Source organism: Pelodiscus sinensis, chromosome 1 (assembly GCF_049634645.1).
Source record: "Pelodiscus sinensis isolate JC-2024 chromosome 1, ASM4963464v1, whole genome shotgun sequence".
Classification (NCBI taxonomy): domain Eukaryota; kingdom Metazoa; phylum Chordata; order Testudines; family Trionychidae; genus Pelodiscus; species Pelodiscus sinensis.
In genome coordinates, this window is record NC_134711.1 from 326,900,317 (window position 1) to 326,970,930 (window position 70,614).

The 70,614-nt window shown below is 47.5% G+C and overlaps 6 protein-coding genes and 1 pseudogene across 6 annotated transcripts; 1 reads left to right on the forward strand and 6 right to left on the reverse strand.

The window, feature by feature from the left end:
- Positions 1-597: 597 nt before the first annotated feature.
- LOC102464006 (olfactory receptor 52D1-like) lies at positions 598-1,536 on the reverse strand. Its single transcript, XM_025187630.2, has one exon. The coding sequence runs from the start codon at positions 1,534-1,536 to the stop codon at positions 598-600; it is 939 nt and encodes a 312-aa protein (XP_025043415.2).
- A 9,306-nt stretch (positions 1,537-10,842) lies between these two features.
- LOC106731252 (olfactory receptor 51G2-like) lies at positions 10,843-11,799 on the reverse strand (annotated as a pseudogene).
- A 527-nt stretch (positions 11,800-12,326) lies between these two features.
- Positions 12,327-13,265, reverse strand: LOC106731254 (olfactory receptor 52D1-like). The gene has a single exon (XM_014576392.3). The coding sequence runs from the start codon at positions 13,263-13,265 to the stop codon at positions 12,327-12,329; it is 939 nt and encodes a 312-aa protein (XP_014431878.2).
- Positions 13,266-22,937: 9,672 nt separating this feature from the next.
- On the reverse strand, positions 22,938-23,942 carry LOC102443511 (olfactory receptor 51G2-like). Its single transcript, XM_006128829.2, has one exon. The coding sequence runs from the start codon at positions 23,889-23,891 to the stop codon at positions 22,938-22,940; it is 954 nt and encodes a 317-aa protein (XP_006128891.2). The 5' UTR covers positions 23,892-23,942.
- Positions 23,943-32,065: 8,123 nt separating this feature from the next.
- LOC102443754 (olfactory receptor 51G2-like) lies at positions 32,066-33,022 on the reverse strand. The gene has a single exon (XM_006128830.2). It carries the CDS (start codon positions 33,020-33,022, stop codon positions 32,066-32,068), a length of 957 nt encoding a protein of 318 aa, XP_006128892.2.
- Positions 33,023-42,439: 9,417 nt separating this feature from the next.
- LOC102443992 (olfactory receptor 51A4-like) lies at positions 42,440-43,489 on the reverse strand. Its single transcript, XM_075923335.1, has one exon. It carries the CDS (start codon positions 43,451-43,453, stop codon positions 42,440-42,442), a length of 1,014 nt encoding a protein of 337 aa, XP_075779450.1. The 5' UTR covers positions 43,454-43,489.
- A 1,990-nt stretch (positions 43,490-45,479) lies between these two features.
- LOC102447449 (olfactory receptor 52D1-like) lies at positions 45,480-60,399 on the forward strand. The gene is made up of 2 exons (XM_075923410.1): positions 45,480-45,619; positions 59,385-60,399. Exons 1-2 carry the CDS (start codon positions 45,480-45,482, stop codon positions 60,397-60,399), a joined length of 1,155 nt encoding a protein of 384 aa, XP_075779525.1.
- The last annotated feature ends 10,215 nt before the right edge of the window (positions 60,400-70,614 follow it).

A 70,614-nucleotide genomic window follows, 5' to 3' on the forward strand; every position in this document is an offset into this window, starting at 1 on the left:
GGGGCCAGTGTAGACGTAGCCATAGAGTTCTTTGAGGGGGTCAACAAACATGTGGACAAGGGAGATCCAGTGTACACAGTATACTTAGATTTCCAGAAAGTCTTTGACAAGATGCGCTCACCAAATGCCCATAAGTAAAGCAAATTGTCATGGAATAAGAGGGAAGGTCCTCTCATGATCTGATAACTGACTAAAAGACAGGAAACAAAGGGTAGGAATAAATTATAAGTTTTCAGATCGTTGCCTTCTACCAAATAACAGAGGGTATGTCTACACTGCCACCATAGTTCGAACTAGGGTGGCTAATGTAGGCATTCGAAGTTGCAAATGAAGCCTGGCCCACGAAAGCTCATCACCTAATAAACCATCTTGTTAGTCTTTAATGTGCTGCATAGTCCTTTCTTTTGTTTCAGCAAGATCAGACTAACACGGCTACATCTCTATCACTATTCTACATTAGAGTAATGAGACATTGGCTGTGAGGAGCATTTCCCAGCACTGAGGTGAAGTCAAACTGGGGCAAAGCACAATTACTTAATGAGGAGGATTCCTTTCCCCTTCTTGTCCTGCAGGTTTAGGGTCAGTGTCCCCAGGTGATCACCTTCTGCAGATGTATTTACCCAATTTGGCACGAAGCTCTTTGGTTTTGGCCCCATAGATGACGGGGTTGAACATGGAAGGGACAAGGAGATAAACGTTGGCAAAAGTGACGTGTGCTTGGGAAGAGATGCTCTGGCTGAACCTCTGTGTCAGGAAGGAGAAGAGGCAGGAAGTGTAAGATACCAGGATCACGCATAGGTGGGCTGTGCAGGTGTTGAGGGCTTTCTGGTGGGCTTTCTTGGAGGAGATTCTGATGACAGCCCTGATGATCAGTCCATAGGACAAAGCAATGAGTGTCAGATCTAACCCTGTGACTGCTAATGCCATCACCAAGCCATACGTCCGATTGACTGTGGTATCCCCACACGATATCTTTGCCACAGCTATGTGCTCACAGTACGTGTGGGGGATGATGCGGTTGTCACAGAACGGCAGCCTGCTCAGGAGCAGGGGCATGGGCAAAACCAAGAGAACAGCTCTTATCAAACACACTAGCCCCAGATTAGCTACCCGGGCATTGGTGAGGATGGCGGTGTATCTCAGAGGGTTACTTATGGCAACGAAGCGATCAAAAGCCATTGCCCCAAGAACGGCTGATTGCATCACAATAGCAATGTGCAGGAAGAACATCTGGGTGAGGCAGCCACCCACAGTAATGTCTTTCAGATTGAACCACAATATACACAGTGTCTTCGGGATGACAGAGGAAGACATGCCGATGTCGGTGAGCGCCAGGAAGCAGAGCAGCAAGTACATTGGCTTGTGTAGGCTCTGCTCTTTGCCTACAATAAAGAGAACCATGAAATTTCCAAACAGGCCAATCGTGTAGCAGACACAGAAGGGGATGGCAATCCAGATGTGGGCTGCTTCCAGGCCAGGGATGCCCATTAGGATGAATGCAGAAGCTTTAGAAGAGGTGAGGTTGAAGTTAGCCATGAGGTGGCCGATGCATGGATTGGGCTCAGAATCCTCCAGAGACCTGTGAAGAGAGAGACACACAGTGAGGGGGTTACACATTTTATAAGAAATGATGGGGTTAAGACTTTGTCCATACTTCACATCTAGAAAAGTGGTTGATCAGTGAGCTGGTGACAGTTGTATGCACCCCCAGGTTCTTTAGCTCAGAGTCAGAAGTCCTCAGAAGGAGCTGAGCAAGCCAGGGCTGTGTTTAGACTGGCAAGTTTCTCCAGAAAATCAGCCGCTTTTCTGGAAAAACTTGCCAGCTGTCTACACTAGCTGCTTGAATTTCCGCAAACGCACTGACTTCCTACTGTAAGAAATCAGTGCTTCTTGCAGAAATACTATTCTGTTCCCGTTCGGGTAAAAGTCCTTTTGGACAAAACTTTTGCGCAAAAGGGCCAGTGTAGACAGCTCAGATTTGTTTTTTGCAAAAAAGCGTCGATTGCAAAAATGGTGATCGGGGCTTTTTTGCGGAAAAGCGCGTCTAGATTGGCACTGATGCTTTTCCGCAAATAGTGCTTTTGCGGAAAAGCGTCCGTGCCAATCTAGACGCTCTGTTCCAAAAATGCTTTTAATGGAAAACTTTTCCGTTAAAAGCATTTCCGGAAAATCATGCCAGTCTAGACGTAGCCCAGAGGTGTGGGTGGCTGAGGGCTGAGGAACTGCAGTGTCGATCACTGTAACACAAGTGCCCACTAGAGGGAAAAACGTGACCTCCTCACACACCCAGCAAGGTTGTGTTTGAACTGTATGGACTCAGAGAGGGGCCCGGGCTGTGTGGCGCACGGCTGTGGGAAACCCTGCTCATGGTGCAAGCACGGCCAGAAACTGCACAAAAAATTCGGACCCAGGCTGAGGGCGGGGGAATGGGGAACCTACAGAAATTACAATGCCTCAAGACGAGTCAGTCAATGCTTCACCTTCCTCTGGATGCCCTTGTGCAGTGTTGGGCACCCTTCCCCCCAGCGTACTGCAGAACGAGCAGGGCTCAGAGAATGAGCAAAGGCCTAGGGAACGCTGCTGTGGAGAGGGGTTGAAAAAACTTGGGATTGTTACCCCACAAAGGGGATGGAAAAGAGGGGACGTGAGAAAATTTCTAGCCCTGCCACGGACAGAACTTGCAAAGATATCTCCTCAGACCAGGTTAACCTCAGTGTCTGTCTGCACTGGGCAAAGGGGGGAGACTAGCCTGACCTGCCTGTCTGGGGGTGAAGTGAACCCCATTGGCAGCTCAGCCTGTGCAGGGGAGGAGAGAGGGACAGGCCCAGAGGGAGGGAGAGAGGACATGGGGACCTCAAAGAGGCTCAAGGGGTTTCCATCAAATGCCACAAAGCTTTAGTGTATTGTAGCTCCTGTTCGCAGCCCAGACAGACCTACCTCAGGCTTCTCCTCCATGGTGCTGACGTGGTGACAAAACTCCAGTGGGGTTGCTCATGGGAGGAGGGTGATCTGGTCTGAGGGATAGGGAGTCTGCGTCAGAAACATTCTGCTGCCGTGTGCTCTGCGATACATCACTGCCCGGGATACCACATGCCCAGGAGGGCTCATGACACCTCTTTGGACTGTGCATGAGGCAAGCTGCTCATTCCCTATTTCACTTGGTTTCAGGATCCCGCCCCACTGTGATCTGGATACCGCATGTGCCCCTCTGCTCCCCCCACTCTGTGCATTCCTGGACCTACCCCAGAAAGGTTTCTGCCACCATCTAATTTCCTCTGAGTCAGGAACGTGCTGGTTTTTTTACAGCCTTTTGGTGCATCTCGTCCTCTCCACACCCAGGGATGCAGGGGAGGGACAGGGCAGATCCCTTTCCCTGCACAACACAATAATTGCTCTCATCTTATCCATTAGGCACAGTAGGCACAGTGCCTAGGGCCCACGATACTTTTAGGGACCCATGAAAATGTTTTAACTTCTTTTAAAATCAGAAGAAAAAAATGAACTTTTAGGCTGTGTCTACATTGGCCGCCTATTACGAAATAGGCATGCTAATGTAGAACTTTGGAAGAGGCAAATGCGCGGGGGATTTAAATATCCCCCGCGGCATTTGCATTTTCATGGCCGCCGCTTTTTTCCGGCTTGGAGATAAGCCGGAGAAAAGCGTCCAGACTGGCACGATCCTCCGGAATAAAGCCGTATTCCGGAGGATCTCTTATTCCTACTTGCAAGCAGGAGTTTGTTTAAGTCTCTACACATTGATTTAGGGGGAACTCATGGTCCGGTTGGGGGTTTTACCACTGATCTCAGTGGGACCTGTCTCATCCTTAGTGGTTGGTTTTTGGATCCCAGCTGCAGAAAGCACAGTTTGGGATCCTGCTACTGAGAGCTCTAGTCTGCAGGATGCTGAAAGCATCAGAAAGAACCCCCAGTTTCCTTGGCACTCGGAGGGAACCAGGATTCCAAAACTCCAGAGCCTGGACTGTGCTCTCAGGGAGGCCAGAGTCAATCTGGAGTGACACTACAGGCAGAAGGGGGGAGCAGAATCTGGCCGTGTGTGGCCCATGCGTGTTGTGAAATCTCTGGTCACATAGACACCCAGCGTGGAGGCTTTGGCTGCGCTCCCTAGTAGGGGGAAGATTTGTCTGAACTGGGGAACATGAGTGAGCCAAAGGAATCTGCACATGCACTAGAAAAGGGAAGCCAGCGAGACAGAGGGAAGGACACAGTCAGAGACAAGGAATTGATCCGAAACACAATTCTTGGTCTGAACGCTTTCTAATAATTGTTTGCCTTCCGTTTTCCCAGGTAAATCGACTGGTGTTTCTGACAACACTAAAGAGCTCAAGTCTTTGTGCTAGTGACTTCCTCTCCTGATTGTTCTTGCCTCGAAAACTGAAAAGCTTTGAATCGTAGACTCCCAGGGCTGGATGGGTTCATCTACACGGCACCGTTATTTCAAGATAAATAGCATTATTTCAAAATAACAATGTGAGTGTCTATACAGCCCCTCCATTGCTTCAAAATAATTTTGAAATAACAAACAGCTTATTCTGAAATCTGTACACTTCATTCTTGAGGAATAATGCCTATTCCAAAATTACTCTTTCAAAACGAGGCGTGTGTAGATGCTCCACTGCTGATATTTTTAAATAGCCCCTCACCAGGGCTATTCTAAGCTATTCCTCCCCAGTGCCTCCTGGGGCTCTGAATCAACATTGCACGTCTACATTAGGGAAGCCTGCCTCAGACTAATTCAGAGGCTTCCCTGCAGTATAAACCCACTATTTTAGAATAACTATTCAAAATAAATGTGAAATGTGGACATACCCGAAGAGAGTCATCGAGTCCAGCCCCCCTACCCAAAGAAGGACCAACCCCAACTAAATCATCCCAGCCAGGGATTTGTCAAGCCAGGACTTAAACACCTCTATGGATGGAGATTCCACCACCACTAGGGAAAACCATCCCAGTGCTTCCCCACCCTTCTACGAAAATAGTTTTTACTAATATCCAACCCAGACCTCGCCCCAGTGTAATTTAAGACGATTGCTCCTTGTTCTGCCATCTGTGTACCACTGAGAACAGCCGCTCTCCATCCTCTTTGGAATCTCCCTTCAGGAAGTTGAAAACTAAGCACTAACCTTATTGCAGAAATAGGTGACTCACTGAAATCCTGCTCAGCAGAGGGAGGAAATCTTCCAGCGTGACAGGGAGACCGAGCCCTGAGCAGCAGCGTAGGAATCTCACACGTCTGACTCTCCGTGTGCTGCAGAGCGACCTTTATGGTTGCAGTGCAGCCCCTGAGGAAACATGTGTTGTCCAGGGCACCCAGACAATTCCCTGGGCCCCGTGAGCAGGGGAAGAGCAGAAAACAGAATATGGCACATTCAGCCTGCGAGCCTCTCCTGGGAGGGAAGAAACGATTTGCCAACATCTGGTCCTCAGACCGTCAAGGGAAACTCCTTTGCATTGCAGACTGACAGAGGGATCTAGAGCTACTGAAACCCTGGAGAGAAGGGGAAGAGCCAAGGCTGAGATCCCGGGCGTATCAGCATTTCTGGGATGCAGCCCATCCCCCTTGAGAGGGAGCGTCCTCTCCTCCTCTCCTAGCTGAGAAGCCCGGTGCTGAATCCCTGGGACTGTGATCTGCAATGGAGCTGCTCTTGTGCTCCCTTGTTCCGAGCACTGAATAACAGCCACTCTCCTCGGACGGCCTCTGTTACCGAGGGCAGCACAATGGGTCCCTGCTTTGTCCTAGCCCTCCTAGTGCAATATTGTGCCAACGCAGGAACAGCCTCCTCACCCCTTCAATGATCAGCACGTATCCTGAGGCCTGTGGACTGCACCAGCCATATTTAGGACAGGCAAGGTGCAGGGAGATGTTCAGAGGCTCATATTTGATGTAGGCGCTCAATGCCCATCTCTATTCAGTGGGACTCTGATTCTTAAAGGCACACGGGCAGTCGGCACCGATTGGGGGGTGTTCTGAAACCAGGCCTGAAATATCAGGATTCCAAAGCACCAGGGCCCTGATTGTGCTGTGTGGGAGGCCAATGTCCATGTGGAGTGAAATAGCTTAGCCTTTCAATGTCCTCTGTCAAACCATCCCACAGGATGGATAAAGTGTTCGTGAAGGTTGGTCCATCAATGGCGACGAGGCAGGAGGGGCAGGGAGGGTGTCCTAGACTCTGTTTGCCAAAAGCTAGAAATGGGCGACTGGGGATGGATCAATTGATGATTATCTATTCTGTTCTTGCCCTCTGAAGCTCCTGGTATTGTCCAGACAGAAGTCAAGATACAGAGCTACATGGGCCTTTGGTTTGCCCCAGTATGTCCGCTCTTATGACTAAGAGGGGATTTGATATCAATCTATCAATCTGTGACTGTTGCGGTAATAATGAATACAGCAGGGTTCCTTACTCCTACACATATCCCATTGCAGAGACACCTAACACATACAGGCTGGCTGCTAAAAGCTCCTCTTGCATCTTGGTTTGCACTTTGGTTTTCATCAAGTTCATCTGGGAAAACCGTCTTCCCACTGCAGCGTTGATATCAGGTAGCAGCAGCAACAGAACAGCAAATGGGTCAAGTTCATTAAATCTCTATCCCCAGCAAAATCCAAGATGTGTATAAGAACTTCAATCCAAAGAGCTCTACTTGTGTGTTCTGAGTACAACCCCAGGGAGCCACAAGGAAATCTCTCCACAGCTGCTCCAGGTATTCGGGGTCTCCACAAGGCCAGGACAAAAATGTGATATCGGCCAATATGGCTTGTGAAGGGCTGAGCCCAGTAGAAGCATTTGAAGCAGGGATTAAATTCTGTATGTGTTAAAAATACAGGGAACCCTCAGTCACCAACACTTACTCTTTGAGGACAAAATGAGTTTTCAAGTAAATCAGCTAATTAGGAATGAATGCATTTGGCCTCTCGCCCTTAAAATTCCTTCTTCGTCATGTGTAGTCTACTGAACTCTCCTAAGTCCCCGTACAAAACAGAATACTTTACTGATAAAAGAGGAGCTCTAAGGGCATAGGACTACACTTTTGCAGATGGGATATTCTGCCCCTACTTTTAGGAGCAAATATTAAAATATTTCTGTTGGGATGCTGTGACAGAGGTCACTGGAGAGGTTATACTGAGAGTGAAGGAATGAAGGAATGCTGCAAGGAAAATCCCCCAAACTGGTGGTTTAGCTTTGTAATCAGATTCAAACAACTCTGGGTATGTCTACACTACAAAGTTAGTTCAAACTAACAGACGTTAGTTCGAACTAACTTTCATAGGTGCTACACTAGCGCTCCGTTAGTTCGAATTTAATTCGAACTAACGGAGCGCTTAGTTCGAACTAGGTAATCCTCATTCCATGAGGATTAAGCCTAGTTCGAACTAGCTAGTTCGAATTAAGGGGTGTGTAGCCCCTTAATTCGAACTAGTGGGAGGCTAGCCCTCCCCAGCTTTCCCTGGTGGCCACTCTGGCCAACACCAGGGAAACTCTACTGCCCCCCTCCCGGCCCCGGACCCCTTAAAGGGGCACGGGCTGGCTACGGTGCCCTTGCCAGGTGCAAGCCTGCCAGCACCCAGCCGGCAGACCCTGCACCTGGCATGGATCGAGCCACCCACCCGATGCCCCCCAGCCCTCCGCCTCTTCCCGGGACCAGGCTGGCGGCTCCCGGGAGCTTGCCCGGGACCGCAAGAGGCGGGCACCCGCCTGGGCTAGTGCAGAGATCGTGGACCTCGTCCACGATCTCCGCACTAGGCCCAGGAAAGTGGCCGGCTTGGGCAGGATAGCTGCCAGCCTGGCCACCCAGGAGCAGGTGTTCAAGAGAATCAAGGGGGTCCACTGAGACCCCCGACCCTGAGCCCTGAGCTTACAATGGCCGTCCTGGGTCAGACCAAAGGTCCATCTAGCCCAGTAGCTTGTCTGCCGACAGCGGCCAACCCTAGGGACCCTGGAGGGGATGGACCGAAGACAGTGACCAAGCCATTTGTCTCGTGCCATCCATCTCCAGCCTTCCACAAACCTTGGGCAGGGACACCATTTCTACCCCCTGGCTAATACCACTCCATGGACCCAACCTCCATGACTTGATCTCACTTCCCTTTAAACTCTGTTCCAGTTCTAGCCTTCACAGCCTCCTGCAGCAAGGAGTTCCACAGGTTGACTCTTTGCTTTGTGAAGAACAACTTTCTGTTACTAGTTTGAAGCCTGCTACCCATTCCTTTCCTTTGGTGTCCTCTAGTCCTTCTTTATGGGAATTAATGAAGAACTTTTCTGTATGCACCCTCTCCACCCAACTCCTGCTTTTAGAGACCTCTATCCTGTCCCCCCTCTGTCTCCTCTTTTCTAAGCTGAAAAGTCCCAGTCTCTTTAGCCTCTCTTCATATGGGACCTGTTCCCAACCCCTGATCATTTTAGTTGCCCTCCCCTCTCCCAGCCTCTCTCTTCCCCTCTCCCACCTCCCTTTCCCAGTCTCCCCCAGTTTTGTTCAATAAAGACAGATTCCATTTTGGAAGACACGTTATCTTTATTTTGTACATCAAGAAGAGGGGCTAGGGAAGGGTAAGTGGAAGGAGGTGAGGGAGGAATGGGGCACGAGCCCCCGGTGGGGAGGACTGGGCTGGCTCTGGTGGCTTCTGGGGGTGGAAGCTCTCCTGCAGCCCCCCAATTGCCCCCTCTCCCCAGATGGCAGCCTGCGGCAAGTGCAGCCGGGCTGATGGCCGAGTGCTGTGATGTGCCCAGTGTGGGCACTCGGGGCACTCCAAGCCAGGACTGCTTTGCAAGCGGGGCACCCCTGAGAACTGTCTGTCCGGGGTGGGGGTCGGGACCCTTTAAGCACAGCCCTCGGCTAGCCTGAGACAACATCTCCATGCTCTAAGTCCTCCTCTGATGCCCTGCCGGCACTGCTTCCGGCCATCCTTAACCCCGCTTCAGGGTCCAATTAATATGGACGCGCTAGTTCGAATTAGCAAAACGCTAATTCGAACTAGTTTTTAGTTCTAGATGCGTTAGTTTGAATTAGCTTAGTTCGAGTTAACTAAGCTAATAGTGTAGACATACCCTCACAAAACCAGATGTCGCACCACACTTCTTACCAAAGAGCCAAAATGGTGTTCTCTTTAAGCAAACCAGCCATTGTCTCCCATCATTTGTGCCTAGGGTTTATAGTGAGAGTTATTTAATATCTTATTCGTCATAAATAAAGTTCTTTCTATCACAAGATGTCAAACATACTTCCCACCAGGTTAATGAATATTTCAGATCTTATCCAATACATGAATACAGAACATTCTTACAAAGTAACCTAGAATATAAAATAAAAGAGAGTTAAGCTATGTGTAGGCTACAGGTTTCTTTTGGAAGAAGCTTTTTTCAGAAGAGATCTTTCAAAAAATCTTCTTACAAACCAGCAAAAGTGAATGAAAAAAGCGATCTGCTTTTTCGAAAGACAGTGTCCGGGCTCAATGGATGCTCTCTCACATGTTAGCTGTGATTGCTATGGATGGAATGGCCACCAGGTCACCTGTGCTTTTTCCGTTTTCCTCTTCTGCCGAAAAAACTCCCTCTTCCCCGTTCACACATGCCTTTTTTGCAAAAAGCTCTTTTGCAAAAAGGCTTCTTCCTTGTAGAATGAGGATTACTAATGCCAGAAAAACCCTGTTCTTTCAATTTTCTTGCAGAAGAACACAAATGCAGTAAGGACATTCCTCAAGTTTTGTAGGAAAAATAACTGCTTTTCCAACAAAACTCTGTAGTGTAGACATACCCCCACTGTGCTTAAAAGATATCTGTTCACACAGATGTGAATCAGGTTCTTAGCTCTGTTCTGTAGCAGAGATGGTGAGGCTGCTGATTTCCAGAAGTCCTTCTGGAATTACTAGAAAAAGCCATGATTCAATAGGCCTTCCATGTGTGGAGTTTATTCAGATTCTTTCATAAGAGTTGTATGGTTGATCCAAAATTGTCCTCTCTCTTGGGACTTGAATTTCTTCTGACAAAATATAGCAGATTTGAGATAACAAAGATCAAGCCCCAAAATCCCTTTATAAATGGAATTTCAGCTAATTAGCCTCATGTCAGCAACTGATCAAAGCAGGCATTTCTTGGTAAAGAATAGATAATGAACATTGTCGCTTGGAAGAACATCTTTGTTTTCCGTGGGCATAAACCGCTAACTAGTTATATTGCTTCGCATAAGGCAATTAACAATTCAAACGGTTCATAGTAGTTTGCTAAAAACTTCAAAGAGAAATAAAGACAATTACATTGCAAGTTTCATCTAAATGTTCATATCCCTATTGATAATTCATTCAAGAGAATATAGTAATGAAGCATTTCAGATGGGAATCACAATGCAGTATTTATAAGACAATTATATCATATTGAGAATCTAATAAGATATAGATAAATGTAGATGAATACAATTATTATTTACTCCTGATACTCAAAAAAACTCAGGCCTACATTTCAAGAATGATAGTGTGTTTACCATAGATTTCTTAGCTATCTATAAGGTACGACACAGTTTACCATTTCAACACTTTTGACATATGTTCTTAAATATTGCTTTTAGTTCAGTCAGCCTGAGGATCACTTAATATTAGGTACATAAAGACGAATACAATTATTATCTATTTGTGAGTTCCTCAAAATTTAGACAAATATTTCAAATTTCATTTATAAACCAAGCATTTCCAATACTTATCAAACATGTTCTTAAAAGCTGTATTTAGTTCAGTCAGACAGCTGGATGCTTAGCCATTGCTGGATCAAAGTCACAGCAGCTCTTGAACATGATGGCCCATGTAGACTCCTAGATAGACAAATTAGACAAACCAACTCAGTGCCCATACCAGAGCCTTTTAGTGGAAATGTTTTGAGAGATCTTCACAATCTGTTTATGACTCATTTTGGTTTTTATGCTGTACACAATGGGGTTGAGCACAGGGAGGAGGAGGAGGTGGAGATAAGACAGAAGAATTTGACTCAACGGAAAGGGAATTTTCACAAACCTGTGGCTCATAGACAAACTGAGCAGCAGGGTATAGAAAAGCAGCGTGACACAGATGTGGGAGATGCAGGTGTTTAGGGCCTTGAGACACTCACTCCAGGACGTGAGACTCAGCACTGTATTAAGGATCATGATTTAAGACAAGACAATGAGCACCAAGTCCAAGCCCAGAAAGAACAGTAAATAAATCAAATAAATTATTGGCTGTAGTGTCTGCGCAGGCCACCTTCGTCCCATCTGGATGCAAACAATAGGAATAGGAGAGAGGTTGAATCCTGCTGTATGGCTCTTGAGAAGAATGGGGGCTGGGATATGCAGACCAATACCCCTGATTGTTATCACCAGCCCAATGTTTCCTATCCTGGCACTGGTTAAAATCAAAGCATATCTCAGCAGGTGGCGTATGGCAACAAAACGGTCAAATGCAATGGCGAGTAGTACAGAGGATTCCATGATGGAGAAAGTGTGAAAAAAGAAAAATTGGGCCAGACAGAGATCAATGTCAATTTCTCTCATGTTAAACAGGAAGATTCTCACCACCATGGGCAAGGTGGAAGCAGATAAGACAATGTCGGTGACAGACAGCATAGAAAGGAACAAGTACATGGGCTGATGGAGACGCTTCTGTGTCTTTATCACAAACAGAATCAGACCATTTTCTAAAATTGCTGTGAGATACACGGAGCAGAACAGGAGGTAGATCCAGGGGCTGACAACTTCCAGCCCGGGGATGCCTTCCAGAAGGAAGGTTGGTTGACTGATGTTGCTTTTATTGCAGGTTGACATGATGCCCTGGACAGGTACTGCTGAGTTTACTAAACCGCATTCCCTGCAATGAAAAAGAACATTATCAAGACACAAGGGACACCCTGACAGACAATATGGCCCTTACTTCCACTGTTCTTTCGATTTTCTTTCAAAAGAACATGAGTGCAGTATGGATGCAAGTGAAGTTTTTTGGAAAAATGGCCGTATTTCTGAAAAAAATCTGTAGTTTAGACATAATCTGAAAGCAGAGCTTAAGTCATTTTCTGTCAGAAATTACAGTATCTTCTGGTGGCCTTGAAGTCAAAGAAATGCTAAGTGCCAGGGTATGTGGAGGTGAAGGCTAATGGGTAATGCTGATGTTCAGAAGGAGACATCTGAGCAGCGGAGTCATGGAGTGATAAGACATTGGATGCAAGAAGTATCTGAGACTGTGAATTTCCCCAGCACTGAGCCAAAGCCAAACTGAGGCAAAGCACAAGTCTTTAATGAAGAGGTCTCCTTTCCCCTTCTTATCCTGCAAGTTTAGTATCAGTGGTCCCAGGCGATCACCTTCTGCTGACATATTTAACCACTTTGGTGCGAAGCTCTTTGGTTTTCACCCCATAAATGATGGGATTGAACATGGAAGGGACAAGGAGATAGACATTGGCAAAAGTGATGTGTGCTTGGGAAGGAATGCTCTGGACGAACCTTTGTGTCACGAAGGAGAAAAGGCAGGAAGTGTAAGATACCAGGATCACACAGATGTGGGCTGTGCAGGTGCTCAAGGCTTTCTGGTAGGCTGTCTTGGAGGAGATTCTGATGACAGCCCTGATGATCAGTCCATAGGACAAAGCAATGAGTGTCAGATCTAACCCTGTGACTGCAAATGCCATCACCAAGCCATACGTCCGATTGACTGTGGAGTCCCCACACGATATCTTTGCCACAGCTATGTGCTCACAGTACGTATGAGGGATAATGCGGTTGTCACAGAACGGCAGCCTGCTCAGGAGCAGGGGCATGGGCAAAACCAAGAGAACAGCTCTTATCAAACACACTAGTCCCAGATTAGCTACCCGTGCATTGGTGAGGATGGTGGTGTATCTCAGAGGGTTACTTATGGCAACGTAGCGATCAAAAGCCATTGCCGCCAGAATGGCTGAATGCATCACAATAACCATGTGAAGGAAAAACATCTGGGTGAGGCAGCCACCCACAGTAATGTCTTTCAGATTGAACCACAATATACACAGTGTCTTTGGGATGACAGAGGTCGAAATGCCACAGTCGGTAAGTGCCAGGAAACAGATCAACAGATACATTGGCTTGTGCAGGCTCTGCTCTTTGCCTACAATAAAGAGAACCATGAAATTTCCCAACAGGCCAATTGTGTAGCATGCACAGAAGGGGATGGCAATCCAGATGTGGGCTGCTTCCAGGCCAGGGATGCCCATTAGGATGAATGCAGAAGGTATAGAGGAAGTGAGGTTGAAGTTAGCCATGAGGTGGCCGATGTATGGATTGGGTTCAGAATCCTCCAGGTACCTGTGAAGGGAGAGACGTCCAGTGAGGGGGATTACACATTTTATAAGAAATGATGTGGTTAAGATTTTGTCCATACTTCTCATCTAGCAAATTGGTTCATCAGTGAGCTGGTGACATTTGAAGGTATTTCCAGATTCTTTAGCTAAGGGTCAGGAGAAGTCCTCAGAGCGAGCTGAGCAAGCCAGGGGAGTGGGCGGCAGAGGACAGAGGAACTGCAGTGTCGATCACTGTAACACAAGTGCCCATTGAAGGGAAAAACTTGAACTCCTCACACACCCAGCAATGTTCTAATTGAACTGTATGGACTCAGACAGCGGCTTGGGCGTGCATGGCTGTGGGTATAAGCACGGTGCTTATATGGCAATAAACTGCACAAAACAATGGGAGTCTGGCCAGCCGTGGATAATGCAGATCCTACAGATATTACAATGCCACAAGATGAATTAGTCAATGCTTCACCCTGCTCTGAATGACCCAGTGCAGTGTTGGTCACGCTTCTCACCCAGCATATTGCAGAACTAGCAGGGTTCGGAGAATGACCAAAGGCCTGGGGAAGGCTCCTGTGGAGAGGGGTTGAAAAGACTTGGGATTGTTACCTCACAAAGGGGATGAATCCGAGGTGGTGTGAGACCATTTCTAGCTCTGCCACACAGTGACACCCCTCACCGAGCACCAAAGCCAGGTGCCAGACTCCACAGTTAGAGTTCGCAAAAATATTTTCTCAGACCAAGTTACACTCGGTGTCTGCCTGACTGGGGTAAGGAGGAGATCAGCCTGACCTGCCTTTCCAGGCATGAAGAGAACCCCAGCAGCATCTCAACCTGCTCAGGGGAGGAGAGAGAGACGGGCCCAGTGGGAGTGAGAGAGGACCTGGGGACCTTAAAGAGGCACAAGGAGTTTCCTTCAAATGACACAAAACTTTAGCGTATTGTAGACCCTCGGAGCAACCCAGTCAGACCTTCCCAAGGGTACTCCTCCATGGTGCTGACATGGTGACAAAGCTTCATGCTCATCGAGGGAGGGTTGGTCTGGATAGGGAGTTGGTGGCAGGGATATTCTGCTGCCCTTTGCTCTGCGATACATGACTGCCCGAGACACCACATGCCCCAGGAGGTCTCATGACACCTCTTTGGACCGTGAATGGGGCAGGCTGCTCATTCCCTAGTTCACTCAATTTCAGGATCCCGCCCCATTGTGATCTGGATACCGCATGTCTCCCTCTGCTCCCCTCACCCTTTGCATTCCTGGACCTACCCCAGAAAGGTTTCTGCCACCATCGAATTTCCTCTGAGCCAGGAACGTGCCGTTATTTTTATGGCCTTTTGGTGCATCTCGTCCTCTCTACACCCTGAGATGCAGGGGAGGGACAGGGCAGATCCCTTTCCCTGCACAACACAATAATTGCTCCCATGCCTGTTTTGAAATTCTAAGCTGGTGAGTTTGAGGTTTCTGGAACTCTCCTGCCCATTCTTCTGTGCTCCCCACAAGCTCACCCAGAGTTAGAGTCCCCAGGGTGACTCCAGTTGAAGTCACTGACAGTTAACAGGATTTTTACTGAAGTCTCTACATGTGGATTTAAGGGGAACTCATGGTCCTGTTCGAGGTATTTATCAATGATCTCAGTGGGACCTGCCTCATCCTTAGTGGTTGGTTTTTGGATGCGAGCTGCAGAAAACAGCTACAGAGAGCACTAGTCTGTAGGATGCTGAAAGTGTCAGAAAGAAACCTCCAGTTTCTCTGCCACTCAGAGGGAATCAGGATTCCAAACTCCATGGCCTGGACTATGTTCTCAGGGAGTCTGGAGTCAGTCTGGAGTGACCCCACTGTGGGCAGAAGCAGGGAGTAGAATCTGGCCACTGCATGGCCCATGCTTGTTGTGAATCCTCTGGTCACACAGACACCCAGCGTGGAGGCTTTGGCTGCGCTCCCTAGCAGGGCGGTGACGTGTCTGAACTGGAGAAACTCAGTGAGCCAAAGGAATCTCCACATGCACCAGAAAAGGGAAGCCACCGAGACAGAGAGAAGGACACAGTCAGAGACAAGGAACTCATCTGAAACACAAATCTTTTTCTAAACTATTTCTTATAATTTTTTACCTCTAATTTTGCCAGGTAAATCTACTGGTGTTTCGGACTATACGAAACAGCTTAAGGCCTTGTCCTAACTGAACTCCTCTCCTGATTGTTCTTGCCCTGAAAACTGGAAATCTTAGAATCATAGAATTCGAGGTCTGGATGGGTGTGTCTACACTTCACCGTTGTTTCGAGATAACTAGTGTTATTTTGAAATAACAATGCAAGCACCTAGACAGACATTCCATTGTCTCAAAATAATTTCAAAATAATGGATGGCTTATTCCGAAATTTGTAAACCTTATTCTCAAGGAATAATGCCTATTCTGAAATAGCTATTTCGAATCAAGGTGTGTGTAGATGCTCCACTGCTGATATTTCCAAATACCCCTCACCAGGGCCATTCTAAGTTATTTCTTCCCAGTGCCTCCCGGGGCTCTAAATCAAGATAGCACGTCTACATTTGGGAAGCCTGCCTCAGACTAATTTTGAGGTTTCCCTACTGTGTAGATGTGCTATTTCGGAATAATCATTCAAAATAAGCATGCAGTGTAGACGTATCCGAAGAGACTTCAGGAGTCATTGAGTCATCTGGCCACAGTCAGCCTCCTGCCCAAAGAAGGACCAACCCAAACTAAATTAGCCCAGCCAGGGCTTTGTCAAGTCAGGACTTAAAAACCTCTAGAGATGGCGATTCCATCTCATTCAAGGTATCCATCTCAGTGTTTCGCCACCCTCCTAGGGAAATAGTTTTTTCTAATATCCAACCTAGACCTCCCCCACTGCAAGTTGAGACCATTGCTCCTTGTTCTGCCATCGGTCACTACTGAGAACAGCCTCTCTCCATCCTCTTTGGAACCTCCCTTCAGGAAGTAGACAGCTAAGCACTAACATTATTGCTGAAACAGGCAACTCACTGAAATCCTGCTCGGCAGAGAGATGAAATCTTCCAGCGTGATAGGGAGGCCGAGCCCTGAGCACCAGCATAGGAATCTCACACATCTGACTCTCCGTGTGCTGCAGAGCAACCTTTATGGTTGCAGTGAAGCCCCTGAGGAAATTGGCGTTGTGCTGGGCACTGGGACAATTCCCTGGCCCCGTAAGCAGGGGAAGAGGAGAAAGCAGAATATGGCACATTCAGCCTGCGAGCCTCTCCTGGGAGGGAAGAAACAATTTGCCAACATCAGGTGCTCAGATTATCAGAGGAACACTTTTGCCTTGCAGACTCAGGAGAGGGATCTGGAGCTACTGAAACCCTGGAGAGAAGGGGAAGAGCCAAGGCTGAGATGTGCTCCCGGGCATATCAGCATTTCTGGGCTGCTGCCCAACCCCCTCAAGAGGACGCGTCCTCTCCTCCTCTCCTGGCTGAGGAGCCCAGTGCTAATTCCCTGTGACTGAGACCTGCAATGGAGCTGCTATTGTACATCCTTGTTCCAAGCACTGAGTAACAGCCACTCCCCTCAGATGGCTTCTGTCTGACTGGGGTCAGCACAACGGGCCCCTGCTGCATCCTAACCCCCCATCCCAGTGCAATATTATGCCAGGGGCAGGAGCAACCACCTGACCCCTTCAATGATCAGCATGTGCCCTGAGGCCTGTAGACTACACTGGTGCTATTTAGGACAGGGAAGGTGCAGGGACATGTTCAGAGGCACAGACTTGATGGAGGTGCCCAAATTTGCATTCAGTGGACTCCGGTTCTCAAAGACACATGGGCAGTCAGCATCAATTGGGGGATGTTCTGAGACCAGGCCTGAAATATCAGGATTCCAAAACAGCAGGGCCCTGATTATGCTCTATGGGAGGCCAGTGTCCATCTGGAGGGAAGTACCTTGGCCTCTGGCAAAGAGTTCCACAGGATGGATAACGTGTTCCTGAAGACAGGTCCACAAGTGGCGACTAGCCATTAGGGGCAGGGAGGGTGACCCTGACTCCATTCACCAGAAGCTTGGAATGGGTGACAGGGGATGGATCAATTGATGATTCTCTGTTCTGTTCTCTCCCTCTGAAGCTCTTGGCATTGTCCAGTCAGAAGTCAAGATACAGAGCTACATGGACCTTTGGTTTGCCCCAGAATTGCCGCTCTTATGACTAAGAGGGGATATGCTATCGATCTATAAATCTGCGACTGGTGCAGACATAATGAATACAGCAGGCTTTCTTACTCCTACACGTTTCTCATTGCAGCTGTCTAAAACACGTTTCTAAAACACTGTCAGCTGACGGTCAGGGCAGTGTGTGTGTGTGTGTTTCCGAGAAAAGGTTTAACATCCGTGTCTTTACTGCTAGGACCGGGGTTCCATCGCAGAGGGTGGCCAGCAGGCCAACAGATGCCCCTTTATATAGGAAAAGCTTATTACACCTTAGATTTTTGCTGCTAGAACACAGGGTTCCTTCGCAGCGGGCAGCCTAGGAAAGGCTGAAAAAGTGCCCCAACGGATCTGTCACCTGGGAGTGACACAGAATCAAACGCCCAAGCTCTTTCTATGCCTGTCCCTTTATGATCGGCTGAAGTTCTTTTAAATTGTACTTGGTTCTATTATAGCAACTGAAGGAGTCAGGTTAAAGCTTAAACAGTTACAGGTTTATTAAAAGACTTATAAAAGCATATGGTTACAATGGCTATTGCTCTCTTTCTTAACTGTTAACAAATACAGATTTTAAAAAATGGTTACAAAGAAAATAAAGATAGAAAATAGAAATAATGGTACCAAGTGACAGCTTAATCTTTAAAGAGCTCTAAGTCTATGTGTACACTTAAGACAAAGGACCACATCCACGTACAATTTTTACCCCTTTCTGTGCCTCTCGACTCCAGCGTATCAAGCCAGGGCCGGTCTCTCAATTCCTAGGAAAGACGAATACGAGGTGGGCGTCCCCTCTGGAACCTTGGGAGATCAAACACCTAACCCGACCAACAGATAGATGGTAGATTGACACTCAGAGAAAATGTGCTGCTGGACCCATCTATATACCCCTGGGGGCCCATATCCTCTTTCTTATCTTAAGATGCCAAATTGTACTGGTCCGTTTTGTGGCACCAATTCTTACAAGCAAGTTTCAAGAGAGAGAACTAAATTGTGAGTATTAGACATTTTTTTACTGGGCGAGAGATTCCTCCCCCCGCGGACAGCTGTGTGTTCGTATCAATATGGATTAAGTCAAGGACACTCCTTGGCAGCCTCTTGGTCAGCAATTGGCGTATCTCTGTTTACAGCCATTCACGGTCACACAGCCTGGGCCTTCTGCTTTGTGTGTCCTGCATGCTCCAGGCAAGCAAAAATGGATGTTACAAGGGGGCTTCCTGTCTGGCTACACACACATAGGCTGGCTGCTAACAGCTCCTCTTGCATCTTGGTTTGCATTTTGGTTTTCATCAAATTCCTCTGAGAAAGCCATCTTCCTGCTGCAACATTGCTAACAGGCAGCAGCAGCAATGAAACAGCAAATGGGTCAAGTTCATTAACATCTGTGTCCCCAACAAATTCCAAGTTGTGTATATTCAACCCAAAGAGCTCTATTTCTCTGTCCTGAGTATGACCCCAGTGAGCTACAAGCAAATCTCTGCACAGCTGTTCCAAGCATCCAGGGTCTTTACAAGACCTTAGCAAAAATGAGACATCAGCCAATATGAGTTTTCAAGTCAATCAGCTAATTAGGAATTAATGCATGTCACCTTCATCCCTTAAAATTCCTTCTTCCTCGTGTGTATTCCACTGAACCCCGTTAAGTTCCCATACAAAACAGAATACTTTACTGATAAAAGAGGAGTTCTAAGGGCTCAGGGTTACACTTCTGCAGCTGGGATATTCTGCCTCTATTTTTAGGAATACTACAATACTACCTGTTGGGATGCTGTGACAGAGGTCACTGCAGTTGTTATACTATGAGGCTATACCTACACTGCAAGATTTTTGTGCAAAAACAGCTGCTGTTGTGCAAAAACCTGCGGAGCATCCACACCTCAAACACGTTTTTATGCAGGTAATTCAGCAGTAAAATGGGAGAACAGAGGGCTTTTGCCGGTGTAGGTAAACCTCCTTTTATAAGGCATAACTCCTTTTTGCGCTACAGCTATTGCCTATCTGAAAAATCACAGGTGCACTGATGGCCATTCAGGGCTTTCTTGCGCAAGAGCATCCATGCAGTGTGGACACTGTCTTGCGCAAGAGCGATGCACTTTGAGGTGTGGACATGCTCTTGCGCAAGAAGTTTTTGTGCAAAAACTCTTGCGCAAAAGGCTTCTTGTGTAAGAAGCCTGCAGTGTCGTTGTAGTCTGAATGAATGAATTAAAACTGCAAGTAAAATCCCCCAAACTGGTGGTTTAGGGTATGTCTAGACTACATGGCTCCATCGATGGGGCCATGTAGATGAGTTTACTAGACATAGGAAAATGAAGCGGCGATTTAAATAATCGCCGCTTCATTTACATCAAAATGGCCACCACGCTGTGCTGATCAGCTGTTTGGTGGCACAGCGGGGCAGTCTGGATGTGCCACGGTTGACAAGAGAAGCCCTTGTCGACCGTGCCGGTATGCCTCGTGAAATGAAGTTTACCGGAGCTGTCGACAAAGGCCACCACATCAGTTACAAAAATAGATTTAATACCACACTCGTTACCAAGAAGCCAAAATAAGTTCCCTTTAAGCAATCCAGCTGTTGACTCCCGGCAAGCCAGACGAGGCTAAATAGTGAGAGTTATTTAATATCGTATTCATCATAAATAAAGTTCTCCCTGTCTCAAGATGTCTCAAGATGTCTCAAGATGTCAAACATACTGCCCGGCAGGTCAATGAATATTTCAGACCTTAGCCAAATACATTCATACAGACCATGTAGTAGTTCAGGACAGTGATGTAATAAATTCAGGATTCACTGGTGTGGCATCCTGACAGGTCTCCTGCTCTGTCGGTGATGATAAATGTTCGGCTGTGTGCCTTTTCGTAGGCTCCCTCAGTATATCATGCCAGCTCTGTGCAGGTCACTAGCATAATAGACTTCACGAGAGCTCCCAAAGCCCTCCGACTCAGATAAGCTACGAGGACACCTGAGTTAGGTTTATTGTTGAACAAAGTACATTAATAGTCAAGCCAGATGGCCCCCGAGTCCCTGTTCATTAGTACCCGGGACAATGGACAAAGCTCAGTCAATAGTCTGGATTTCACTGTTGCCCCCTAGGCTGGCCACAGAGTTAAGAAAAGGAACCCCAATATTCATAGATAAAGATGAACAATCTGTGATCCGCACCGCATTATGCATTAATGACAAGTTTGGTACCTCTCCTTGTCCTTTCCTCCAGAGCATTCCTGTTCATCACCTGGTGTTATGCGTTCACTCCTGTTGGTTCTCACACAATATCACTAGTAAAACTACTTTATCATGTGCTAAGTTGGGGCACCCTTGTATTGTCCTGGTGGAATCTATTTACATATTTCATGTGCTTTTAACAGCGCTAGCAGTTCTAGCTCCAAGAGACACTGACTTGCAGGGAAACATCTGCTTTTAACAAGGCTTGTCTGTGTCTCATAGTATAACTCTTGCTGACTTGGATCGGGTTTCAGGCCTTATACCAGCCCCTTGCTTCAGGCTCTTTCTCCTACATGCTTCTTTCTCCTACAGATAATTCGTACAAACTAACCTAGAATATATTTCAAAATAAAAGAGTTGCTCTGGTTCAAAGATGCATATTCATGCAGATGTGATTCAGGGTCTTAGGTCAGATTTGTAGAAGTGATGGTGAGGCTGCTGGTTTGCACAATTCCTTCTGGAATTAATAGGAAAAGCCATAATCCAATACGTGTCCAATATGTGGAGTTTATTCAGATTCTTCCATAAACGTTGCATGGCTAATCGAGAACCTTTTCCAATGCCAAGATATTTTTTTTGAGATGGTGTGACCATATCTGTATGCAGTATTCAAGATGTGGAAGTACCGTGGTTTTATATAGCAGCGATAAGATATTCTCTGTCTTATTCTCTATCCCTTTTTAAATGATTCCTAGCATTCTATTTGCTTTTTTGACTGCCGCTGCACACTGAGCAGATATTTTCTGAAAACTATCCACAATGGCTCTAAGATCTCTCTCTTGAGTACTTGTAGCTAAATTAGTCCCCATCATCTTGTATGTAGAGTTGGGATTGTTTTGTCCAATGTGCATTACTTTACATTTATCAACATTAAATTTAATTTGCCATTTTGTTGCCCAATCACTTACTTTGGTGAGATCTTTTTGAAGTGCTTCACAGTCTGCTTTGGTCTTAACTATCTTGAGCAGTTCAGCATCATCTACAAATTTTGCCACCTCGCTGTTTACCCCTTTCTTGAATGTCTTCTGATAAAATTACAGATTGAAAGGATTAGACCTCAAAATCCCTTTTTAAATGGAATTTTAGCTAATTAGATTCCTGTCAGCAACTGATCAAAGCAGGCATTTCTTGAGTGAAGAAAGATAATGTACATTGCTGCTTGGAGGTACATCTTTTTTTCCTGGGCGTTCACCAATAACTAGTTGCATTGCTTATCATAAAGCAATTAACAATTATATCGTTCATAGGTAGTTTACTAAAAACTTTAAATAGAAATAAAGATAATTACAACACAAGGTTCATCTAAATGTTAATATCCCTTTTGACCTCCAAATCAATAGAATATAGAAATGAAACATTACATATGGGAATGACAATGTAGTATTTACAAGGTAATTAGAGCATATTGAAATGCTAATAAAAATAGGTAAATGCAGATTAATACAATAATTATTTACTTCAGATTCTCCAACAAGACAGGGCAACATTTCAAGAATACCAGCATGTTTAACTTGGCTTTGTTATCTATCTAAGGCATGGCATGGTTTAGCATTTCAGTACTTTTCTCATAGATTCTTAAATGTTGCTTTTAGTTCAAAAGGCCTGATGGTCACTTAACATTAGGTAAATACAGACAAATACAATTGCTAGCCACTTCTACATCTCTCATAATACATTTCAAAATACATCTATTAACCAAATATTTCCCATATTTATCTAACATGTTCTTAAATGTCGTGTTTACTTCAGTTGACTGGGTGTAGGTTTAAGCCAGTCTGGTTAAGGGTCACAGCAGCTTTTGGATATCTAGGGTGATAGAGGGTCCTTAATTGACAAATTAGCCAAACTAACTCAGTATCACCATTGGAGCTTCTTGGTGGAAAAATTTTGAAAGGTCTTGACTATCTGTTTACGAATCTCTTTGGTTTTTATACTGTACACAATGGGGTTTAGCACAGGGGGGACGAGGAGATGGAGATAGGTGTATACAAGTTGCGTTGGTCACATTGTTGACATAGGTAAACACAGACTAATACAATTACTATCTCATTTGCATTCTCTCACAATATTGACATATTTCCCAAGTATTGCCAATACTTATCTAATATGTTCTTGAATGTTTTGTTTAGTTCCATCAGACACTTGGATGCTTAGCCGTGGCTGGTGCAGACTCATTGCAGCTCATGGCCATATCATGGGCCATGAAGGCTCATAGATAAACAGATATAAAAAGCTAACTCAGTGCCCCTCTCAGAATCTCTTAGTGGAATAATCTTGAAAGATTTTCCTGATCTGTTTACGAATCTCTTTGGTTTTTATGCAGTACACAATGGGGTTGAGCACAGGGGGGAGGAGGAAGTGGAGATATGTACTAAGAATTTGACTCAGTGGAAGAGCATTTTTCATGAACCTGTGAATCATTGTCAAACTGAGCAGCGGAATGTAGAATAGCAGGGTGACACAGATGTGGGAGATGCAGGTGTTCAGGGCCTTGAGACGCTCACGCCAGGATGTAAGACTCAGCACTGTGTTAAGGATCATGATGTAAGACAATACAATGAGCATGGAGTCCAAGCCCAGTGTAGAAAGAACTGTAAACAAGCCATAGTAGCTATTGGGCGTAGTGTCTGCACAGGCCACCTTCATCACATCTGGATGTAAACAATAGGAATAGGAGAGAGGTTGAATCTGGTTGTATGGCAACCTCTTGAGAAGAATGGGGGCTGGGATATGCAGACCAATACCCCTGATTACTGTCAGCAGTCCAATGTTTCCTATTCTGGCATTGGTTAAAATCGAAGCATATCTCAGCGGGTGGCGAATTGCAACAAAGCGGTCAAAGGCCATGGCGAGTAGTACAGCAGATTCTATGACGGAAAAAGTGTGAATAAAGAAAAGTTGGGCCAGACAGAGATCAATGTCAATTTCTCTCATGTTAAACAGGAAGACGCTGAGCACTGTGGGCAAGGTGGAAGCAGATAAGCTGAGGTCAGTGACACACAACATGGAAAGGAACAAGTACATGGGCTGATGGAGACTCTTCCGTGTCTTTATCAGGAGCAGAATCAGACCATTTCCTAAAAATGCCATGAGATACAAGAAGCAGAACGGGATGGAGATCCAGGGACCGACAGCTTCCAGCCCGGGGATGCCTGCCAGGAGGAAGATTGTACGACTGGTGTTGGTTTCATTGCAGGTTGGCATGATGCCCTGGACAGGTTCTGCTGAGTTTACTAAACCACATTCCCTGCAATGAAAAACAAAATTATCGAGACAAAAGTGATATCCAGACAGACAATATGGCCCTTCCTGTTATGGTCCTGCAGGCAAGGTGGAATCGGTACCTTGATGAAAAACTCTTCTGGGACTCCCAGATCCCTAGCTTAGCCAGCTGAAGCTGCCCTGACCCAGGCAAACCCCACACTGAAATTCAGTTTTCCTGAAGCAAAGACAAAGAGTTCAAATGTCCCATGTAGGGTACCTGGCAGGCAAACACTCTGAGAGGTGCTACACATCACACAAGCACCATTTCTTCAGAAACTGGAGGGCCTGTCATTCTTTCAGTGGTTATAGCAACCCCTCCCATGGGCTACAAACTACAGGCAGACTATTCAGTGCTGGGTTTTCCAGGGTCACTGGTGTTCTTCCTGTCCAGCGTGTGCGGGTAGGGACTGTCAGTGAGGTTATCGGTGTTGACAGACCAGAGTTCAGATGTGGCATGTCCATTCCTAGGGTCCTTATTCCCACACACAGCCCCCGGGAAGTCAGTGGCCCTCACAGAAAAGTGCCACAGGGAGCAGAGGACACAAGACAGCTTTCACTGAGGTTTGTGTCCCTCCCTCATGGAAAATACCACCCCACCTACACAACATTTGCAACACCGAGCACTTGGAAAGCAGGCACCACAAGGCAGGGAACTTTCATCCTACGTGTTTGGGAGACAACATAAAACAAGTGATGATGACACTGAGAATAAAATGAGCAGGTCTCCTTGTTCACGGATGAAACATTTCCAGCTACTGAGACTGCCTATTACTATGAGTAAAATCAATACAATTTGAGCAGGGCACTTACCAAAACCACTAACAGAGAAGCTGGAGAGCGGCCATCATCTGTCCCCAAGCAAGCCAAGCTGGAACACTCTCGGTGGGGACATTCCCTGTGTCTGTCAGACAGGTTGTGGCAGTGTTTATAGCACTGGGGAAAGTTCGTGAAGATCAGAGAGTCAACTGGGAATCCCTGTTGATCGCACTGTTGCACTGTTTATCTCTGCCGGCACAAATGGTAAATGCCTGGTAGACATGGACTATTTCTATAGGGACTCAATTTACACTCGTGCAGTGTCTGGAATAAAGGGCTAATCTGATCCCCCAGATGAGTTGGAAGATGCAACAATCGTCCATGTCAGAGCAGCTATCAGTGGGGTCACAGCGGTGAGCCAGGGGTCGGCACTCGTGCTAGGTCAGGAGGGAACCTGAGCTGTTGTTCTCAAGGAGAATTTCACTCTTGTGAGAGGTGCCAGCTGACAGGCCAGGAGGTGTCTGTGCCACATGTCCTGGTACAAAGCGACATCCACCGTGCACTGTACGGCAGACAGTGACTGGATTTGGAAGCTTTCCATTAGCTGGATTTAGAACCATTTATTTTGCTTTGACTGATGTCTCCACGGGCACAAGGAATCTCCCCCAACCCTCGGATGGATTCTGCACCCACAAAACCCATCCTTCTAGGAACTGCGCATCTATCCATTCCCTGGCACGCTCCTTACAGCCACCCTCTGCCCAGGAACTCCTTATATCGGCCGTATTCCAGCCCAGCAATCATCTCTCCCCAAAAATGCCGTTCCTCCCCACAGGATTCCCACCTCACCCTGTCAGTCATTTCCCCCCCATGGCCCAGGGCCTTCATTCTGCCCTCCCACCTTCTTGGTTCTCTCCTGCAGCCCAGTGTCCTGCTTGGTCTCCATATTGACATACGCCCTTCTGCTGCCACCCCAGCCTCCAGTTCTCCTTCTCCTGGCCCCTTCCATCTCCTCCCCTTCCAATTTCTTCCTCCTCCCCCACCTCATCTTTCCCACAGAGCTCTATGACCAGCTCCCCTCAATTTCCCTTTAGCCACATCCCCCAGCCCATTTCACACAATCAGCTCCTCCATAGCACCTCCCTAGAAGAGAAAGGGGGGCCTGTCCCCCACCTTGCCCCTCACAAACCATTCGCTCCTCCGGGTCTCTCACTATGAGGAGACAAGGGGGCCTGTTACATGTCCTGCCACTCACAGGCCTTCTTCTCCTCCATATCAACCAGCTCTAGACCATCTAAAATCCCAGGGTCCAAGAGCCCAGTGTCCAAGCAAACCCTGAGCATCTATACCACAACAAAATGGCTCCTTAGCCTGAAACCTGCAAGCCAGCATCAGTTGACAGTGTCCAGCCATGTGTGTCTGACTGGTGTTTCTCCACTATGGGACTTTTTAAAAGTAGACTAATTGACCCAGTCATTAAAACACACCGGCTATGTCTACACTGGCATGATTTTCCGGAAATGCTTATAATGGAAAAGTTTTCCATTATAAGCATTTTCGGAAAAAGCGCGTCTACATTGGCAGGATGCTTTTCTGGAAAAGCACTTTTTGCAGAAAAGCCTCCGTGGCCAATCTAGGCGCGCTTTTCCTCAAAAAAGCCCCGATCGTCATTTTCGCGATCGGGGCTTTTTTGCGGAAAAGAAATTTCTGCTGTCTACACTGGCCCTTTTCCGGAACAGTTTTCTGGAAAAGGACTTTTGCCCGAATGGGAGCAGCATATTTTTTCCGGAAAAGCACTGATGATTTTACAGTTGATCATCAGTGCTTTTCTGGAAATTCAAGGGGCCAGTGTAGACAGCTGGCAAATTATTCCGGAAAAGCGGCTGATTTTCCAGAATAAGTTGCCAGTGTAGACACAGCCACCTTGTTTATTGAGGGATACTGTAGCATATGTGTCCCGTTGTACACATGTGCTCTGCACGGCTTCCTCTTCTCCTAACTTTGTTCTTGCTATGGGGTGCCCTCTGAATCACAAGACTAGGAGTCCCTGGCTTGTTGCCATTCAATGTCTGAGGAAGAAACCAGATCCCCTCTCTGTCCTGCCCTCTACACACTAAGGCAACTTCACATCCCAAACCAAACCTGGGGACACTTGCCTATAAAGCGAGGCACTAGATATACGTGTCTCATGACTTGGAGGCCATGCCTGGCTGATATCTGAGGGCTGTTTGGAACGTCCCTATGAGCGTGGCCAAGGGAAGAGAAACATGGGCTGACACAGGAGTGATTTTGCCTGTGGCAAAGTCGAGGTCGGTCCCTGTAAACACTAGGCCATGCAGGAGGTGCAGCTTGAGTTTTTCATTTTGATTCACAGACCCAGATCCCTGAATATGTCTATTGAATTCTGGGCACAGCTCAGCAGACCTCATGAAAGCAGTGGGCTCTGAAATAGGGGTAGATCATGGGGTGTGTAGGGGAGTGGCCGCTAATGAGCTTCCTCTCAAATAAACTGCAGGGTGACATACGAAGGTGGGGTGTCTCCTTTTGAGATACTGCAGCATCTCTCAGGGCCGCGTCCCGTTGCTTGTGAGAACATCGCTGTCTGCCGCACAATAAGGTCTGGGCCCATCACTGGGCACGCTCCTTGGAACAGTGATTAAAGAACACTAACATTGTCCATTCATTCCATCAGTGCTGAAGACTCATAAATGTCATTGGAATGTTTGCTGGGGGGATTTATGTCTGTCGGAGCCTTCATGGCATCTAAAACTCTGAGCAGAAGCAGTGATTCCTACCGGTGATTGATTTATGGTGCAGTAAGTTGCTAGGGCAAGTTCCATTTCCATTTTATAGCAATGGCAGTATAAAAGCAAACAGAATGCTAGGAACCATTAAAAAAGGGATAGACAGTAAGACAGAAAATGTCTTATTGCCTCTATAAAAAAACATGGTACGCCCACATGTTGACTACGGTGCACAGATGTGGTCACCTCATCTCACAAAAGAGATCTTGGCATTGAAAAAAGGTTCAGAAACGGGCAACAAAAATGAGTAGGGGTTTGCAATGGGTCCCATATGAAGAGAGATTAAAAAGACTTGGACTTTTCAGCTTATAAAAGAAGATACTAAGGGGGGAGATGATAGAGTCTATAAAATCATGACTGGTGTGGAAAAAGTGAAGAAGGAAAAGTGATTTACTTGTTCCTATAATATAAAAACTAGGGATCACCAAATGAAGTTAATAGGCATCAGATTTAAAACAATCAAAAGGAAGTTCTTCTTCACACAGTGCACAGTCAACCTGTGGAACTCCTTGCTAGAAGATGTAGTGAAGACTAAGACTTTATAAGGGTTCAGCAAAGAGCTAGATAGATTCATAGAGGTTAGGTCCATCAATGGCTATTTGCCAGGATAAGTAGGAATGGTGTCCCTAGCCTCTGTTTGTCTGGAAATGGATGACAGGAGAGGGATCACATGAGGATTACCTGTTGTGTTCCCTCCCTCTGGGGCACCTGGTATTGGCCACTGTCAGCAGACAGGACACTGGGCTAGACAGACCTGTGGTCTGACCCAGTATGGCCGTTCTTATGTTCTTGTGTTCTTAGGACATACAATGAAGAGGCCAAATAAGGAATGATAAGTTCACTGCTCTTAATACACAATAAAATAGGAAAGGAAAAATGTTACTACCACATGAATCTCTGGGGCGGTGTCTCATGCAGTGATGGGACATTTGCCTGACACAGACTGTCTGCTCCCCAAATTGATGCGTTCCAACATGAAGACCAGGGGTTCGACCCCCGGTCTTGTTGTGGTCACTTGGGAGAGGAGCTATCGTGTCCCCCATTCCATGGGGGACTCTCTATACTGGCCATGTCCCTGACCCACTTCTCACTGCTTTACATTCCAAGTACAGTCAATGTATGACACAGCAGCTGCAAGGGAACAAAAGGAGGAAAGGGGGCAGGGGAAAGGGAGAAGGAACTCACTTTGTGGGCATGGGGACAACCCCAGAAACGTTCACAGTCTGCTCCCCACACTCTCCAGGTTCAGGGGCAATGAATTCTCCCTAAAAAGTGGGAGGGCCACAAGGCCTTGGTCCTTCATGGCCCTGCCCCTCCCTCTTCTTCCTCCCATAACCCCTGCTGGCTAAGCTGGAACCTGGACACAGATCAGGGAGGCTGGATCGTTGGGGTGGGAGTGCCTTAGAGGAGCCTAAGACCCCATGTCCCTGCTCCCCTTGGACAGATGTAGGGACCGTGGCTGCCCAGAGCTGCCCCCAGCGTTCTCACCCTGACTGAGCTCTGGGACCAAAGAGCTGCTGCAGGGCCATGCTAAGAGCTCACTGGGCACACTGTGGGGAGCCACGGATGCTCCATCTGCTCTGGGTGTGAGCTCCAGGGAGTGGTTGCCCAAACCTGGCTGCAGCGATACCCCAGGTCAGACTCTGTGCTGGCAGGGGCCACACGCCCTTGCTCTAGGTGACGGGACCAGTGTCCACCCCCATCCACCCTCCCACTGGGTTCATGCCCCCTCTCCCATCCTGAGAACAACCTTCAGGCTGTCCTTTCTGGTGACATCTCCTTATACGGGGCCCTCTGCCCGTGGTCCCATCGCGCTCTCCCCAGAATCAAGTTTTGCCCCTTAGAGCAGGAATTCAACCTCTGTGGGTACGTCTAGACTACAGGCTTTTGTGGACTCAGGGTACGTCTAGACTACAGGCTTTTGTCGACAGAAGTTTTGTTGACAGATACTGTCGACAAAGCTTCTGTCGACAAAGAGCGTCTAGACTACATTCAGTTCTGTCGACAAAGCAAGCTGCTTTGTCGACAAAACCCTGTAGTCTAGACACAACCCTAGATGCAATAACAGCTTCTGTCGACAGAACTCTGTCGACAAAAGGCGTTATGCCTCGTAAAATGAGGTTTACCAGTGTCGACAAAACTGCTGAGTTCTGTCGACGTTATGTCGACAGAACTCAGTGGTAGTGTAGACGCAGGTATAGTTTTGTCAACAAAAGTCCACATTTGTCGACAAAACTCTGTAGTCTAGACACACCCAGAGGCTTTGTAGACAGATACTGTCGACAAAGCTTCTGTTGACAAGAGCATCTACGCTGCATCCAGTTCTGTCTACGAAGTAAGCTGCTTTGTCGACATGAGAGTGTAGACACAAAGGACAGTGTAGATGCAATAACGCCTTCTGTTGACAGAACTCTGTTGACAAAAGGTGTTATTCCTCGTAGAATGAGGTTTACTGCCATTGACAAAACTGCCGAGTTCTGTTGACGTTATGTTGACAGAACTCGGTGGTAGTGTAGACGCAGGCATAGTTTTGTCAACAAAAGTCCATTTTTGTTGACAAAACCCTGTAGTCTAGACACACCCTGTATGTGTGAAAAATATGGCGTGTACTCAGCCAAAAGGGCAACACTTAATCTTTGAGTACAGAATTTGCAAGTCAGCTGACAAAAAAGTTCAGAATTGACAGCAAGTAGTGTTCCTCCATTGAACTCCTTCTTCCTCATGTGAATTCCATTGAACCCCTCTGTGTGCTATACGGAGAATAAGAATTTCTCATAACTAGATTCACTGAATCAATAGCTTCTGCATTATCTTACTGGTGACCAAGAAGTGAAAATACACTTCCCTTTAAGCAATGCAGCCTTTGTCTCCCTGCCATCCTGCCTGACAAGTCTATAGAATGAGGGTTATTTAAAATTTGATATATTAGATACAAAGTTCTGCCAATCCTGAGGGATCAAACACACTGCTCACTAGACCAATGCATGTTTCCTCCCCAAATACAAGCTTACAGCCAGTCCTTAATAACTAATCAAAGATTTATTTTAAAGCGAAAGAGAGCTGCTGTGGTTAAAAATCAATATGCCTAAAGATCTGAATCAAGTCCTTAGATCGGCTTCATAGCAGAAATATTGACACTGTTGATTTGTAGAAATCATAGAATCCTAGGGCTGGAAGAGACTTCAGGAGGTCATCAAGTTCAGCCCCCTGCAGAAAGCAGGACCAACCCCAACTAAATTATCCCAGACAGAGCTTTGTCAAGCTGAGATTTAAACCCCTCTAGGGATGGAGATTCCACCCCTCACTAGGTAAACCATTCCAGTGCTTTACCACCCTCCTAGGGAAATAGTTATTCCTAATATCCAACCTAGACCTCCATCCATCACCATAGAGAACAGTCTCTCTCTACCCTCTTTGGAAATTCCCGTCAGGAAGTTGAATGCTGCTATCAAATCTCCCCTCACTCTTCTGCAGACCAAACAATCTCAAATCCCTCAACCTTTCCTAATGGGTCATGTGCTCCAGCCCCTAAACATTTTTGGTCCCAACCATTGAACCTTGTCCAATGAGTCCACATCCTTTCTACAATGGGGGCCCCAGCACTGGACACAATACTCCAGATGTGGTCTCACCAGTGCAGAATAAAGGGGAGTAAATACTTCTCTGGATCTGCTGCAATGCTCCTCCTAATTCAGCCTAATATGCCATTAGCCTTCCTGTCTACAAGGGCACATTGTTGACTCATGTCCAACTTCTCATACACTTTAATCCTCGTATCCTTTTCTGGAAATCCTTTTGGAATTCATGTAAAATATCATAGACCAAAGGGCAGCCCATGTGTAGAGTTTGTGCAAATTCTTCCGTGAGAATTGGAAATTCTTTCATGAGACTAGACCTGGAAAAGTCAATCTTCTGACTTGACAGCCTCTGATATAAGCAAGTCTGAGATATTAAGGAACAGGCCTCAAAGTGTCTTTTATAAGTGAAGTTCAGCTAATTCACCTCTTGTTGGCAAATGATCATAGCAGGGATTCCATGGACGAAGAACAGATAATGTGAATTGTTGCTTTGAAGTAAAACTGTTTCCTAGACATACCCAGATAACAAGTTGTAATCCTTAGCATAACTCAACTGGTTCATAGGTACTGTAGTGCAAATTTCAGCAAGAAATATACACAATTATATTATTATATCACAACATTCACCACAATGGTAATAACCCCTTTTGATACCTGAATCAATAGAATATAATTATAAAACATAACAGACAAGAACCAAAATTTAACATATACAAGTTGCATTGGTCACATTGTTGACATAGGTGAACACAGATTAATACAATTACTATCTCCTTCTCTCACAATATAGACATATATTTCAAAATGTGTCTATTTCCCAAGTATTGCCAATATTTATCTAATATGAATCTGTTGTTTAGTTCAATGAGACGGCTGAATCCTTAGCCCTGGTTGGCTCAAAGTCACAGAAACTCTTGGATATCATGGGCCATGGAGGCTCCTAGATAAACAGATGAAAAAAACCTACTCAGTGCCCCTATTGGAATCTCTTGGTGGAATAATCCTGAAAGACCTTCCTGATCTGTTTACGAATCTCTTTGGTTTTTATGCTGTACACAATGGGATTGAGCACAGGGGGGAAGATGAGGTGGAGATATGTACTAAGAATTTGACTCAGAGGAAAGGCATTTTTCATGAACCTGTGAATCATCGTCAAACTGAGCAGTGGGATGTAGAATAGCAGGGTGACACAGATGTGGGAGATGCAGGTGTTCAGGGCTTTGAGACGCTCACGCCAGGATGTGAGACTCAGCACTGTGTTAAGGATCATGACGTAAGACAATACAATAAGCACGGAATCCAGGCCCAGAGTAGAAAGAACAAGAAACAAGCCATAGTAGCTATTGGGCGTAGTGTCTGCGCAGGCCACCTTCATCACATCTGGATGCAAACAATAGGAATAGGAGAGCGGTTGAATCCTACTGTACGGCAACCTCTTGAGAAGAAGGATGAGTGGGATGTGCAGACCGCTAGCCCTGATTATTGTCACCAGCGCAATGTTTCCTATCCTGGCACTGGTTAAAATTGAAGCATATCTCAGCGGATGGCGGATGGCAACAAAGCGGTCAAAGGCCATGGCGAGTAGTACAGCGGATTCTATGTTGGAGAAAGTGTGAATAAAGAAAAGTTGGGCCAGACAGAGATCAAAGCCAAGTTCCCTGGTGTTAAACAGGAAGACACTGAGCACTGTGGGCAAGGTGGAAGCAGATAAGCCAAGGTCGGTGACACACAACATACAAAGGAACAAGTACATGGGCTGATGGAGACTCTTCCGTGTCTTTATCACAAACAGAATGAGACCGTTTCCTAAAATTGCCATGAGGTACGTGAAGCAGAACAGGACGGAGATCCAGGGGCCCACAGCTTCCAGCCCAGGGATGCCTTCCAGGAGGAAGGTTGCATGACCAATATTGGTTTCATTGCAGGCTGGCATGATGCCTTGGGGAGGTTCTGATCATTTTACTAAACCACATTTCCTGCAATGAAAAACAACATTATCAAGACACAAGTGACACCCTGAGAGACATTATGGCCCTTTCTGCCACTGCCCTGCAGACAAGGTGGAGTTGGAACCTTGATGAAAAACCCTTGTGGGACTCCCAGATACCCAGCTCATCTGGTCTAAGTGTCCCTGGCCGAGGCAAACCCCACATTGAAATTGTGTTTTGTTGGAGCAAAGACAAAGAGCTCAAATTTCCCATGTAAGAAACCTGGCAGGCCGACACTCTGAGAGGTGCTACACGCCATACAAATGCCATCTCTCTGGAAATTGCAGAAGAATCATACAATCATAGAACAATCAAGAGGTCATTTAGTCCAGTCCCCTGCCCTCATGGCTGAACCAAGCTCTGTCTAGACCATCCCTGATAAATGTCTGTCTAACCTGCTTTTAAATATCTCCAGAGATGGAGATTCCACAACTCCACTAGGCAATTTATTCCAATGTATAACAACACTGATAGTTAGGACATTTTTCCTAATGTGCAACCTAAACCTGCCTTGCTGCTGTTGAAGTCCATTGCTTTTTGTCCTATCCTCAGATGCCAAGGAGAAAATTTTTTCTCCCTCCTCATTGTAACACCCTTTTAGATACTTGAAAACTGCGATCATGTCTCATTTTCTAAGCCTTTAATCATTTTTGTTGCTCTTCTCTGGACCTTTTCCAATTTTTTAACATCTGTCTTGTAATGTGGTGCCTAGAACGGGACACAACACTCCATCTGAGGTGTAATCAGTGCAGAGTAGAGCGGAAGAATGACTTCTCATGTCTTGCTCATAACGCTCCTTTTAATGCATCCCAGAATCATGTTTGCTTTTTTTGCAACACTGTCACACTGTTGACTCATGTTTAACTTGTGGTCCACTATGACCCCTAAATCCCTTTCTGCAGTACTCCTTCCTAGAAAGTCACTTCCCATTCTGTGTGTATGACCTGGATTGTTCCTTCCTAAGTAGAGCACTTTGCATTTGTCCTTATTAAACTTCATCCTCTTTACCTCAGACCATTTTTCTAGTTTGTCCAGATCATTTTGAATTTTCACCCTATCCTCCAAAGCACTTGAAACCCCTCCCAGCTTTGTATCATCTGCAGACTTAATAAACAGGCTCTCTATGCCATAATCTATATCGTTGATGAAGATTTTGAACAGAACCTTTCCCAAAACAGACCCCATGCGGAACCCCACTTGTTATGCCCTTCTAGCATGACTGTGAACCGTTAGTAACTACTCTCTGAGAATGGTTATCCAACCAGTTATACACTCACTGTATAGTAGCCCCATCTAAGCTGTAGTTGCCTAGTATATTGATAAGAAGGTCAGACAAGATTTTGTCAAATGCCTTATTAAAGTCTAGGTATGCCACATCCACCATTTCCCCCTTATCCACAAGACTCGTTATCCTATCAAAGAAAGCTATCAGATTGGTTTGACATGATTTGTTCTTTACAAATCCTTGCTGGCAGTACCCTATCACCGTATTTTCTTGCAGATGTTTGCAGATTAATTCCTTAATTACTTGCTCCATTATCTTCCCTGGCATAGAAGTTAAAATGACTGGTCTGTGGTTTCCTGGGTTGTTCTTATTTCCATTTTTCTAGAGGGGTACTAGATTTGCCTTTTCCAGTCTTCTGGAATCTCTCCCAACTTCCATGATTTTTCAAAGATGATAGCTAAGGGCTCAAATACCTCCTCTATCAGCTCCTTGAGTATTCCAGGATATACTTCATCAGGCCCTGATGACTTTCAGACATCTAACTTTTCAAAGGAATTTTTAACTTGTTCTTTTATTTTAAGTTCTAAACCTACCCTATTTCCACCAGAATTCTCTGTGTTAGGCACTCCATCACCATCCATCTTCTCGATGAAAACAGAAACAAAGAAGTCATTAAACACCTCTGCCATTTCCAAGTTTCCTGTTATTGTTTTTCTCTTTTCACTGAGCAATGGGCCTACACTGTTCTTGGACTTTCTCTTGCTCCTAATATACTTGTAGAACATCTTCTTGTTACCCTTTATGCCTCTAGCTAAAATGTAGCTTGTTTTGTGTCTTTGTCTTTGTTCTCTTGCCCCTGCATACCATTGTTGTTTGCTTATATTCATCCTTTGTAATTTGACATACTCTCCACTTTTTATACAATTCCTTTTTGATTTTTAGATCATATAAGATCTCCCAGCTGATCCAAGGTGGTCTCCTGCTATATAAATACTTTCTATATTTCCTACTCAGTGGAATTGTTTCCTTTTGGGCCCTTAATAGTGTCCCTTTAAAAAACTGCCAACTCTCTTCAGTTGTTTTTCCTCTTAATCTTGCTTCCCATGCTTTCTGAATTTACTAAAATCTGCCTTCCTGCCCAGAAGCAGGCCCAGTTATAGCATGTCATTCTTTCCGTGGTTACAGCAACCTCTCTCATGGGCTACAAACTACTGGCAGGCTATTCAGTGCTGGTTTTTCTAGCGTTAGTGGCACCCTTTCTGTTCAGTGTGTCAGGCTAGAGACTGTCAGTAAGTTTGGTAGTGTTGAAAGACCAAAGTTCAGATGTGGCAGGGTGATTCCTTGGCTCTTTTTTCCCATCCAACCCCCCTGGCATGTCAGAAATGTGCCTCAGGGAGTTGAGGACACAAGCTTCGCTTTGCTGTGGTTTGTGTCCCTCACTCATGGAAAATTCCACCCCACTTAAACAATGTTTGCACCACTGAGCACTTTGATAGCAAACACCACAAGACAGCAACCTGTTATTCTAGGGGGTTGAGAGACTACATAAAATAAGTGAGAATGACATGAGAATAAAATGAGCAGCTCTTGTTGTTCACAGATGGAACATTTCCAGCCGCAGAGCCTGCCTATTACTATAAGTGAAATCGATGCAATTTGAGCAGGACACTTACCAAAGCCACTAACACAAAAGCTGGAGAGTGACCACCATCTGCCCCAGAGCAAGTCGAACAGGAATGCTATGGGCCGGGACATTCCCTGTGTCTGTCAGACAGGCTGTGGCAGTGTTTATAGTGCTGGGGAAAGCTCGTGAGGATCTGTGAGTCAACTGGGAATCCCTGTTGATCGCGCTGTTGCATGGTTTATCTCTGCCAGCACAAATGGGAAATGCCTGATAGACATGGACTATTTCTATAGGGACTGAGTTACACTGGTGCAGCGTCTGGGATTAAGGGCTAATCCAATCCCCCAGATGAGTTGAAAGATGCAACAGTCGTCCATCTCAGAGCTGCTGTAAATGGGGTCACTGTGGTGAGCCAGGGGTCGGCACTCGTGCTAGGTCAGGATGGAACCTGAGTTATGTTCTCAAAGAGAAGTTCCCTCTTGTGAGAGATGCCAGCTGACAGGCCAGGAGGTGTCTGTGCTTCAATGAGCCAAAGTGCCACATGTCCTGGTACAGAGCGACACCGATGGTGCACTGTACAGCACACGGGCGACTGGATTTGGAAACTTTCCATTAGCTGGATTTGGAACCGTTTATTGTAGAGTGGATCTTACACAAAGCAGCCATGGGGAATCTCCCCTAGCTCTCTGGGGTGTTCTGTTGCCACAGCAACCATCCTCCTCAGAACACCCAAGTGCGAGTTTTGCATCCATCCCTCCCTCTCCATGCTCCTTACAGCCCCCTCTGCCCACTCATTCATGATGCAGCCCCTTTTCCAGCCCAGCAATCCCCTCTCCCCACGAATGCCATTCTTCCCCACAGAATCCCTGCCTCACCCTGTCAGCCATTTCCGCCCTCCCAGCCCGAGGGCCTGCAACCTGCCCTCCCACCTCCTCGGTTCTCTCCTGCAGTCCAGTGTCTTGCTTGGTCTCCATATTGTCATACTTCCTTCTGCTGCCACTCCAGCCTCCAGTGCTCTTCTCCTGGCCCCTTCTCATCTCCTCCCCTTCCAATTTCACCCTCTTCCCCCTGCCCCATCTTTCCCACAGAGCTCTATGGCCAGCTCCCCTCAACTTCCTTTCAGCCACATCCCCCAACCCATTTCACACAATCAGCCCCCCAAAACACCTCCCTGGGAGAGAAAAGAGGGCTTGTCCCCCATCCTGCCCCTCACAAACCATTCGTTCCTCCGTGTTTCTCTCAGTGAGGAGACAAGGGGGGTTGCCATGTGCCCTGCCAATCACAGGCCTTCAGCTTCTCCTTATCACCCATCTATAGACCCTCCAACCTCACAGGGTCCTAGAGCCCAGTCTCCAAGCCAACCCTGAGCATCTACACCACAATGAAATGGCTCCTTAGCCTGAGCCCCGCAAGCCAGCATCAGCAGACAGGGGCCAGCCACGGGTGTCTAGCTGGGTGTTTCTGCACTGAGGAGCTTTGGTGAAGAGACTAGCAGACCCATTCCGTAAAACACATAGGGTATGTCTACACTACATAACTAATTCGAACTAACTTAATTCGAATTAGTTAATTCGAACTAAGCTAATTCGAACTAGTGCATCTAGACCTAAAAACTAGTTCGAATTAGTGTTTTGCTAATTCAAACTAGCATGTCCACATTGAGTGGACCCTGAACCGAGGTTAAGGCTGGCCGGAAGCAGTGCCGGCAGGGCATCAGGTTAGAACTTAGAGTGTGGAGCTGCTGCCTCAGGCTAGCCGAGGGCTGTGCTTAAAGGGACCCGACCCCCACCCCGGGCAGACAGTTCTCAGGGTTCCCTCCTCGCTTGTCTAACTCGATGAGGGACAGCAAAGCAGTCCTGTCTTGGAGTGCCCTGAGTGCCCACACTCGGCACATCTCAGCACTCGGCCATCAGCCCGGCTGCACTTGCCGCAGGCTGCCATCCTGGGGTGGGGGTCAATCGGGGGGCGGCAGGAAAGCTTCCACCCCGAGGAGCCCGCAGAGCCACCCCAGCCCTCCCTATCATGGCCTCGTACCCCATTCCTCCCTCACCTCCTAACACTTACCCCTCCCTAGCCCCCCTTCCTGACGTACAAATTAAAGGACACGTGTGTTCAAAAATAGAAACTCTCTTTATTGAACAAAACTGGGGAGACTGGGAAAAGGAGGTGGGAGAGGGGAGAGAGAGGGTGGGAGAGGGGAGGGTAACTAAAATGATCAGAGGTTTGGAGCAGGTCCCATATGAAGAGAGGCTAAAGAGACTGGGACTTTTCAGCTTAGAAAAGAGGAGACTGAGGGGGGATATGATAGAGGACTATAAAATCATGAGTGGTGTGGAGAGGGTGCATAAAGAAAAGTTCTTCATTAGTTCCCATAATAGAAGGACTAGAAGACACCAAATGAAATGAATGGGTAGCATCACTAACGTCTGTTAGTTCGAATTAAGTTTGTAGTGTAGACATACCCATATTGTTTACTGAGGGATGCTCTCACATATGTGAACCATAGTAGAAAGGTGTTCTGCATCGTTCACTACTATCCTGGCTCTGTTCTTGCAACTGGACGCACTCCAGATCACAAGACTAGGGCTCCCTGGCTTGCTGCCATTCAGTGTCTGAGGATGAAACCAGATCCCCTCTCTGTCCTGCCCTCTACAAACTAAGGCAAGCAACCCCCTTCTCAACTTTAACCAAACCTGGAAACACTGTCTGGCACAAAACACTTCCTGGCATGATATCCATGCTCCATGAGGTAAAGACCTTGTCTGGTGGATATTTGCGGATGGTTTGGAACTATTGCTATGAGCACCGGGAAGGGAATAGGAATTTGGGCTGAGCCAGGAGTGATCTGGACTGTAGTAAAATTGAGGTCAGTCTCTTTAAACCCTAGGCCATGCAGAGAGCTGAAGGTTGATTTTTTTCATGTTGATTTGCAGACTCAGATCCGTGAATTCAAGACACAACCCAGCAGGCCTCACGGAAGGGGTGGGCTCTGAAATAGGGGTAGAGCATAATCTTTTGGGCGTGTAAGTGAGCAGGCGCTACTGAGCCTCCTTTCAAAAAAAGGTTTAAAACAAACAAAAGGAAGTTTTTCTTCAATCATTGCACAGTCAACCAGTGGAACTCCTTGCCAGAGGGTGTTGTGCAGACTAGGACTTGAATAGGGTTCAAAAAAGAGTTAGATACATTCATGGATATTAGGTTGATCAATGGCTAATAGCCAGGATGGGTAGGAATGGTGTTCCTAGCCTCTGTTTGTCTGGAAATAGATGAAAGGAGAGCAATCACATGATGATTACTTGTAGTGTTCCCTCCCTCTGGGGCATCTGGTATTGGCCACTGTTGGCAGACAGGATATTAGGCTAGATGGACCTTTGATCTGACCCAATATGGCTGTTCTTATGATATATTTTAACTTTAGTAAGGCTTTTGATACTGTCTCACATACTTTTCTCACAAACAAACCAGGGAAATACAGCCTAAATGGACCTGCCATGAAGTGGGTGCACAGCTGGCTAGAATATTTTATTCCGAGAAAAGTTATCCCAGTATAGCTGGAACCGCATATCATGTGGGGTTCCACAGAGGTATATACTGGGTCCGGTTTTGTTCAGTGTCTTTGTATATGACTTACAGAATAGAATTGAGAGTATACCTGCAACATTTGTGGATGGTATCGTTTCAGGGAAAGGGGCTGCAAGCACTTTAAAAGGCAGGATTAAAATCCAAAATGATCCCAACAAATTGGAGAAATGGTTTGCGTTCAGGAAGAACAAAATGCAAGGTATTCCTTGGTAGGAAGGAACAATTGGTTACACACACATAATAATAAATGGAGACGTGCCATCTCATAGGGTATGTCTAAGGATTGAGTTCACAGTACTAGAGTTAGCAGGCCAATGCTCAAACCACTGAGCTATCCCTCCCCCGATGAAGTGGGCCTAGGAAGGAATACAGCAAGATAGGATCTTGGGGTTATAATGGATCACAAGCTAAATATGCGTCGAAAATATAATACCCTTGTGAAAGAGGCAAACAGTATTAACAGGAAAGCTGTGAACAAGACATGAGAATTAATTCTTCTGCTCTATTCATCATGGATAAGGCCTCGTCTGGTGTATTGTGTCCAGTTCTGGGCATCCCATATCAGGAAAGATGTGAACAAATTGGGGAAAGTCTAGTAGAGAGCAGCAAAAATGATTAAATGTTTTTAAAAAAATGATCTAAGAATAAAGATTTCAAAACCAAGGTTTGATTAGTCTGGAGGAGAGTGTCTACGCTAGTCCCCTAGTTCAAACTAGGGAGGCTAATGTAGGCATTCGAAATTGCAAATGAAGCCCGGGATTTAAATATCTCAGGCTTTATTTGCATGTTCCCGTCTGGTTGCCATTTTGAAATTCCACTAGCCCGAAGTAACTGCCCGTGGCTACATGCGGCAGTGAAACAGTAATTCAAACTAAGTCCTTAGTTTGAATTAACTGTTGCTTCTCCTGGAATGAGGAGTTATGTAATACAGACTTGCTATGTTGTCTGGTAAGCACCTGGTGTGAGTTCCCTTGAGCAGCCAGAGGGGATGGGCACAGCATCCTGGACTGCCCTGAGTTTGAGGTGGATGTGGAGGGTCATCTCCATAGGTGGCCATTTACCCTGTGCTGTTTGTGTAGATGCACAACCCATTCTATGACTGATACCTCAGTGGTGAGAAGTAACAACAGGGAAGAATGTGAAATGGGGGATCCCCTTTTGCAAACAATTCCTGAGGTGTTCCTGTAGTCCTGGGAGTGTTTGACCTGGGTGGGTATAGCAGTCAGAAGTCACCAATGTCGTGTCTTGACAGGTCTCCTGACTGTCAGAGAGGATACAGATTCGGCTGTGTGAGTGTGCTCCTCTGTGTGTCCTGTTGGCTTGAGCAAATAGCCAACACCACCGACTCTGAGAGAACCCCCAAAGACCTCAAAATCAGATAAGGATGGGAGGCCAGGTTTGTTGTCAAACCAAGTGCTGTAATAGTTGTCAGTAGACTCTACCGAACCACTATGCATATATACCCCCGACAATGGACACAGCTCGGTCAGTGCCAGGAATGAGACAGTCCCCTCAGCTGGACAAACACAGCTCCCTTTTATACACTAGTCCAAACAAGTGACACACCACTCCTGATGTATCAGGTTGCCACCTTCTGAAGTTACCTACATCCACCCATTTCCTTGTACATGGGGGTTCGATCGCTATCTAACATGCTGTCACTTTAGACCCATTCCTGAGCCTGGGTTGGTATGTTCCTGTTATCTAGGGGAGGGGGGCATTGGTACCGAGCTGTTTCCTCACAAGATGTTCTGTTATGACATCTCTGGAATGTGTTTACAGCCTGTGCTTAGTACCTCTTAGGTCTGAGTGTTTCTGCCATATCAGCCCTGTTCCTGCCAACGTCAGGGAGCGGAGCCCTGCCTCTTGCTCACAGCTGAGCTCTGCTTTCTATTAGCAAAGTCCTGAACATTGCTGTCTGGATCTCAGGCCTCATGCACGGTCTGTGATACCTGGGCTTATGTTTCGAGCCCTCATTTTACCACAGCGGGCAGTGACAGAGCTGTGTCTAGTCTGTCTCTGGTTGTTCCGTAGACTGCGCTGAAGCATATCCTCATGCAGAACCTGTCATGAAGTATCACAGCTGCGTTGGCCTCAGGAGTTGGAGGCAGGGGTCTGGGTGATACATGAGTGTTGTTTTGCATGGTCTCTGTGAGTGCTGGGAAGGCAGGCATGACCTGCAATGAGTCAAGGTCAACCCCTTATTATTCCATCTCTGTCAGGGTACCTGGAGGTGCGATGGACACAAAATAGGACACGATCCCTGAGCACTTACGGGCTAAAATTGTCACTTGGAGGTATATGGTACACTTGGCAGTCCAGAAGGAGTGAGATGGGACATAGCAGGTAGCTGTACGGACATGACTCCCCCAGAGAACGCTAATACCTACCTCCTATACAGCATTTGTCATTAGTACATCTCAAAGCATTTTACAAATTCCATCAGTGTCAGTACCCCCATTTTACAGGTGAGGAAACTGAAGCAAAAGGGGGGTGAAGGGACCTAGCTAAGGTCATCCAAAAGGCCAGTGGCAGAGCTGGGCTTAGAACCCAGGTTTGGTCCCATGCTCAAACCACTAGGTCACACTGCAGGACCCTCCAGGTGGGATGCCTATGGCAGCTGGTTCCCCACACTCAGAAATGCTGCACTTGTGATTAAGGCAAGTAGTGAAGCAACTGGCAGGCTGGCATCATGGCAAGTACCCAGTGTAGCTGGATGGTGTGAGAAGCGGAACAGCTGTGCTCTATCTAGGGCTACCAGCAGCCGTAAAGTGGCTAACACATGAGAAATCCTTACATTGTTTTCCCGATTCAGCTGATGGAGAATCCCTTTGGATGTTGGGACTTGCTCTGTCACAGTCTTGCACCTCGTGTCGCCTTTAAACCTGCTCAAAGTAGGTGCGAACGTTACCAAATCCCAAGGGATCCATTTTAGGCAGGTATGAACGACGGCTCGGATGCAGGTCCTGTGAGAACAAGACCTCTCAGCCTCCCTTTATCTGGGATCTTCTTCTTCTGGAACCTCTGGACTATTCTCCTGCGGATCTGCTGTGTCTTCACGCTGTACACAATGGGGTTCATCACCGGGGGGGCCAACACATAGACGTCAGCCATGAGGATGGAGACGAGGGGAGAGGCACGTTCCTCGAAACGGTGGATCATAGAGATGCCAATCATGGGGATGTAGAAGAGCAGGACGGCACAGATGTGGGAGACACAGGTGCTCAGAGCCTTGAGGCGCTCCTCTTTGGAGGCGATACTAAAGACAGTCATCATGATCATCACGTAGGACAGGACGATGAGCAGCGCATCTAGGCCCATGGTGCTGATGACCACAAACAAGCCGTAGGCGCTGTTGATTCTCCTGTCAGAGCAGGCCAGTTGCATGACATCTGGGTGCAGGCAGAAGGAGTGGGAGAGGATGTTGGAAAGACAAAACCATAGCCGCCGGAGTAGAAAGGGGATTGGCATCATCACGAGCACACTCCTCACCGCCAACGCCAGCCCTATCTTGGCAACAGTGGCGTTGGTTAAGATGGAGGCATACCTCAGGGGCATGTGGATGGCCACAAAGCGGTCAAAGGCCATAACCAACAGAACGGCTGACTCCATGATGGAGAACGTGTGGATGGAGAACAGCTGGGCAAAGCAGGCATCAACACTCACCTCCTGGGAATTGAAGAGGAAGATGCTGAGCATTGTGGGCAGTGTGGAAGCTGACAGGCCCAGGTCAGTGAGTGCCAGCATGCTCAGGAAATAGTACATGGGCTGTTGGAGGCTTGGCTCTGACCGTATAATTAACAGTATGATGCTGTTCCCTAGGACAGCCACAATATACAGGGCACACAAAGGGATGGCGAGCCAGCCGTGGGCTTGTTCTAGCCCCGGGATGCCCATCAGGAGGAATACCGCAGGGCCGGCTGAGGTGTGATTGAAAGCCACCATGGCATAGGGTCTGGGCCGCAGATGCTGTGCTTTCAACGGTTGTGATTAAAGGGGTGACTGGGTGCAATAGAACCTCTTCACAATGTAGAGCGTCTCCCCTCAGGCATCACTCCAAGGATCCCATATAGTTGCCTCGGGGGTGACTTTCAGTGCTCTGTTACTGGAGAGAAAGGAAAACAACCTTGTGACAACCAATATCTATTAACCGAATAGTTGGATGAGGATTGGGCAACTGATTTACCCCAAGACATGACAGGAGAACAACCGGACATGCGCTTTGGGTCAGGTTACCAGGCAGGGCCCATGCAGATTGTTACATGCACATGCAGATTCCTCAGCAGGGTGTCAGCCACACTTTTCAATTCTTGGACTTTCTCCCAGACACCTTTTGAGGAGCCTTTTACATGTGCAGAGGCAAAAATAAATAAATAAATAAATAAATAAATAAAAATGCTGTGCTAAGCCGCCAGCCATTTTGTAGCTGTGTGTCTGCTTTGCTGTATGTCCTTCTCTTCCAGCTGGTAAGTCACCTTAGCTCCTCTTTGCTTACTCTTTACTATTTGGGAGGGTGTCAGAGTCTCACAAACTTGAGCGCCTTCCGGGAATGTCGTGGAGGTGATGTTTAAACTCTCAGGTCCTTAGAGCAACACACTAGGAACCTCCTTCCTCGTTAGACAGACATCTGTCAGGTTAGATAGACATCTGTCATGGATGATCTAGATGGTGCTTGCTCTTGCCGGGAGGGCAGAGGACTGGACTTGATGACCTCACAAGGTCCCTTCCAGTTCTAGTGTTCTATGATTCTGTGATTCCAGTCCTTTGTATTTATTCATAACTATTTGCACAAACCATTCCGTGAACGTAATTCCAAACCAAGATTTGGCTGGCAAAACTGATTTATTGTAGATCTATGCTGCTAATGCCCATCATTTAATTATACTGTAGCTAGTGATTCTTTTTTAAGGTATAGTCCAATGTGGTAATAAAACAATTGTTTGAATCCACAGATTGAGATACTTTTGGGCTACTGTTTTTTCTTTGTTTATTTAAGGAACTGGACTATTGATTCAGTAGAAATCCGGCGACTCTATTTTTGCTGAGTGGGGTATTTACTGTTAAACATTCATGGAACATATTAACTATCTGATTCTTCTCTTCACAATTTGGACCAGTAAGACATTTAAAAACAATGATAATTGCAGGGGAAGGCAGATTGTATTTCTCTCTACTAAAGACAGTAAACAAAGTATCAAAGGTGTGGTTTTGATATCCGTGTTAAGGCTACCAAACTGATACCTCAACATTTGGGATTGCAAATATCTTGCTGTTGATTGTTCTAAATTTACAAAGTACATAGAATCCTAGGGCTGGAAGAAACTTCAAGAGGTCATTGAGTCCAACCTCCCCGCTAAAAGCAGGACCAACCCCAACTAAACTATCCCAGCCTGGGCTTTGTCAAGCTAGAACATAAAACCCTCCTTCGCATATGGAACATGAAACCCTCTTTCTTTACGGATTAGGAACAGTGTTCCTGTCAGCAAATGTCTGTGGGTATGTCTACACTACCACCCTAGTTCAAACTAGGGTGGTTAATGTAGTCATATGAACTTGCAAATGAAGCCCAGGATTCGAATTTCCCGGGCTTCATTTGCATGTTGCCGGGCGCCGCCATTTTTAAATGTCCGCTAGTGCGGACTCCGTGCCCGCGGCTACACGTGGTACGAACTAGATAGTTCGGACTAGGCTTCCTATTCCGAACTATCTGTACATGGAACTATCTGTACATGGAACATCTGTACATGGAAATTCGAATCCTGGGCTTCATTTGCAAGTTCATATGACTACATTAACCACCCTAGTTCGAACTAGGGTGGTAGTGTAGACATACCTTATGTTATTACTGCAAACACATCAGGAGGTTTCAAGTACCTGAGAAGCCCCTGGAATGGAATCTTGGTTAAATTTGTATTCCTCCTCCTCCCAAATCTGAAATGGCATCCCTTCACCAAGTGAGGGGCTTGGCCCAATGACACAGATCATCCTCATCTGTCAGTCGGAAAGTCTGTTCAGCTCAGGTGGCCAGGCACTGAAGGGACATGTCCACCCCAGGAAGAAGATCGACCCTCTGGAGATTGATCTTCTAGTATTTGATTTAGCAGGTCTAATGTAGAGCCATATATCGAACACTGAGGGCAGCCCCTGCCAGGATCCGGCACTCTTCGTTCTGTGAGGAGTAAAGGAAGCTGACAGAACCATGTGCTCCTGTCAGCCTCCTGTGTTTGGATGCTGCCACAGCTTGGCTTAAGGAAAGCTGACCCCAGCTATGCAGTTGGGTACCTGAAACTGACCTGCCTGGTCTACTGTCGACCAGGCCCAAGTGTGTAGCATAGACACTGAGGGTGCTTGGAACTGGGCTCCATCTATATGTAGACATGCAATTACACAGGCCTGATTGCTAGAGGCACAGAACACTCACGAACTCCCAGAGAGTGAACAAGTGGGCGGGGGGAGGGAGATCTTTATACCACTGGTCTTATGTTACGAAGGGGCGGTAAATGAAGAGGACAGAGCACTGTCACACAGAACCTTCTGGGTCTCATAGTGTATGTCTAGACTACAGGGTTTTGTCGACAGACTCTGTCGACAAAACTTATGTCGACATAGAGCGTCTAGACTACATCCAGTTCTGTCGACAAAGCAAGCCGCTTTGTCGACATAACAGTGTGGACGCAAAGGACAGTGTAGATGCAATAATGCCTTCTATCGACAGAACTCTGTCGACAAAAGGTGTTATTCCTCGTAGAATGAGGTTTACATATGTCGACAAAACTGCTGAATTTTGTCAGCGTTATGTCGACATAACTCAAAGGCAGTGTGCACACAGGTATAGTGTTGACAAAAGTCCACTTTTGTCGCCAAAACCCTGTAGTCTAGACACAGCCCTAGTGTGCGGGGGCCCGTTCAAACAACATGCATCTGTCTACAGCCAAAAGCAAAGTAGACATCTAGAACCAAGGAATGCAGCGCAGCCTTGCCGAGTGGGGGGCTATAAACTGGGAAGCTCTGAAAGGCATTAGGGGGTCATAGTGGACAAGCAACTCTGGGCAAGTTGCCAGAGTGAGGCTGTGAAGCAAAGGGCAGATGCGTTCATTGAATGTATGAAGAGGGGGTAGTGGGCAAGGGGTAAGGGAGGGGTTTTTACCTCTAATTGGCATTGGTGAGGCCGACACTTGGATGAGGCCTCCAGCTCTGGGGTCCGCATTTCTAAAAGGATGTTGACAAATGAGAGAAGGTGCCGGAAAGAGCTGGGCAATCAATTTGAAGCAGAGAGAAAATGCCTCATGTGAGCTCAGTCTGTTCAGTTTAACACAACGGAGAGGAATAGGCAGCTAAGTGACCATATGTAAGGACTCCACGGGGAGAAAACAGCAGGTGCTAACAGACCCTTTAAACTAGCAGAGAAACACAAAACAAGAACCCAAAGCTAGAAGCTGAAGTCGGACGCATTGAAATTAGCTGCTTGTCAAAATTTTTTGCACAGAGATGGAGATCCACCACTGGAACAAACTCCATAGCACAATGGTGAGTTTTCCATCTCTAACCAAAGACACATACCTTTCTGGCAGGCGTTTCAGCCAAGCGCATGTTTTGGTGTTAACTAGTTTCAAGATACTGGGCTCCATTAAAGGATAATTGGAGGAACTGGAATGGCTTGTGCTAAACAGCAGCAAAAAGTAGATGATCAGGTTGCAGAGGGGGAGGTCTAGGTTGGATATTAGGACAAACTATTTCCCCAGGAGGGTGGTGAAGCACTGGGATGGGTTCCCTAGGGAGGTGGTGGAATCTCCATCCCTAGAGGTTTTTAAGTCCCGGCTTGACAAATCCCTGGCTGGGATGATTTTGTTGCGGTTGGTCCTGCTTTGGGCAGGAGGTTGGATTCGATGACTTCCTGAGGTCTCTTCCCACCCTTGGATTCTATGGTTCCATGATCTGATCTAAGAGACCCTTCTAGGCTTAATGCTACAAACCAAACCATTATCCGTAGTATATCCAGTCCTGTATGTTCCTATCCACAGCTGTAATCTCCCCTATCCAGACATGAGGGATACGTCTACACTGGCATGATTTTCCAGAAATGCTTTTAACGGAAAAGTTTTCCATTAAAAGCATTTCCGTAAAAGCGTGTCTAGATTGGCAGGACGCTTTTCTGCAAAAGTACTTTTTGCGGAAAAGTGTCCGTGGCCAATCGAGACGCGCTTTTCCGCAAAAAAGCCCCGATTGCCATTTTCGCAATTGGGGCTTTTTTGCAGAAAACAGTACTGTGCTATTTACACTGGCCCTCTTGCGCAAATGTTTTGTACAAAAGGACTTTTGCACGAATGGGAGCAGCTCAGTATTTCCACAAGAACCCTGACGATCTTACATGAGATCGTCAGTGTTCTTGCAGAAATTCAAGTGGCCAGTGTAGACAGCTGGCAAGTTTTTCCGCAAAAGCAAATGATTTTGCGGAAAAACTTGCCAGTCTAGACACAGCCTATAAGTCTGATCCAGGAATAGCCACATGAAATTCTGTGGTTTGGGGTAGGCAGGAGATAAGTAAGACCCGATTAGCATTAATGATACATTTAGATCTCACCCTGTTCAATATTAGACCATTCCAATTCCATATGGTTTAGGTGCGAGTGATCACAGCCTAATTTCATTTTCTATGTGAAAGCAGAATTTCCTCCTGACCTGTACACTGGTATTTTGTGGACACAGTGCGCGGCTGCAGGGCAATGGGACACACATGGGGAAAACCCTGAATCCAGACATCGAGGGTGAAAGTCTGAGCCGCAGGCTTGAGAACCGACCTTGTGTGACGTATGATCTTGCTACCGAGATGGGGAATATTTCCTTGGGGGTGTCCCTTTTCAAGCATTCTGCATGCATAGCTTCATATTAGTAACGCATTAATGAATCCTCACGATACACCGGTGAGGCTGCTGAGCCAGTTGCCTTAGTCCCTCTTTCAGAACTCGGTTAGATTGGATGGACGCTCAAGCAGCATCTCCTCTCCATCATGATAGTATTAATCTGGAGTCAAATCAGGACAGACAATGGCAGATGTACCCTGGTGGAAGGGAGATCAAAGTCCAATCCCATGTATTGCTGTGGAGGAATCGACACACTCACCGAGTTCAGGCATGAAGAGAGGAGGAAATGATGCTCTTCACCATACAGGGAGCGGCACATTGTAGGGCTGCCTGACAGCTCTCGCTGTGGCACTGCTTATATGGATTCTCTCACAAACTCCCCAGGCATGGCCGATCATCAGGGAACAGAACTTGTCTGCATGTTCGTTAACCCCTTAAGTGCTGCACACATCAAGTCCATAGCTAGTTGCACCATAGCTCTGTTAACATCATTGGGGCTGCCCTGAATTGGACGTGCCCCACCTGATTACACCAGCTAAGGATCTGGTCCTTGGATCCTAACAGAACCATATCAATTTACACCAGCTGATAATATGATCCACTGATATCAGTAATGCTAGGCCAATGTACACTAGTTCAATATCTGGTCCATTGACATCACTGGAGCTACTCCAGTTTGTGCCAGCGAAGGATCTGGCCCCAAACTATGAAACCAAAGTCAGGGCATCCACATTGGTTCGTGTGCTATGTTCTTGTGCGTCAATTCTCCTGCATTCTTCTCCGGTCTCACTCCTGCATCCTCCTCTATTTGACAAACTAGTTTGGAAAAATTGAACCTCACACATACGCCTCTGTCCATTTCTAAAGCCAACCTGGAACTTTCCGGCCTTTCTTAGCTCCACAGTCTTGCATTTTCTTTTCTTTTCCGTTTCATCGAACATTTTCCACCGGCCTCCTCACACCCATGGTTGAGCCAGGGCTGGGTCTGCAAGTGCAAAGAGCTTTCAAACTGGGGACAGCCACAATTAAAAGCAAGACCCAGTGAGCTTCAGCTAAGAGGCCAAAGGCTCTAGTTGGGAACGGTAACAAACCAACACCTCTTAATCAGATGCTGAAGGGAAAATACCATACAGTGAGCCATGTGTTATACAAGAGCCCCCACTACTTGGAACTGAGTTTTTGTGATGCAAAAATTAGCAACAATATAACAGGACGTTCAGTGCCCACCTTTTCTACAGGTTGGTATTTTCATATGGATCCTCCCTCCTGTCTGCTCAGCTCACACCCTCGATCCTCTCTTCTGCCAGAACCCCTCTGTGCTCTCAAAAATGGACATTTGCTCCTGATTCAAATGTAGTCCCAGGTTTCTAAGGCAATTACCTACCAATAGCACTGGTAAATTAATGGAGCGTCACAAGTAATGAAAGAGACAGGAAAAGTGGGGGGAGAGGAGGAGTGAGGGAGAGAGAGAGAGAGAGAGAGAGAGAGAGAGAGTGAATGTAAGTGGAAATGGAGGGGAAATACTGGGGAGAGTGGGGAAGCAGGGAGAGAGAATGCAAAGGAGGCAGGTGACTGGGTGGGGCAGAGAAGATGTTAGGGGATGGGAGAAAGCTAGAAGGACACAGAAGGATCAAGCAGCAGGAGAATTTGCTAGCGCATTTAAGGCTGGGATTGAAACCAGAGATGCTCACAGGTGAATTGGGGATGGCAACAGCCTCCTAAATGCTTAAAAACACCGAATATCACCATGTCCCACTATACGCTGGTGCCAACATGGCTATGAACGACTTACCTCAACTTCTCTGAGACTGGCTCCATACATTGTGACCCGGATTTCTTGCTTCCCTAGGGAGCTCCTGCCTGTAAGAAGGACCAGCGAACCCCTTATCGATTTAAGTGAGTGTCCACAATTCCAACACACTTTTCAAGTGCACTACAGATTTCATACCTGAGCTGAACCCTGGACAGAGGAGCTAGGACAGGGTAGAGGAATCCTCCAGTACAGGCCCTGGCGGAAGCTCACAAATGATATCCTCATTTCATACGAGGTACTCTAGTTCACCCATCTTAGTATTTAGATTATTTAGTGCTTGTATATAAGCATTTGTACATATTGTCAATACACTGTGCCTTGCCTGCAGTATATTTTAATAGAACTCATTCCTCTTTGACTGTTGCTCGCTCGCTCCTATTTATAGAATCATAGGGCAGGTCTAACACTAGGCCTGGGAGGTCAGCTTAATATAAATACATAAATAACATAGCTAGAGTTGACCTACCTTAAGCTGAACTTGGTGCTATCTTCACAGGGGGAGGTTGATGGGAGCAAATGCTCCCAGCAACTTCCCTTATTCCTCATGACTGCAAGGAGTGCTGGCACTGACCACAGGTGCCCATAGCATTTGATTTAGTGGGTCTTAACTAGATCCACTAAATCAAATGCCAGATGATCGATCTCAAGCACATAAGTATAGATGTGGCCATAGAAGGGTAGGACAGGAAGGGACCACAGCTCGTCATCTAGTTCAGTCCCCTGCAATGAAGGCAGGACTAAATAATAACTAAGGGTATGTCTACACTACCCTCCTAGTTCGAACTAGGAGGGTAATGTAGGCATACTGCACTTGCAAATGAAGCCCGGGATTTGAATTTCCCGGGCTTCATTTGCAAGTGCGGTATGCCTACATTACCCCGCTAGTTCGAACTAACGGGGTAGTGTAGACATACCCTAAGACATTCCTGACCACTAAACTAGACTAGTCTTGATCTAACCTGCTCTTAAAAGTCTCCCATGATGGAGCTCCACAACCTCCCTAGGCAATTTGCTCCAGGAATTAACTACCCTGGTAGGAATTTTTTCTTAATGTCCAACTTAAATCTTCCTTGCTGCAATGTGTGTCCATTGCTTCTTGTCCGATCCTTGGAGATTAACAAGAACAATTTTTTTCATCCTTGTCCCTGTAGCAACCTTTTATATACTTGAAAACTGCTATTATTTCCTCTTTCAGCTTTTTCATCTCCATCCAAAAAAAATCAATCTTCCTTCATAAGAGATATTTTCTAGACCTTTAGTTATTTTTGTTGGTCTTCTCTGGATTTTCTTCAGTGTGTCTTTCCTAAAATATGACACCCAGAACTGGACACAATACTCCACCTGAAGTCTCACCAGTTTGCAATAGTGTTGTGTTTTTCTTACAACATTCCTGCTAATATATCCCAGAATGGCATTTGGTGTGGTGTTTTTTCCCCAGCAATGTCACACTGTTGACTCCTGTTTAGCTTGTGGTCCACTATGGCCCCTAAATCCTCTTCTGCAGAATTCCTTCCTAGACAATCATTTCCCATTCTGTATATATGCAACTGATTGTGCCTTCCTCAGTGGAGCACTTTGCATTTGCCCTTATTAAATTTCATGCTATTTATCTCAGACCACTTCTCCAGTATTTCTGGATCATTTTAAATTTTCATCCTATCCTCTGAAGCACTTGTGGCCTCTATCAGCTTGGAATCATCCATGAGCTTTCTAAGTGTACTCTCTGTGTCATTATTGAAATCTCTGAAGAAGATATACAAGGAAACCTCACCCACCACTAATCCCTGAGGCTATGTCTAGACTGCAAGCCTCTTTTGAAAGAGGCTTTTTCGAAAGATACTTTCAAAAAAGCCTCTTTCGAAAGAGAGCGTCTAGACTGCACGCGGAACTTTCGAAAAAGCAAGCCGCTTTTTTGAAAGAAAGCAGTGAGTGAGTCTGGATGCTCTCTTTCTAAAAAGCCCTGTTTGCTTTCAAGAACGCCTTTTTTCGAAAGAGCATTTTCAAAAAAAGGCGTTCTTCCTCATGGAATTAGGTTTACCACCGTTGAAAGAAAAGCCGTGTTCTTTCGATTTAATTTAGAAAGAACGCGGCTGCAGTCTAGACCCAGGTGAAGTTTTTTCGAAAAAAGGCTACTTTTTTCGGAAAAAACCCTGAGTCTGGACACAGCCTGAGGGACCCCACTTAATGTGCCCTTTCAGGTTGACTATGAATCTCTTATAACTGCTCCAGTGGGAATGGGTTTCCCACTCCTTATACATCCACCTGCTAGGTTGGGGTGGGCAATCATTTTTGATGGGGGGGCCTCTTCAAGATTTTGGAAAGTGGTTGAGGGCCACACTCTTCCATGATATTAATGGAGGAGGTGAGGGGTCTGGGATGGAGGCTGGGTGCAGAAGGGAGCTTGGGGTAAAGGACTGGGCTACGGGGGGGGGGGGGGAGTGGAGCCTAAGAGAGAGTTTGGGTGAAGGAGGGCAGGGGACTGGGGTGCAGGTGTTTGGGACATGACCGAGGATAGGAAGGGATTATGATCCTGGGGCAAGAGATTGGGGTGCTAGATCTAGGAGGGAGTTTGGGTGCAGGAGGGGGGTAGAGGGTTTGAGTAAGCTGAGTGGGAGGGCAGAGGGTTGGGAAAGGAAGGAGCTGGGGTGCTAGAGGCAGGTTCTGGCCAGGAGACTTACCAGCCAGTAGCCAAACCAGCCTACCTCCCTGCAGAGCTAAATGCTTGAAGAGCTTAAAATGTTTCCCAGCCACCTAGCCTGCCTGCCCAGTCATGTGCTTGTGTGAATAACTGAGCCAGAGGGGAGAGGGCGTGGTGCTTTGTGGCTGCCTGTTATTCAAATGGGAAGCTCCCATTAGCCAGTTTCTGGCCAGAAATCAGCCAATGGGATTGTGCTGGGGGTGGGAGCAGGGCCTGAAGCCTTCCCCCTTCCCCTCCAGGCTTTATTGCTCAGCCTCAGTTGTCCACGCCTGCTTAGCAGGCTCTGGTCCTGAGGACAGGACAGCCTAGGGTGCCTCCTGCCAAAAGTGATCCAGCCCTCCCTGCAACACACTGACCGACTGCACACACAGCAAACAGTTGGCTGGCTTATCTGCATCTTTGTCTAGTCCCCCTCCTCCTACTTTGAAAGGAGGGCCTCCCAGTGGGGCCCTGCTCCCACCACCACCAGCTGACAAGTTGTGCCAGCATCACAGAGTGAGAGGCGAAGTCATCCCATAAAATCCCAAATTAGAATTCTCCTGTAATCCAGGAAGAACGCCTGCTGCATGAACGAGGCAGAAAGGCTTTGGAACTGTAAAATGAAGACAAAAATACTTTTCCGAATATCACTTCTAAGCCCTTTCCATTTGATGACCTCAGAGCCCAGAATTTATTCTCCCTGGTGGTGGTAACCCCTAGAAAGCATTACTGATCAAAGGTCCTACCTTCACGTTACAACTAATGAAAGAACTCTGTGACCTACTGAGGGGAAAGACATTTAAATGGCAATCAACCATCCCCAAAAACATGAATTAGTGGAGTGATATCCCAGAAGCTTTATGCCAGTGGTCCCCAATGTGGTGCCCCCGGGTGCCATAGTGCCCTCTGGGGCACTTATGTGCACCCGCCTCATCGGGGTCATGACACGGGATGGCCGGGGGAGGACGGGCCGCATGCTCTGCGGAGCCAAACTTGTGCAGTGACAGGGCGTGGGGAAGCACCAGAAGTGGAAGAACCTGCCAGGGAGCACGGCGGGGAAGGCGTGAGAGCAGGGTGGCCAGTCCAGAGTGGCGAAATGGCCGCGGTAGGGGTCTGGCACAGGCGCACTTGGCACGGGGCCGGTCGGGCGATGCAGCGGGATGATGTCACCCACTGATGCGGCACCTGCCACACAAAAAGGTTGGGGGCTACTGCTTTATGCCTATGTTAAAGAAGTTGGTAGGCTGGGTCCCTTTACCTAACAGGAAGGTTCCTCAAGCAACCAAGTTTTCTCCTTTTGAATGGCTGTCTGGGAAGCAGTTTTGAGGCTCTCCAACCTGCTTGGAGAAACATGCAAGAGCAAAGAACCCAGACAATAATCAGAGCGTTTATGAAGGGGATGGCTTGATGAGATAACATGATTTTGGTAACTAATTGACCATTCATTATCAGTGGTAAATAGGCCAATGGAGGGATGATAGGAGTTACTATAGAGAACTTCCTGGGTGTCTGGCTGATGAGTCTTGCCCACATGCTCAGGGTTTAGCTGATCGCCATATTTGGGGTCAGGAAGGAATTTTCCTCCAGGGTAGATTGGCAGAGGCCCTGGAGGTTTTTCGCCTTCCTCTGTAGCATGGGGCATGGGTCGCAGCTGGAGGATTCTTTGCATCTTGGGGTCTTCAAACTATTTGAAGGCTTCAATATCTGAGATATAGGTGAGAGGATTATTCTAGAAGGGGTGGGTGACATTCTGTGGCCTGCATTGTGTAGGGGGTCAGACGAGATTATCATAATGGTCCCTTCTGACCTTAAAGTCTAAAGTTTATGAGTCCAATGGATTCTTCAAGGAAGGAATGACTTAGAGCAAAGGAGTCCCGATGTGAGAATTCAAACCAGCCCTACAATTGTCAGGTGACTTTTTTGCTGTTATATATACCCCAGATTTCCACTCCAGCTCATCTGATGAAGCGGGTTTCACCCATGACAACTCATGACATAATGCATATCTCAGTCTCTAAGGTGTTACAGGAGTGCTGTGTGATTGAGTGACATTGTTACTATCCTGTATGAAGTTCAAACTACTGCATTGATGGCAGGGACCATTTGAGGTAGTGATGCTTGTGGGCACCATTGACTATGAGGTCCAGCACCCAGAGAAGACAAAGGGGACTCAGAGAAGAACAGAAGACTGGCCACATTGGATCTGAGCAATAGTCTGTTGAGTCCAGAATCCTGTCTTCTGGCAGGTGTTTCAGAGGGAAAGAACAAAATACGGCAATTATCGAGGGATCCATCTCCTGCTATCCATTCCCAAATTCTGTCTGTCAGAGGCTAGAATACTCAAAGCATAACGTCATATCCTGGAACAACTTGCTAATAGGTATTGATGGACCTAGCTTCACAGCATCTCTTGGCAGAATTCCATAGTTTGGCTGTGCATTGTGGGAAGAAATGTTTCCTTTTCCCTGCTTTAAACTTGTTGATGATTCATTCCATTGAGGCTATGTGTACACTGCACTCTAAACTCGAAATAAGCTATGCAAATTGTGTAGCTTATTTTGAGTTTAGTTTGAAGTAGGCTATTTTCAAATTTGGTGCTGTCTGCGCAATAAATGCAGATGGGCATTGGGCACCTATGTCAAATCTGTGCCTCTGAACATCTCCTTTTAGCATCCCTGTCCTCAATATGGCCAGTGTAGTCCACAGGCCTCAGGGCACATCCTGATCATTGAAGGGGTTGGGAGACTGCTCCTGCCCCTGGCATTGTACTTGGGGGGTTAGGAAAGAGCAGGGGCCCATTGTGCTACCCTTGGTCAGACAGAGGCCGTATGAGGGGGGTGGCTGTCACTCAGTTCTTAGAACAAGGAAATATAAGAGCAACTCTGGGTCATAGAATCCTAGGGCTGGAAGAGACCTCAGGAGCTCATTGAGTCCAGCCCCCTGCCCAAAGCAGGACCAACCTCAACTAAACCATCCCAGCCAGGGCTTTGTCAAGCTGAGACTAAAAAACCTCTGGGGATGGAGATTCCACCCTCTCCCTAGGAACCCATTCCAGGGCTTCCCCACCCTCCTACAGAAATAGTTTTTTCTAATATCCAACCTAGATCTCCCCCACTGCAACTTGAGACCATTGCTCCTCATTCTGCCATCCGTCACTACTGAGAACAGCCTCTCTCCATACTCTTTGGAACCTCCCTTCAGGAAGTTGAAGGCTGCTCTCAAATCCTCCCTCACTCTTTGCTTCTGCAGACTAAACAAACCAAATCCCTCATCTTCTCCTCCTAGGTCATGTGCTCCAGCCCCCTCATCATTTCCGCTCTCTATTGCCCTCTGTTGGACACTCTCCAATGTGTCCACTTCCTATCTATAGTGGGGGGCCCAGAAATGGCCAGAATACTCCAGATGTGGCCTCACCAGATCCTGTTAATCTCTTCTCTAGATCTGCCGGCAATGCTCCTCTAATGCACCCTAATATACCATTAACCACAAGGACACCCTGTTGACTTGTATCCAGCTTCTCATCCGCTTTAACTCCCAGGTCCTTTTCTGCAGAGCTGCAACTTAGCCAGTCGGTCTCCAGCCTGTAACAATGCTTGGGATTCTTCTACAAGGTCGCAGTCCCAGGGATTCAGTACCGGGCTCCTCAGCCAGGAGAAGAGATGGGGATGCGTCCTCTCGAGGGGGATGGGCAGCAGCCCAGAAATGCTGATACGCCCGGGAACACATCTCAGCCTTGGCTCTTCCCCTTCTCTCCAGGGTTTCAGTAGCTCCAGATCCCTCTGCCCAGTCTGCAAGGCAAAGCCATTTCCCCTGACAGTCTGAGCACCTGATGTTGGTGAATAATTTCTTCCCTCCCAGGAGAGGGCTGAATGTGCCTGCTTTCTGCTCTTTCCCTGCTCACGGGGCCCAGGGAATTGTCCGGGTATCCAGGACAACGTGAGTTTCCCCAGGGGCTGCACTGAACTGTAAAAGTCGCTCTGCAGCTCACGGAGAGTCAGATGTATGAGATTCCTATGCTGGTGCCTCCCTGTCACGCTGGAAGATTTCATCCCTCTGCTGAGCAGGATTTCAGTGAGTGGCCTGTTTCTGAAATGAAGTTGGAGCTTAGGCCCGAGGAAGATTTCCAGTTTTCAAGGCAAGAACAATCAGGAGAGGAATTCACTAGCACAAAGACTTGAGCTGTTCAGCATTGTCAGAAACACCAGTCGATTTACCTGGCAAAACTGGAGGTAAAAATAAATCATTTAGAGAAAGATTTGTGTTTCAGATCAATTCCTTGTCTCTGACTGTGTCCTTCTCTCTGTCTCGGTGGCTTCCCTTTTCTGGTGCATGTGGAGATTCCTTTGGCTCACTCAGATTCTCCAGTTCAGACACGTCACTGCCCTGCTAGGGAGCGCAGCCAAAGCCTAATATAAAATTCTATAAAAATTCTAATAACTCAGTTACTTCACCTGGAGTCACCCTGAGGACTCTAATTCTGGGCGAGCTTGTGGGGAGCACAGAAGAAATGACAGGAGGGATTCAGAAACCTCAAACTCACCGGCTTAGAATTTAAAAACAGCCATGTTAACATTTTTTTGTGTTAGCAAAAAGGGATCTGCTCTGCCCCTTCTCTGCATCTCTGGGCGTGGAGAGGACGAGACTCACGAAGAGACTGTAAAAGTAACAGCACATGCCTGGCTCAGAGGAAATCAGATGCTTGTAGAGATCTATCTGGGGTAGGCCCAGGAATGCACAGAGTGGGGGGAGCAGAGGGGCACATGCAGTATCCAGATCACAGTGGGGTGGGATCCTGAAATTGAGTGAACTAGGGCAGCGATGCACAACCCCATGGGGGTAGCAGCTGTCTTCCTGGGGGGTCGCAGCACTTTGATACTGGCCCACTGGTATTTTCTTTTCCCGGCTCGGTGCCCAGTGCACACACGGTGGGGATGGGGAGAGTGGCTTTTTTTTTCTTAACAAAAATGTTCCCAGCTCCAGGGGTCTCCAATGAAAGAGCGGCTGAGCACCACTGAACTGGGCATGAGCAGCCTGACCCATTCACGGTCCAAAGAGGTGACACGAGCCCTCCTGGGGCATGTGGTGTCTTGGGCAGTGCTGTATCACAGAGCACATGGCAGCAGAATATCCCTGACACCTTCCCCTATCCAGACCCTTCCTCCTCCCTTGAGCAACCCCACTACAGCTTTGTCACCACGTCTGCAATTGTCAACACAGAGGAGCAGCCTGAGGAAGGTCTGTCTGGGTTTAGAATGGGCTGCGATACGGTAAAGCTTTGTGTCTTTTGAAGGAAAGTCCTTTTGTCTCTTTGAGGTCCCCATGTCCCCTCTCCCTCCCATTGGGCCTGTCCCTCTTTCCTCCCCTGCACAGGCTGAGCTGCCAATCAGACAGGCAGATCAAGCTGATCTCCCCATTTCCCCAGGGCCGGCAAACACTGAGTGTAATGTTGTCTGAGGAGATATTTCTCTGAGCTGTTGCTGTCTGAGACCTGGTTTTGGTGCTGGGTGGAGGGGGGGGGGTATCACTGTGTGGCAGGACTAAAAATTGTCTCATGTCCCCTCTTTTTCATCCCCTTTGTCGAGTAACAATCCCACGTCTTTTCAACCCCTCTCCACAGGAGCGTTCCCTAGGCCTTTGGTCATTCTCTGACCCCTGATAATTCTGCAATACGCTGTGTGGGAAGGGTGCCCAACACTGCACAGGGATATCCAGAGGAGGGTGAAGCATTGACTGACTCATCTTGTGATGTTGTGTTTTCTGTAGGGTCCCCAGTGTTTTGTGCAGTTTCTGGCCATACAAGCACTGTGCGCAGGGTTTCCCAGATCCGTGCACCATGATGCCCAGGTCCCTCTCTGAGGCGATGTCTACACTAAATCATTAATTCAAGCTAGGCAGGCAAATCAGGCGACCGGAGTTGCAAATGAAGCCCAGGATTTAAATATTAACTGTTACTCCTCATGGAATGGGGTACAGTGGCACGTGCAGGCTCATGGAATGAGGAGTAACAGTTAATTCGAATTAAGGACTTATTTCGAATTAACATTTCACTGTCGAGTGTAGCCATGAGGCAGTTAGTTCGGGATAGTGAAATTTCAAAATGGCGACTGGATAGGAAAATGCAAATAAATCCCGGGATATTTAAATCCCAGGTTTCATTTCCAACTCCGGTCACCTGCTTCGCCTACCTAGCTTGAATTAATGAGCTAGTGTAGACATTCTCTGAGTGTATTCAGTTCAATTAGAACCTTGCTGGGTGTTTGAGGAGTTTGATTGTTTTCCTTCAATGGGCACTTGTGTTACAGTGATCAACACTGTGGTTCCTCTACCATTTGCTGCCCACTCCCCTGGCTTGCTCAACTCCCTCTGAGGACTTCTGACTTAGAGTTAAATAACCTGGAGACACCTGCCAATGTCTCCACCTCCGTACTCAGCCCCTTTTGTAGACTGGTAATAGCTAGAAAATATCAACGGTACAGTTTCTTATGAAGTGTGTAACTGCCACATTTTGTGTGTCTCTCTTCCCAGGTACCTGGAGGATTCTGAGTCCAATCCACACATCGGCCATCTCATGTCTAACTTCAACCTCACCTCTTCTGACTCTTCTGTATTCATCCTAATGGGCATTCCTGACCTGGAAGCAGCCCACATCTGGATTGCCATCCCGTTCTGTGTTTGCTACATTATCAGCTTGCTGGGAAATTTCCTGATTCTGTTTGTGGTAGGCAAAGAGCAGAGCCTGCACACACCAATGTACCTGCTACTCTGCATGCTGGCACTCACCGACATCAGCACATCTTCCTCTGTTGTGCCGAAAGCCCTGTGTATATTGTGGTTCAATCTGAAAGACATTACTATGGGAGGCTGCCTCACCCAGATGTTCTTCCTGCACATGGTTATTGTGATGCAATCAGCCGTTCTCAGCACTATGGCCTTCGATCGCTACGTTGCCATATGCAACCCTCTGAGATATGCCACCATCCTCACCAATGCACGCATAGCTAAGCTAGGGCTAGTGGGTTTAGTGAGAGCTGTTCTCTTGGTTTTGCCCATGCCTCTGCGCCTGAGCAGCCTGCCGTTCTGTGCCAACCACATTATCCGCCACACATACTGCGAGCACATGTCTGTGGCAAAGATCTCCTGTGGGGACATCACAGTCAGTCGGATGTATGGATTGGGGATGATATTATCAGTCTCTGGGTTAGATCTGATGCTCATTGCTCTGTCTTATGGACTGATCATCAGAGCTGTCCTCAAAGTCTCCTCCAAGACAGCCCACCAGAAAGCCCTCAACACCTGCACAGCCCACATCTGTGTGATTCTGGTGTCTTACTCTTCCTGCCTCTTCTCCTCTCTGACACAAAGGTTCGGCCAGAGCATCCCTTCTCAAGCACACGTCATTATCGCTAACGTCTATCTCCTTGTCCCTTCCATGTTCAACCCCATCATATATGGGGTCAAAACCAAAGAACTTCGCACCAAAGTGAGTAAATACATCTGCAGAAGGTGCTCATCTGGGGCCAACGACCCTAAACCTGCATAACAAGAAGGGTAAAGGAGACCTCCTCATTAAACAATTATGCTCTGCCCCAATTTGGCTTCAACTCAGCATGGGGGACATTCATAGTTTCAGATGTTCCTCACACCCAAGGTCTTAGCACTGTGAGACTCAGTTGCTCAGTTGTCTCTTTCTGATCAACAGCATTACCCATATACCCTCTCCTCAACAAATCCTGGGACGTAGCATTTCTGTGACTTCAAGGCCACTGGAAGATACTGCAGTTTCCTGACTGAAAGTGACTTTCCATGAGTCCTAATTGAAGCTGCATTTGCAGAGAACCAACAACAATGATTACGGGTTTTTAAATGTTTCCACATGGTGGGGTGAAGGAGGGGACGGACAGAATTCCCTGGCAGTGTCTCCATGTCCTAGACTTCCTGCCCAGCTGAGAGCAGAAGAACTTCAGATGGGCTCCCCCACAATTGCTCATGTGGCTCTCCAGGTGGTTGTTTGAGTGTGTCCTTCGGAGGTTCACTCTAGCCACAGGTGCAGAGCCCTTCAAGTGGGAGTTAGGAATCATTAAAAAAGGGATAGAAATTAAGACAAAGACTATCTTATTGCCTCTATATAAAACTATGTACGCCCACATCTTGAATATTGTGCACAGATGTGGTTGCCTCTTCTCAAAACTGATATCTTAGCATTGGAAAAGTTTCAGAAAAGGGAACAAAAATAATTAGTGGTTTGGAACGGCTGCCATATGAAGAGAGCTTAAAAAGACTTGGACTTTTCAGCTTACAAGAGAGGAGACTAAGGGGGAATAGGATGGAGGTCTATCAAATTTTGACTCTTGTGGTAAAAGTGAATAAGGAAAAGTTATTTATTTATTTCCCCAATATAAGAATTAAGGGGTCGTCAAATGAAATTAATAGGCATTATGTTTAAAACAAACAAAAGGAAGTTTTTCTTCACTCACCACACAGTCAGTCTTTGGAACTCTTTGTCAGAGGCTGTGATGAAGACTAGGACTTTAACAGGGTCAAAAAGAGCTAGGTAGATTCATGGAGGTTAGGTCCATCAATGACTGTTAGCCAGGATGTGTAGGAATGGTGTGCCTAGTCTCTGTTTTTCAGGAAATGAGTGACAGGAGAGGGATCATATGAGGATTACCTGTTCTGTTCACTCTCTGTGGGGTACCTGGCACTGGCCACTTTCAGCACACAGGATACTGAGCTAGATGGATCTTTGGTCTGACCCAGTATGGCTGTTCTTACGTTCTTAAAAAAATGAACTATAATGCTGGACGTCTTTATCGTATCTCCAGTGATCCTGGAACAAAATTTGCCCAATTTTTTAAAATGGAATCCTTCAGTAAGCCTGGAGGATAAACTAATGGTTTGAGGTAGAAAGTGTTCAGGCAGAAAAGCTGCTGCAGGAATTGATGACGTTCTACTCGAGCTTTTTGGTGACAGTTGTGAGAATTGGAGTGCTGCGTATCATTACAGTCTTTAAATCAAATAACTTTCTGCTTTATACATTGAATTTTTGAGTTGCTTTTAGGGTGATGTTTCTCAGTACACACATGCCCAAGTGTCAAAAGTAGATGCTGAGATTTCATGCTGGAGTTGGTGAAAAAAACTAAATCTCTGTTGCCATCATACATCCGAGTGGTTGAATTATGTGCCGTGCTCGGTCCTTCTCCTGTGCTCTGCCTTTGATGCAGGAGGCATAAGGGATCTGTCAAAAAAGGTGTTCTTTCTCGACAGATCCCTCTTTAGACTGCTCCTTTTTGCCGACAAAGTGCCACGTTGGCAAAAAGTGGCAGCCATTTTTATGCAAATGAAGTGGGATATTTAAATGCCCGCTTCATTTACAATGTTGACCTGCCTAATATGCATCCCTCTGCTGACAGAGGGATGCAGTCTAGACATACCCTCAGAGACACGGTTACAAACAGCCCTCAGATATCAGCCAGGCATGACCTCCAAAGCATGCAAGTAAATATGATGAAGTTTAATAAGGACAAGCGCAAAGGACTCCACGTAGGACGGAACCATCAGTGTCACACATAGGGTACGTCTAGACTACAGGCTTCTGTCGACAGAAGTTTTGGACATAGAGCGTCCAGACTACATCCAGACTGCAGGACGCTCTGTCGACAGAAGGAGGCACCCGGAAGTGCTTCTGAAAGGTCACAAGGGCAGCCATAAAGCCCTGGCACTGCTGCATGCTCTCTGCAGAGACGCGTGCTTAAAGGGATACTCCTGGATAGCCGTTGCTCTGCTCCTGCTTCTAGCTTGCCAACCTTTACAGGGAAAGCAAAGCTGCTGCAGTTTTCCTGGCTCTGGTTGCCTTGCTTTGTTGGACACCACAGCTGTGTATTATCTGGTTTGTCTGTTTGTTTGTGTGTGTGTGTGATTGTTTGTGTGTTTGTTTGTGTGTTTGTGTGTTTGTTTGTGTGTGTGTGTGTGTTTGTGTGTTTGTGTGTGTGTGTTTGTTTGTTTGTGTGTTTGTGTGTGTGTGTTTGTGTGTGTGTTTGTTTGTTTGTGTGTTTGTGTGTGTGTGTGTGTGTTTGTTTGTTTGTGTGTGTGTGTGTTTGTGTGTGTGTTTGTGTGTGTGTGTTTGTCTGTTTGTTTGTGTGTGTGTGTTTGTGTGTGTGTTTGTGTGTTTGTGTGTGTGTGTGTGTTTGTTTGTGTGTTTGTGTGTGTGTTTGTGTGTGTGTGTTTGTCTGTTTGTTTGTGTGTGTGTGTGTTTGTGTGTGTGTGTGTGTGTTTGTGTGTTTGTGTGTGTGTTTGTTTGTGTGTGTGTGTTTGTCTGTTTGTTTGTGTGTGTGTGTGTTTGTGTGTGTGTTTGTGTGTTTGTTTGTGTGTGTGTGTTTGTTTGTGTGTGTGTGTGTTTGTTTGTTTGTTTGTGTGTTTGTGTGTTTGTTTGCTTCTGTGTGTGTTTGCTTGCTTGGGTTTAGACTTTTGGGGTTTTTTTTGTTTGTTTGTATTTTTGTTCTTCTGTGTGTTTGTTTGTTTTGGTCTTTTGTTTGTGTGTTATTTTGGCTTCTTTGGGCATGGAACCTGAGCTGCCCCATGGCAGGCGATGGCCCCACACCATGCTGCTGGAAGCTCTGCTTCATGCTCAGGAGAGCATGCTGATCTTTGCAGAAGAGCTGGATCCTGAGGCCAGCTTTGAGCCCCTCGCTCAGAATCCAGCTGCAGCCCTGCTGCCCTTGCCCCCCAACTTTTTCCTGGAGAGGCGGGTTTGGAGGCTGGACACCAGTTCGGACTGGTGGGACCGGCTAGTGCTGCAGCAGTGGGACGACGATCAGTGGCTCAGAAACTTCCGGATGCGGAAGGCCACCTTCCGGGAGCTCTGTACCTGGCTCGCCCCTGCCCTGCAACACCAGGACACCCACTTGCGGCCTGCCACCCCCCTGGAGAAGCGCGTCGCCATTGCGCTCTGGAAGCTGGCCACCCCCGACAGCTACCGCTCTGTGGGGCATCAGTTTGGTGTAGGGAAGTCTACCGTTGGGGCCGTCTTGATGGAGGTAAGTCACTCTCGGGGGACAGTCCAGGGGGCAGTCAGGACCAGGCACAGGGAATTGGGGATAGGGTGGCACAGGCAGAAGCCCTCTCAGCCTCCCCCTGCCATGGTGCAGGGCCAGGGAAGGGATTGTCTGGGGGACAAAGATGGGAACCCCTCATCAAGTGAGCCAATCCCTCTAAAGTCCTGTGCTGTGTGTTTCTATTTCTCCCGTTCTGCAGGTGGTGAGGGCCATCAATGCAGAGCTGCTCCACAGGACCGTTCGCCTCGGAGACCTGCAGAACATCCTGGCTGGATTTGCGGGGTTGGGGTTCCCAAACTGCGGTGGAGCACTGGACGGGACCCACATCCCTATCCGTGCCCCGCCCCATCGAGCGGCACAGTACGTCAATAGGAAGGGCTACTTCTCTATGGTGCTGCAGGCTCTGGTCGACCACAGAGGACAGTTCACGGATGTTTGAGTCGGGTGGTCAGGCCGTGCACACGATGCCCGTGTGTTCAGGAACTCCTACCTGTACCGCAGGCTGCAGACTGGGGCATTCTTCCCAGAGAGGAACCTGGCTGTCGGGGATGTGCAGATGCCTACGTGCATTGTGGCCGATGCGGCCTATCCCCTTATGCTCTGGCTCATGAAGCCCTACACCGGCCACCTGGACGTGAGCAGGGAACTGTTCAACTCCCCCCTGAATAGGGCTCGCTTCCAGGTGGAGTGCGCCTTCGGCCGTTTGAAGGGCAGGTTTAGGTGCCTGCTGATGCGGCTGGACATGGGAGAACACAACATCCCCGATGTGGTTGCAGCATGCTGTGTGCTGCACAACCTCGTAGAGAGGAAAGGGGAGGCCTTCCTCCCTGCGTGGAGGACACAGATGGAGATGGAGGGGAGGCAGTTTGGGCAGCCCCGGACAGCTGCCACCCGGCAAGCCCACCAGCTGGGCCTGCGCATTCGGGAAGCCCTGAGGGAGCAATTCTCACAGGGAGGCCCCTGATTGTCCCCAGGGACTTCCACATGTGGGATTGCCCCATGCCCCCGGTGCCTTCCTCCATGCAACCCCTCCCCGCCCCACATTCACCCATTCTACTCAGTCCCCACTCACTGAGAATGGAGACAGGTGATGTTGAAAAATACAGTACACTTTATTTAACTGTTTTTTTGTAACAATTGAAAATAAATAACTCTTCGATTCAGAGACAAAATAAAAATGTTTGCTTTAGAAAATAAAGTGCTTAAAAAAAATGCTTCCCTCAGTTTGTGTCACTGGTGGGAAGGGGGAATGTGAACGTGGAATGGGGGAGGGAGGCTCATGGCTGAGGGGGCTGCCTGGAGGCCGAGTTCCTCCTCTTTTGGCTCTGGCGGCCTTGTCGCGCCCGGCTGCGCGTGCGAGATGCCACAGAAGGGGGCTGAGCAGGAGGTGGGGCTGGGGCTCGGGCTGAGGAGGGGACAGGGGCAGAGGAGGGGGCAGGCTGAGGAGGAGGGGCAGGAGCAGGCAAAGGACCGGGGAAGGCCATGGCCCCCTGGATGGCAGCGCAGATGTCCCTGCGCTGCTGCCGAAATTCTAGCAGCAACTGCCGGCGCCACTCGGCATCTGCCTCCAGCCTCCTTTCCATGGAGTCCTTCATCTCGTAAAGGACTCCAACGTGCTGGCGCACCAGCTCTAGATAGGTGCGCCAGTGCCTACGGGTGCCCTGCGGCTGTCTGGGTTGTCGGTCAGGTGGGGCGCCCCCCTCCTGGTCAGCTGGTCCGGCTGTGGAGGACAAGAGGGAAAAGTCGTCAGTCATGCATGCTCACCCTTTCCCTGAGAGGCAGGCAGTGCCTGTGCTAGGGTCAGAGGCTGCTCATGTGTGTCTCAGTAAGGCATGGTGCGGCCTGGCCCAGGCGGTGTGCAGGCCACCGTCATACCCCCCCCATCCCCATGCACCCCCCATGGCTGAGCAACACTGATGAGTGTCGGGCCACAGTCGGGGTTCCCACAGAGTGCTGAGAGGCCTGCAGCTGTGAGGCTGTCCCAGCGTCTCCAGCCCATGCCTGCATGTGGCATCCCTGCCTGCAGGAACAAGCGGTGCCTAGCAGCCGTGTGGATGTAGGGGGGTAGCACTGTCCTCCCTGAGGGCAGCCATGGGTGTGCCCTCTCCCTTCCCCCGGGCCTTGCTCAGCATGACATGTTAGAGCACTGCACCATCCCCTTTGCTCCCGCCTGCCCTGCCCTGCCCTGCCCTGCCCTGTGTGTGTTGGACCCTCACAGCACTCACCTGATGTTCCCTCCCCAGGGTCCGAGGTGGTCTGGGAGGCCTCCTGTGTCTCAAGGCCTGGCTCCTGGGTGCTCTGGGTGCCGTCCTCCTCCTCGTCTGCCTCCTCCTGGTGCTCCTGGTCCCCCAGCAGGTGTTCCGGCTGCTGGACAAAGGGGTCTGGAGCCCACACTCCAGCAGTCTCTCAGGAGGCAGAAGATCCCCTGCCCCCAGGATCCTGTCCAGGTCCTTGTAATAGTCACTGGAGTACGGCTTTTCCCCAGAGCGGGAGCTCTGCTCACGGGCCCGGACATACCCCTGCCTCAGCTCTTTCACTTTCGCCCTAACCTGTTCCAGTGTGCGGGGATGGTGGCCTTGTTTGGCCAGCTCTTCTGCCATTCTGGCAAAGATGTCGGCATTCCGTCTCTTGCTGCACTGCATGGCCTGGAGGGACTCCTCCTCAGCCCAGAGGCCCAGGAGGGCTTTTATCTCCGGCCCTGACCAGGAGGGTGCCCGGCGCTTCGAGCCCCAGGGTTCCCGGGGGGATGATTCCCTGGAAGGGCCGGGGAGGTTGGGGGGGCTTGTCCCTGCGACATAGCTCGACCTGAACTGAGCAGTACAGCCCTGGTCTGCTCTGGAGCTCGCTTGCTGCCAGAGTGCTGCTCCTGGGTGCCTGTGCCTTTTAAAGATGGCTACCGGCAGGAACAATACAGTTGCAAGCTGTGGCAGGAGTGTCCACCAGGGGTTCTCCCTGGAGGCCTTTTATGTCGACATAACTTTTCCCCTGCGTCCACACTGCTGTTTTGTCGACAGAACTACGTAGACAAAGGAGTTATTCCTCGTAGAATGAGGTTTACATACGTCGACAAAACTGCTGAGTTCTGTCGACGTTATGTCGACAGAACTCAGCGGTAGTGTGGACGCAGGTATAGTTTTGTCGACAAAAGTCCACTTTTGTCGACAAAACTCTGTAGTCTAGACACAGCCATACAGACTGGGGAGTGACTGTCTAGGAAGGAGTACTGCAGAAAGTGTTCTAGGGGTCATAGTGGACCACAAGCTAAATATGAGTCAACAGTGTGACACTGTTGCAAAAAAAGCAAACATGATTGTCAGATGCATTAATAGGCGTGTTGTGAGCAAGACACTAGAAGTCATTCTTCTGCTCTCCTCTGCGCTGATTAGGCCTCAGTTGGAGTATTGTGTCCAGTTCTGGGCACCACATTTCAAGGAAGATGTGGAGAAATTGGAGAAGGTCAGGGAAGAGCAACACGAATGATTAGATGTCTAGAAAACAGGAGCTATTAGGGGAAGACTCAAAAAACTGGGCTTGTTTAGTTTAGAAAAGAGAATTGAGAGGGGACATGATAGCAATTTTCAAGTATCTAAATGGGTGTTACAAGGAGGAGAGAGAAAAATTATTCTCCTTAGCCTCTGAGGATAGGACAAGAAGCAATGGGCTTACACTGCAGCGAGGGAAGTTTATGTTGGACATTAGTAAAAACTTCCTACCTGTCAGGGGGTTAAACACTAGAATAAATTGCTTAGGGAGGTTGTGGAATCTCCATCTCTGGAGATATTTAAAAGCAGGTTAGATAGACACCTATCAGGGATGGTCTAGACCAGGCATGTCCAAAGTCCGGCCCGCGGGCCAATTGCGGCCCGCGGTCGGATTTAATACGGCCCCCGCTTCTCCCGGCTCCCCGGTGCTCCTTTCAACTGGCGCGCGCAGCGCGCTGCTTCGGGCCGCGCTGCCGCCGCCGCCGCCACCGCCGCCACCGCCGCAGTCCTAGTCCCTGCCCTGTAGGGCACGTCTGCAGCCCCGCTCCCCCACTTGGCTGCGGGTTCGCCCTGCCCCCGGGCCGCCGTGAGGCCAGCGTGCCCTGCGCTCTCCGACCCCGCGGGCCCTCCGCTTTGGGGCTGAGAGTGCGGGGACAGCCCCCGCTTCCTCCCCCTCTCCTGGCTCCCCAGTGCTCCTGTGAACTGGCGCGCACAGCGCGCCGCTTCCGGCCGCGCCGCCGCCGTCCATGGCGGCCGCTGCGGTCCTAAAGCCTGCCATGTAGGGCACGTCCACAGCCCCGCTCCCCCGCTTGGCTGCGGGTTCTCCCTGCCCCCGTGCCGCCGTGAGGCCAGCGTGCCCTGAGCTCTCCGCCCGCCTCCGACCCTGCGGGCCCTCTGCCTTGGGGCTGAGAGTGCGGGGACGGACTCCGCAGCTGCTGAGATCAGGAAATATCTCAGTATCTGTGATTGGCCCTGCGCACTGTCAGCTTCCTGGCGGGCTCAGGCACGTGGAGCTGTGAACACGCCCGAGCTCATCATTAGACACTTCACCACAAACAGCCACAAAGGCAAGAAAATTCTTGTTGGGCAGTGTATTAGTGCAGTGTATTACTTGGGCAGTGTATTAAACCTCTGGCACTGCGCTCACATGATCCCTTCCCATTCTGGTCAATTTAAAAAAATGGCGACTGTAAATAAGAGAAGGACAGTTGACAGTGAGGGCCACCGCTTCCAGGACAGGTGGAAAGTGGAATATTTCTTCACTGAAATACAGAATCACTGTGTTTGTCTGATATGCCAAGAGACTGTGGCTGTTTATAAGGAATTTAATGTCAAGAGACACTACCAGTCGAGACATAGCACATACGACAAGCTAACAGGGCACGACCGCAGTGAAAAGTTGAAGCAACTTGAAGCTGTTTTAATGTCACAAGAGCAATTTTTCATAAGAGCCCGTGAGTCAAATGAAAATGCCACAAGGGCGAGCTATGAGGTGGCAACGTTAATTGCTAAAAATTGCAAATCTTTTGCTGAGGGTGACTTTATCAAAGAATGCGTTATGAAAATGGTTGAGAATATCTGTCCTGAGAAGAAGCAAGAGTTTGCCAACATTTGCCTGGCTCGTAACACTGTAGCACGGAGAATTGAAGAGATTTCATCAGATATTAAGAGACAGTTGACATCCAAAGGAGTGGATTTTGACTTCTTTTCAATAGCCTGTGATGAAAGCACGGACCTATCTGACACAGCTCAGTTGCTGATTTTTATGAGAGGGGTGGATGATGAAATGAATGTGACTGAAGAACTACTTGACCTCCAGAGCCTTACGGACCAAACAAGAGGAAAAGATTTATTTGTTTCTGTTAGTTCCGCCATAGATGACATGAAACTGCCTTGGAACAAAGTTACTGGGATTATTACTGATGGGGCACCTGCCATGGTTGGTGAACGAAGTGGATTATCAACCCTAATCTGTAACAAGGTGATCGAAGAAGGAGGCAAAGCTATTAAACTCCATTGTATCATTCATCAACAAGTTCTCTGTGCTAAACATCTCAAATATGATCATGTTATGAAACCGGTGCTAAAGACTATTAATTTTATTCGCTCTAAAGCCCTGTGCCACCGCCAGTTTAAACAGTTTCTACTGGACATCCAGGCTGAATACGAAGATGTTTTATATCACAACGATGTAAGATGGCTCAGTCGGGGGTCTGCACTGCAGCGTTTCTACTCTCTCAGAAAGGAAATCGGAGAATTCTTGGAAACAAAGGGACAACCAATGCGAGAACTATCTGATCCTATTTGGCTGACTGATTTGGGGTTTCTAGTTGACATAACAAGTTAGAGAAATGGTCAGAGGTAAACAGGATGAGGTTTAATAAAGAGAAATGCAAAGTGCTCCACTTAGGAAGGAACAATCAGTTCCATACATACAAGATGGGAAGCGACTGTCTAGGAAGGAGCATGGTGGAAAGAGATCTAGGGGTCATAGTGGACCACAAGTTGAATATGAGCCAACAGTGTGATGCTGTTGCAAAAAAAGCAAATATGATTCTAGGTTGTATCAACAGGTGTGTTGTAAGCAAAACTCGTGAAGTCATTCTGCCGCTCTACTCTGCACTAGTTAGGCCTCAGCTGGAGTACTGTGTCCAGTTCTGGGCGCCACATTTCAAGAAAGATGTGGAGAAATTGGAGAGGGTACAGAGAAGAGCGACAAGAATGATTAAAGGTTTAGAGAACATGACCTATGAAGCCAGGCTTCATGAACTGGGCTTGTTTAGTTTGGAAAAAAGAAGATGAAGGGGGGACATGATAGCGGTTTTCAAATATCTAAAAGGGTGTCACAAGGAGGAAGGAGAAAATTTGTTCCTCTTGGTTTCTGAGGACAGGACAAGGAGTAATGGGCTTAAAGTGCAGCAGGGGAGGTTTAGATTGGACATTAGGAAAAAATTCCTAACTGTCAGGGTGGTCAAATATTGGAATAAATTGCCAAGGGAGGTGGTGGAATCTCCCTCTCTGGAGATATTTAAGAACAGGTTAGATAGACATCTGTCAGAGATGGTGTAGACGGAGCTTGATCCTGCCTTGAGGGCGGGGGGCTGGACTCGATGACCTCTCGAGGTCCCTTCCAGTCCTATTATTCTATGATTCTATGATTCTAGACCTTTAATCATTCTTGTCGCTCTTCTCTGTACCCTTTCCAATTTCTCCACATCTTTC

Excerpts from the sequence above, each read along its gene's own strand:
- LOC102464006 (XM_025187630.2), bottom strand. The coding sequence starts at position 1,536 with ATGGCTAACTTCAACCTCACCTCTTCTAAAGCTTCTGCATTCATCCTA.
- LOC106731254 (XM_014576392.3), bottom strand. The coding sequence starts at position 13,265 with ATGGCTAACTTCAACCTCACTTCCTCTATACCTTCTGCATTCATCCTA.
- LOC102443511 (XM_006128829.2), bottom strand. The coding sequence starts at position 23,891 with ATGCCAACCTGCAATGAAACCAACACCAGTCGTACAATCTTCCTCCTG.
- LOC102443754 (XM_006128830.2), bottom strand. The coding sequence starts at position 33,022 with ATGCCAGCCTGCAATGAAACCAATATTGGTCATGCAACCTTCCTCCTG.
- LOC102443992 (XM_075923335.1), bottom strand. The coding sequence starts at position 43,453 with ATGGTGGCTTTCAATCACACCTCAGCCGGCCCTGCGGTATTCCTCCTG.
- LOC102447449 (XM_075923410.1), top strand. The coding sequence starts at position 45,480 with ATGACACAGATCATCCTCATCTGTCAGTCGGAAAGTCTGTTCAGCTCA. Across the intron at positions 45,620-59,384 it reads TTTGATTTAGCAGGTCTAAT|GTACCTGGAGGATTCTGAGT; the intron begins GTAGAGCCATAT and ends CTCTCTTCCCAG.